General features: G+C 47.3%; 3 protein-coding genes, 1 long non-coding RNA gene and 2 pseudogenes across 5 annotated transcripts; 3 read left to right on the top strand and 3 right to left on the bottom strand.

Annotated features, from left to right (window-relative positions):
* Positions 1 to 2464: 2464 nt before the first annotated feature.
* Positions 2465 to 3465, top strand: LOC147973912 (uncharacterized). The gene is made up of 2 exons (XM_087524832.1): positions 2465 to 2747; positions 2822 to 3465. The coding sequence occupies exons 1-2, from the start codon at positions 2465 to 2467 to the stop codon at positions 3463 to 3465; spliced, it is 927 nt and encodes a 308-aa protein (XP_087380958.1).
* A 28404-nt stretch (positions 3466 to 31869) lies between these two features.
* Positions 31870 to 41170, top strand: LOC147973911 (uncharacterized). Its single transcript, XM_087525132.1, has 4 exons — positions 31870 to 32031; positions 32110 to 32139; positions 37343 to 37351; positions 40901 to 41170. Exons 1-4 carry the CDS (start codon positions 31870 to 31872, stop codon positions 41168 to 41170), a joined length of 471 nt encoding a protein of 156 aa, XP_087381258.1.
* A 4383-nt stretch (positions 41171 to 45553) lies between these two features.
* On the bottom strand, positions 45554 to 47586 carry LOC147973910 (uncharacterized; annotated as a pseudogene).
* Positions 47587 to 48707: 1121 nt separating this feature from the next.
* On the bottom strand, positions 48708 to 52247 carry LOC147973909 (uncharacterized). The gene is made up of 5 exons (XM_087524831.1): positions 51953 to 52247; positions 51158 to 51451; positions 50420 to 50751; positions 49354 to 49969; positions 48708 to 49054 (listed from the first exon to the last, which is right to left on the bottom strand). The coding sequence occupies exons 1-5, from the start codon at positions 52245 to 52247 to the stop codon at positions 48708 to 48710; spliced, it is 1884 nt and encodes a 627-aa protein (XP_087380957.1).
* A 588-nt stretch (positions 52248 to 52835) lies between these two features.
* On the bottom strand, positions 52836 to 53915 carry LOC147973908 (uncharacterized; annotated as a pseudogene).
* A 2930-nt stretch (positions 53916 to 56845) lies between these two features.
* On the top strand, positions 56846 to 67504 carry LOC125511509 (uncharacterized). 2 transcript variants are annotated; one of them, XR_007285034.2, is made up of 5 exons: positions 56846 to 57365; positions 57981 to 58089; positions 58187 to 58288; positions 58388 to 58524; positions 66996 to 67504. It is a non-coding gene; the product is annotated as an uncharacterized LOC125511509 (long non-coding RNA). The 2 variants fall into 2 exon arrangements; XR_015603068.1 differs by lacking the exon at positions 58187 to 58288.
* The last annotated feature ends 4439 nt before the right edge of the window (positions 67505 to 71943 follow it).

Here is a 71943-nt window from a genome sequence, read left to right as displayed (position 1 = left end):
AATGGCACCCAAAGCTGTTAAACCTCCGGTTACCTGCAACTGGGTCCCATCCATTGTTACAGAGAACAAACTATCGGAGTTTGTAAAGTCTGGCCATCTGCCCAAGAAGGATGTCATGTCTTATCGTGCTCCTGAACCGTCTGAAGAGAAACCTCAACCCAAGGAAGGGGAGGTGATCATTTTTACCGATCACATGAGCCGGGGATTTGCTCCTCCCGGTTCAAAATTCTTTAGAGACGTTTTGCATTTCTTTGACTTAAGACCTCAAGACATCGGGCCCAATTCCGTGTCAAATATCTGCAACTTCCAAGTTTTCTGTGAGGTCTACCTTGGAGAAGAACCCAGCCTACTTTTGTTCAGGGAATTGTTCTATTTGAACCGGCAGAATGAGCGCGCCAACAGACCCAGTCTAGAACTTGGTGGCATCTCGATTCAGCGACGGAGAGACTGTCTTTTCCCTTATGCTGAACTGCCGAGTCATCCAAAGGATTGGAACCAAATGTGGTTCTACTACCAGGACACTTCTCCGGCTGGTGAAAACCCGCTGCCCGGCTTCCACGCCTTGCGCCTTGAATCCAACCACCCGCTGCCAGACAAGTTGACTGCTATTGATCGTCTGTCACTCACCCCCACTATTAGGAAAATCAAAGCTCTTTTGGGGAATGGTTTAGATGGCATCGACCTGATCCGAGTCTGGGTTGCTTGGCGAGTGATTCCGTTAAGCCGCCGCCCCGGCTTAATGTGTACTTACTCAGGCGAAAAGGATGACCCACTGTGTCATAGTCCTGACGACTTACCAGATGATGCGGTGGAAGCTACAACCCAGTCTTTGCTGAAAGAAGGCACAGTGACTAGTAATGCCTTTGGCTTACTTCCTTTCTGCAAGAAGAACCCGGCCCCTCCAGTGAGTTATTATCCTCCACAATTATCTTTATTATGTTATACCTTATCTTTACTCATAACCCTTTATCCTTATTCATAGGCAAATAGCGACTTCTGGAAGGTTAAGTATGACCATGAGGCTGCCAAACAAGCCAGAGCAGCGAAAAGAGCCGAAAGAAGAACCGCTAAGACTGGAACTTCAAGAAAGAGGAAACCCAGCGCCTCAGATATGATGAAACTGGATGATACTGAGGATGATGAAGAAGAGGTAACTCCTAATTCCTCTGACTCTTTTATCATCATGTTATTGACATTAATTCCTTTCAAGAGGATACAGGCAACAGCCAAGCTGTTGAAGAGGTAACTATAATCTCCTCTGACTCAAAGCCTTTATCGAGGTTGAAAATCCGAAGAGTGACCCGGAAAGTAAGATTTTCACATCCTTTAGCTTACCAAGACCCTCAATTTCTTTTGAAGTGACAGATTTATGAGAGCCGGAGGCAGACCCGGACCAGCAAAGACGCGGAACTCTCCTCCGGCTTACCTGATGTGACCAGGAAACGCCAGGCTGAGGTTATCTCCGATTTACGCCTTCTTTTTCCTTTGTCAGGTTTCATTCATCAGCCTCTCAATTCTTCTGACTCCAACTATCAGGATATTTCACCTTCCTCCGGTGAGTCTATGCAGTCCAACATGCCAGCCTTCAGAACTGCTCCCGGGTAATATGAACTTGTTGTACCTTATGCCTTATTTTACTCATATTTTTTGTATTTAACCTGTCTACCTTTTCCACAGTGTGCAAGTAAAGCCCAGCAAAAGGGCAAAAAAGAATAAGCCACCCCAAGAGTCGGTTGTGACTGAACCAGAGCTGGGCACAGCTGCTCCTGACGCCTCTGCTCACGAGCCGCCGCCTCAACCATCTCATGATGTTCCTATATCTTCCTCTGACCCGCCTACTGAGCAAACCCTCAACGATTCTGGTAACCCGGAGGCTCCTAGCCCCGCCAAGGCAAATGATCCGGAAGTTGAGATTCTCAAGACTCAGTTTGTTAAGCCGGCACAGCCAACTGTACTTGCCAAGTGTTCTAAAGAGGAATTGGTAGAACACCGAAAGACCAAGCTGGACGTCACTGACTATACTCATTTGAGTATTGGAGAGATCGTCTCCGGCTATATCAATCAAGTACATAGCAGCCGTGACCTGGAAATTGACATGGTGAAGCAGATATAGCAAAAATCTGAGGTATGACTTATGCTAGCTTTATTTAACCATACTTACTGTACCAGCCCCCAAGTCTATTGCTTATAAGTAAATATGCTGTAGACTTTAGAAAATTGCCTAGCACTGCTTATCCGGCTTAGGAAAAAGACATTTAACCCGGTTGTAGCACTTGCGATACACATTAGCCCCCAAGTGCCAAACATCTTTGCTTGCAAAGTGCTTGGGACTTAATTTCCATGAGCCGGAGTAGTAATTGAAAGTTCTTCAGTATACATTAGCCCCCAAGTGTCAAGTACCTTTGCTTGCAAAGTGCTTGGGACTTAATATTATTTACCGTAATCTTGACTACTATCCGGTGCAATGCAGGCCATCATAAGTCAATTTGAATCGGAGATTGTTGACCTGAAGAACCGCGTGGCAGCCCAGGAGATTGAAACTCAAAAGGCTAACTCCAAATTTGAATTCAGCGTCTCTAAACAAGAGAAGCTGAAGAAAAAATTTGAATCGGAGAAGAAAATTTGGGCTGATGAAAAGGCCGCACTGGTGACCCGAGCCGAGACAGCAGAGGCATCGCTTGCGAAAGCAACGGCCGAACTGTCCGACTTAAAGCGCCAGATATCTCGAATGGTCTCATCAATCTTTGGTGAGTGACTTACTCAAACCTTAAATGACCATTTCAGTTGTTTCCTCTGACTCACCTTATGCTTAATAACGCAGGCCCCAGGAGCACAAATCTCAAGCAGAACATGGTGATCAAGCTGAAGGCGGTTTATACTCTGGTGGAACAGCTCTACACTGGGTCACAACGTGCTCTGGCCGTTGTGGATTTATCAAATGATGTTCCCTATCTCCTGCAAGATGTGCTGAAGCGGCTTGCTATGCTACCTCAGCGAATCCAAGAGTTAAGACGAGCATCTGCAAGAGCCGGAGCTATAGCCGCATTGAGCCGGGCCAAGGCATGGCTTCCAGAACTAGACCCCGCTGATATTGCTCTTGGGTATCCAAGTTTAAAGGAAGATGGCACCGTGTTTAATGATAAGGATTTCACCGCCTGTGTGAAGGATATACGTCCGGTGGCTACTCTTATTGGGAACGATACTGACCTCACCAAGTGTCAGCCGGGTTATGACAAGGAGAATCGGAGAATCCCCACGCCGCATTATGACGATGTCAGCTTGATCCCTCCAACCCATAAGCACACCTTTGTTCCTGAAGTCGACCCAACCGGTTTAATAGATGATGAAGCTGAGTTTGAGGCCTTGAGTGGCATTGACTGGGCCTCATCATCCTTCCAGAACAAAGCAGCCGGCGGAGAGACGGAGAAGGATAACCCGGAGGCTTCAAATCAACCCCAAGAGTAGATTGTCAGGCGCCACCTGCTTATGTCGTTGTAGAAAAACAATGCCGCATCATTCAGACTCGGGGAGTCTTGTAACAGAGCAAAAAATACCTTGAGTTTTGCTATGCCTTTGCGCATGCTTATGGCCCTTAATACTTGCATAAGCTGCCGTCACTATGCACTTTGTAGTTTATATGAATCTGTTATGTCCTTTGCAGAAATACCTTGCATTGCCATGTGATGCTTACGGCTGCTTTTCCGGCTTATATAAACCAACCCCCGAGGGTAAGTTTAACTCCTGAAAATTGGCACATACAAGTTCACCTGGTACTTAACAACCTGATGTAACCAATATTAATCCCGGAGGATTGTAATGTATTCCATTGTATTTTCAAGAGGGTCACAAGATATCCAATGTTGACACTTGTAAAATATGATGAACAAAATTCAAGGGTTTCTGATTCGAATATGATCAGTGAACCTTTCCAAAGGGGTTGAGCTAAGATTCGGATACGATCTGTTAGCCCCCAGTGGTTGTGGTGATGCCGATCAAGTGGGTATCGACAGCTATGTTCTCTTTGGTTCGAATACGACCTATGTTTGAACAGGAAGCCCCCAAGTGACCATAAGAGTTGTTTAATGATGCTGATTCGAATACGATCCACGTCAGACCCAAAAGGGGTTAAGCTATGATTCAAATATGATCAAGAAGCCCCCAAGTGGGTTTGGCAGTATGCCGATCAAGTGGGAATTGACAGCTATGTTCTCTTTGGTTCGAATACGACCTATGTTTGAATAGGAAGCCCCCAAGTGATCACGGCTAGATTCAGATATGATCATTAACCGGACCAAAGGAAAGCCGGATTCAGATATGATCTGCTTCTCCTTGGTTATCTCCACCACATGACAAAGAAAACACATAAACCTTTTTTGGGAGTGGAAAAAAGGACAGAGGTCCTGCTTTATTGCTTTATGTAATATACATAGTATAAGTATATACACATTAGAGCCGACGGCTCAAGTATAATAAGGCCGAAGATGAGCGATATTCCACGGCCGACGGGTCTCCTCCTCCGACTTACGTGAGTTTTTGTGTTCCCGAACGTCGATAAGGTAGTATGATCCGTTGTTCAGATTCTTGCTGACCACAAAGGGTCCTTCCCAAGGAGGGGATAGCTTGTGCATGTCAGATTGATCCTGGATGAGTCGGAGCACTAAGTCGCCTTCCTGAAAGGTTCTGGACTTAACCCGGCGGCTGTGGTAGCGGCGCAGGTTTTGCTGGTAAATCGCCGAGCGGGCTATTGCCAAGTCTCGCTCTTCATCCAACAGGTCAAGTGCGTCTTGCCGAGATTTTTCGTTGTCTTCCTCAACATAAGCTGCCACACGGGGTGAGTCATGACGGATGTCACTTGGCAGGACCGCCTCTGCTCCATACACCATAAAAAAGGCGTGCAACTCATAGATCTGTTAGGTGTAGTATTGATGCTCCAGAGTACAGAAGGTAACTCCTCCACCCAACAACCCGGCGTCCGCTGCAAGGTGACCAAGAGCCAGGGCTTGATACCCCTCAAGATTTCTTGGTTAGCTCATTCTGCTTGACCATTAGATTGAGGGTGAGCCACAGCTGAAACGTCAAGCCGGATATGCTCTCGTTGACAGAACTCTTCCATAGCTCCTTTGGAAAGGTTAGTGCCATTATCAGTTATGATGCTGTGCGGAAAACCAAAGCGAAAAATCACCTTTTTCATAAACTGGACCGACGTGGCTGCATCACACTTACTGACTGGCTCCTCCTCCACCCACTTTGTGAACTTGTCAACCGCCACCAAGAGGTGAGTCTTTTTATCCTTAGACCTTTTGAAAGGCCCGACCATATCAAGCCCCCAGAGTGCAAATGGCCAGGTAATTGGAATCATCCTCAATTCTTGAGCCGGCACATGGGCTCGTCGTGAGAATTTCTGACATCCATCACATTTACTGACCAGGTCTTCCGCATCAGCATGAGCCGTCAGCCAATAAAACCCATGACGGAAAGCTTTGGCCACAAGAGATTTTGAGCCGGCGTGATGACCACAATCGCCTTCATGAATCTCATGAAGATCTCCTGACCCTCTGTAGGTGACACGCAACGTTGAATCGCTCCAGTGACGCTGTAATGATGTAACTCGCCATTGACAATTGTCATGGACTTGGACCGCCGGGCGATTTGTCTTGCCAAGGTCTCATCTTCAGGCAACTCTCCCCAGGTCATGTAAACCAAATAAGGCACTGTCCAATCTGGGATAACGTGGAGAGCTGCCATCAGCTGTGCCTCCGAGTCTGGTATTGCCAGATCTTCCTCTGTAGGTAACTTAATAGAAGGATTATGCAAAACATCAAGAAAGGTGTTAGGCGGCACCGGCTTACGCTGAGACCCCAGCCGGCTTAAGGCATCAGCCGCCTCATTCTTCCTTCGATCAATGTGTTCCACTATGTAACCCTTGAAATGTCCAGCCACAGCATCGACTTCACGACGGTAAGCCGCCATGAGGGGATCTTTAGAATCCCACTTGCCTGACACCTGTTGAGCCACAAGGTCTGAGTCTCCTAAGCATCTTACCCGGCTCAAGTTCATCTCTTTGGCCATCCGGAGACCATGGAGCAGGGCCTCGTACTCAGCTGCATTGTTAGTACAAGGAAACATAAGCCGGAGCACATAACAAAATTTGTCACCTCGAGGGGAAGTTAATACAACTCCAGCCCCCGAGCCTTCCAACTGTCTGGACCCATCAAAGTGAATAATCCAATAAGTGTTATCGGGCTTCTCTTCAGGTGCCTGTAGCTCTGTCCAGTCGTTGATGAAATCCACCAAAGCTTGAGACTTAATGGCAGTGCGCGGTATGTACTTCAGACCATGAGGCCCGAGCTCGATGGCCCATTTGGCGACTCGTCCTGTAGCCTCTCTGTTCTGAATAATGTCTCCCAAGGGGGCAGAACTTACCACAGTGATAGGGTGACCTTGGAAGTATTGCTTCAGCTTTCGGCTTGCCATGAACACCCCGTAAACAAGTTTCTGCCAATGAGGATATCTTTGTTTTGACTCGATGAGTACCTCACTGACATAATAAACCGGCCGTTGCACCGGATGTTCCTTACCAGCCTCCTTGCGCTCTACCACAATTGCCACACTAACGGGTCGTGAATTAGCAGCCACATATAACAGCAAAGGCTCTTTGTCAATGGGAGCCGCAAGAACCGGCGGCTCAGATAACTGCCTCTTCAAATCCTCAAAAGCAGCATTAGCAGCATCACTCCAGACAAAGGTGTCTGCCTTCTTCATCAATTGGTACAGCGGTAGGGCCTTCTCACCTAACCGGCTTATGAACCGGCTTAAAGCGGCAACACGACCTGCCAATCGCTGAACATCATTGATACATGCCGGCTTAGCCAAAGAAGTGATTGCCTTAATCTTCTTCGGATTAGCCTCGATGCCCCTGTTTGAGACCAAGAATCCCAAAAGCTTGCCTGCAGGCACACCAAATACACACTTCTTCTCTGGGTTAAGCATCATTTTGTAAACCCGGAGATTGTCAAAGGTTTCTCTGAGATCAGATATCAAGGTTTCCGCCTCTCTGGATTTCACCACAATGGCATCCACATACGCATGAACATTGCGCCCAATCTGATTGTGGAGACAATTATGTACACACCGTTGATAAGTCGCCTGGGCACTCTTGAGCCCAAAAGGCATAGACACATAGCAGAACGCTCCAAACGGGGTGATGAAAGCCGTCTTCTCCTGGTCCTTAACTGCCATCTTGATCTGATGATAACCAGAATAAGCACCCAAAAAGCTCAAACGCGCACAACCTGCCGTAGTATCAATGATTTGATCAATACGGGGGAGAGCAAAAGGATCAGCCGGACAAGCCTTATTTAAGTCCGTGTAATCCACACACATCCGCCAGGTGCCGTTTTTCTTGAGTACGAGCACCGGGTAGGCCAACTACTCCGGGTGAAAAACTTCGACAATGAACCCAGCCGCCAAGAGTCGGGCGACCTCTTCTCCTATAGCTTTTCATCGCTCTTCATTGAATCGCCACAGAAACTGCCTGGCCGGCTTATACTTCGGATCAATATTAAGAGTGTGCTCAGCGATTCCTCTCGGTACACCCGGCATGTCAGAAGGTTTCCATGCAAAGATGTCCCGGTTCTCACGGATGAACTCGATGAGCGCGCTTTCCTATTTAGGCTCCAAGTTGGCACTGATGCTGAATTGCTTAGATGAATCGCCCGGAGTAAACTCAACAAGCTTAGTCTCTGTAGCCGATTTAAACTTCATGGTCGGGTCATGCTCCGTAGTCGGCTTCTTGAGAGAAGTCATATCCGCCGGGTCAATGTTATCTTGATAAAATTTGAGCTCCTCTGCTGCACAGACAGACTCGGCATAAGCCATATCGCCTTCTTCGCATTCCAGGGCCACCTTTTGGCTTCCATGCACGGTGATGGTACCCTTGTAACCCGGCATCTTGAGCTGTAAATAAACATAACACGCCCGCGCCATGAACTTGGCATAAGCCGGCCGCCCGAACAAGGCGTGATATGGACTCTTGATTTTTACCACCTCAAAAGTTAACTTTTCTGCCCTAGAATCATGCTCGTCTCCAAAGGCCACCTCTAGCTCAATCTTTCCCACAGGATACGCCGATTTACCAGGCACCACTCCATGGAAGACGGTGTTGGAAGTCTTTAAATTCTTGTCAGTTAAGCCCATGCGCCGAAAGGTCTCGTAATAGAGGATGTTGATGCTGCTACCTCCATCCATGAGCACCTTAGTAAATTTATAACCACCAACCTGTGGTGCCACTACCAAGGCCAGTTGACCCGGATTATCAACCCGGGGAGGGTGATCCTCCCTGCTCCAGACAATAGGATGTTCCGACCACCTCAAGTAACGAGGGACTGCCGGCTCAACAGAATTCACAGCCCTCTTATGAACTTTCTGATCACGTTTACACAAACTTGTGGTGAACACGTGATACTGCCCACTGTTTAGCTGGTTCGGATGACTCTGATAACCCGACTGCTGCTACTGCTGACCTCCTTGACCAGACTGTTGTTGATTATAGCCACCCTGGCTTCCCTGAAAGCCGGATCCTGAACCGCCACCCGGGCCATGAAAGCCGCCAACTCCTGAGCCGCCGCTTGGTCCTTGATTGCCATCAAACGTACTAGAATTCTTGAAAGCCTTCATGATTGCGCAATCCTTCCATAAGTGAGACGCTGGTCGTTCCCGGGTGCCGTGTTTCGGGCAGGGCTCATTGAGTAATTGCTCAAGAGACGGGCCTGACCCGCCAAACCAGGGTGGCTTTCCTTTGCGCTTCTGATTGTTACCCTATGCATTGGCCACAAATTCTGGGTTACCGTCCGCCTTACGCTTATTACCTCCTTGACTTGCCAGGTTATGCTGCTGACCCTTTCCATTGCCGTTCTTCTTTCCCTTCCCTGTCTTTTCCTCATCAGACGCGGGATCCTTGGTACTATCAGAATCGGCATACTTGACTAAAGCCGCCATTAGCGTCCCCATATCGTTGCAATCATGCTTAAGGCGCCCCAGTTTCTATCTCAGAGGCTCAAAACGGCAATTCTTCTCCAGCATGAGAACTGCTGAGCCGGCATCCATCTTGTCAGACGAATGTATTATATCTTTGACCCGGCGTACCCAATGAGTCGTAGATTCACCTTCCTCCTGCTTACAATTTGTTAGGTCCACAATCGACATAGACTGCTTGCAAGTGTCCTTGAAGTTCTGGATGAAACGGGCCTTTAGCTCCGCCCATGAACCAATGGAATTGGGTGGCAAACTCTTTAACCAAGAACGGGTCGTTCCGTCCAACATCATGGTGAAGTATTTAGCCATCGCTTCATCGCTAACCTCCAGCAGCTCCATGGCCATCTCGTAACTTTCAATCCACGCCCCAGGCTGTAAATAGGCCGTATAATTCAGCACCTTTCGAGGTCCCTTGAAATCCTTGGGCAGACGTACATTACGTAGAGCCGGTATCAGACAAGGAACTCCTCCGGTTCTAGTAGCAACACCCGCCTCAACAGAAGTCGTCGGGTAAGCCGGTGAGTCTTGTTGGGCTGCTAGCTGAGCCACTAGCTGAGCTGCCCGCTCGTCCTCCTCACGTATCCGATCCTGAACCGGGTTATACCCGCCGGGCTGGTTCCGGCGCTGAGCGCTACTTGACAAGGCCTCTGACTCCATGTGTCTACTGTAACTCGGGCTCCGGTTTTGACGAGGCGGAGCTAACCAGGGTGGAGGAGTTAAGTGAATCCTGTCCCGGCTGTAGGAGTAGGTCTCTTGCTGAGCCAGGGCTGTTTGGACAAGTTCCCTGATCTTCCGGGTTTCCACCGTTGTCGGATCATCACCATCTACTGGGAGAGCCGCCAAACGTGCGGATGCTGCGATTAAGTTCTCCATGGGGTTGGAGAAGTGACCCTGTGGTATTGGCACGTAATGGGGCGGTGCCATATTGCCGTGAAGAGGCACCGTCACCGGAGGCTGGACTGGGCCTCCAGCTCCGGATGTCATAAACTGATTCGCACCTGGCGGGTTACTTGGGCCGGCCCCGGGTGTAGCGAAGAGATTTCGAGGATCATAAATCTGAGGTAAACGGGACTGACTTTTCTGATGTCTCCTCCTCATTACCTCATTAGATGTGTTTAAGCTCAACGTGAGCTGCAAGGCCTCTGCCTGAAGTTGATGCGCCCGCACGTCCAAAGCCGCCCGTTCTGTTGCTAATCTAGCGTCTTCAGCTGCTAAGGTTTCCTTGGCCTGAGCGATCTCGTCGCGAACCTGTGCCACCTCTGCCTCATGCTCAGATTGGTTTGCTGGGATGACTGTAACAGTTAACAAAGCCGTAAGCTTATCCATGAGATCCATCAGCACCTGAGCCGGTGAGCGCACAGGGCCTCCTGCCCCGGCTGCTCCTAACCCGGACGTTATCGCCGCTGAGGCCGTAGAATTTTGGCCGGGTTGAGTACCAGCCATGAAGACTCCTGCCAGTTTGGCGACTCTAAGGGGTCCGGAATAGTGCTGCCATCGGAACAGCCCCCAAGCACACCATCTTGAACTTGATACATCGAATTTGTTGAGCCGGCGGACGAATCACCGTCAGAGAGGACGGCCGGCTCACCATCACCTTCAGATCCTTCAGGAAGCTCACCTCTGTGGATGCAACCCACAAAGGCGCGCTTCACGACGGGTTGAGCTCGGGCGGGTTTCGCACGCTGAGCCGTCTCGACGGGGTCGGTGCAGCTGTCCGGCTCAGGGCCCGGCTCACCAATCCGGCCGATGAAGACGTGAATTCCGCCAAAGGGGACCCGGTATCCGTACTCAATTGAGCCGGCGTCGGGGCCCCAGCCTTCGTCGTCGATGTAGATCTTGTCACGACGACTCTTGGTCATCCGGCCAACTGCGTATCCCTTGAGCCCTTCGAAGCTGCCCTTCAAGAACTCAAATCCACCGTGCGCTGGCCCCACGGTGGGCGCCAACTGTCGTGGAATTGTCATGGCAGATGTCCTCTTGCAAGGACTTAATCATGGAGCCATCGCAGTTAGGAAGCTTGAAGGGGTTAATCGGGACAAAGGACACGCAAGGTTTATACTAGTTCAGCCCCTTACGGTGAAGAAAGGCCTACGTCTAGTTGGGTTGGAATTGCTTGAGGTTTCGATGACCAGGGAGCGAGATATGCTATGCCCGGTTCTTGATTTCTTGTTTCTTACCCTAAGCCGCCAGCGGGTCGTCCTTATATACACGGGTCGACGCCCTACGGCTTACAGAGTCCCGGCCGGCTCATAAACAGTGTCCGGCTCGGTGACTAGTTACTTCTACCTTACAATACAAGTCACGCCCTCATGGCGGTTTATCACCATGGGCCATAAATCGCCTGTGGGCCTTTAGACCCTTTACTGAACCGCCATCTTCACGTCTTGGTCTTGGGCTTCAGATGGGCTTCTCTTTGCGTAACCCAGCCCCTCCTGGGCGGCTTACATAAATAGTTATATCCCCAACACCTTGGATGTTGTGTGCAGCCCTCCCCTCACCCCTCTATTTGTAGGGGAAAGGGGAAGGGGGCCGGCCCCCTCTAGATGAGATCTAGAGGGGGGCGGCGGCCAAGGGGAGGGGGCTTGCCCCCCAAGCAAGGGGGCGCCCCCCCTTAGGGTTTCCCCCAACCCTAGGCGCATGGGCCCTAGGGGGGGTGTGGTGCCCCAGCCCACTAGGGCAGGTTCCCTTCTCCATACAGCCCATAAGGCCCTCCGGAAGAGGTGGACCCTCCCGGTGGACCCCCGGAACCCCTCCGGTCGCCCCGGTACAATACCGATATGCCCCGAAACTTTCCGGCGACCATATGACAACTTCCCATATATAAATCTTTACCTTCGGACCATTCCGGAACTCCTCGTGACGTCCGGGATCTCATTCGGGACTCCGAACAACATTCGGTAATCACATACAAGTCTTCCTAACAACCCTAGCGTCACTGAACCTTAAGTGTGTAGACCCTACGGGTTCGGGAGACATGCAGACATGACAGAGACGACTCTCCGGTCAATAACCAACAGCGGGATCTGGATACCCATGTTGGCTCCCACATGCTCCACGATGATCTCATCGGATGAACCATGATGTCGAGGATTCAATCAATCCGTATACAATTCCCTTTGTCAATCGGTACGTTACTTGTCTGAGACTCGATCGTCGGTATCCCAATACCTTGTTCAGTCTCGTTACCGGCAAGTCACTTTACTCGTACCGTAATGCATGATCCCGTGATCAACCACTTGATCACATTGAGCTCATTATGATGATGCATTACCGAGTGGGCCCAGAGATACCTCTCCGTCATACGGAGTGACAAATCCCAGTCTCGATTCGTGCCAACCCAACAGACACTTTCAGAGATACCTGTAATGTACCTTTATAGTCACCCAGTTACGTTGTGACGTTTGGCACACCCAAGGCACTCCTACGGTATCCGGGAGTTGCACAATCTCATTGTCTAAGGAAATGATACTTGACATTCAGAAAAGCTACGGCAAATGAACTACACAATCTTTGAGCTAAGCTTAGGATTGGGTTTTGTCCATCACATCATTCTCCTAATGATGTGATCCCGTTATCAATGACATCTAATGTCCATAGTCAGGAAACCATGACTATCCTTTGATCAACGAGCTAGTCAACTAGAGGCTCACTAGGGACGTGTTGTGGTCTATGTATTCACACATGTATTACGATTTCCGGATAACACAATTATAGAATGAACAATAGACAATTATCATGAACAAAGAAATATAATAATAACCATTTTATTATTACCTCTAGGGCATATTTCCAACAGTCTCCCACTTGCAATAGAGTCAATATTCTAGTTACATTGTGATGAATCAAACACCATGCAGTTCTGGTGTTGATCATGTTTTTCTCTAGGGAGAGGTTTAGTCAACGGATTTGCTACATTCAGGTCCGTATGTACTTTACAAATCTCTATGTCTCCATTTTGAACACTTTAACGAATGGAGTTGAAGCGACGCTTGATATGCCTGGTCTTCCTGTGAAACCTGGGCTCCTTGGCAAGGGCAATAGCTCCAGTGTTGTCACAGAAGAGAGTCATGGGGCCCGACGCATTGGCTATGACTCCTAGGTCGGTAATGAACTCCATCACCCAGACTGCTTCTTGTGCTGCCTCCGAGGCTGCCATGTACTCCGCTTCACATGTAGATCCCGCCACAACGCTTTGCTTGCAACTGCACCAGCTTACTGCCCCACCATTCAAAATATACACGTATCCGGTTTGTGACTAAGAGTCATCCAGATCTGTGTCGAAGCTAGCATCAACGTAACCCTTTACGATGAGCTCTTCATCACCTCCATAAACGAGAAACATTTCCTTAGTACTTTTCAGGTACTTCAGGATATTCTTGACCGATGTCCAGTGTTCCATGCCGGGATTACTTTGGTACCTTCCTACCAAACTCACGGCAAGGTTTACATTAGGTCTGGTACACAACATAGCATACATGATAGACCCTATGGCCGAGGCATAGGGGACGACACTCATCTTTTCTCTATATTCTGCCGTGGTCGGGCATTGAGCCGTGCTCAATCTCGTACCTTGGAATATAGGCAAGAACCCCTTCTTTGACTGATCCATTTTGAACTTCTTCAATATCTTGTCAAGGTACGTACTCTGTTAAAGACCAATGAGGCGTCTCGATCTATCTCTATAGATCTTGATGCCTAATATATAAGCAGCTTCTCCAAGGTCCTTCATTGAAAAACACTTGTTCAAGTAGGCCTTTATGCTTTCCAAGAATTCTATATCATTTCCCATCAACAGTATGTCATCCACATACAATATGAGAAATGCTACAGAGCTTCCACTCACTTTCTTGTAAATGCAGGCTTCTCCATAAGTCTGCATAAACCCAAACGCTTTGATCATCTCATCAAAACGAATGTTCCAACTCCGAGATGCTTGCACCAGCCCATAAATCGAGCGTTGGAGCTTGCACACCTTGTCAGCATTCTTAGGATTGACAAAACCTTACGGCTGCATCATATACAATTCTTCCTTAAGGAAACCATTAAGGAATGCCATTTTGATGTCCATTTGCCATATCTCATAATCATAGAATGCGGCAATTGCTAACATGATTCGGACGGACTTCAGCTTCGCTACGGGTGAGAAAGTCTCATCGTAGTCAACCACTTGAACTTGTCGATAACCCTTAGCGACAAGCCGAGCTTTATAGATGGTTACATTACCATCCGCGTCTGTCTTCTTCTTAAAGATCCATTTATTTTCTATGGCTCGCCAAACAACGGGCATGTCAGTCAAAGTCCATACTTCGTCTTCATACATGGATCCTATCTCGGATTTCATGGCTTCCAGCCATTTGTCGGAATCCGGGCCCGCCATCGCTTCTTCATAGTTCGAAGGTTCACCATTGTCTAACAACATGATTTCCAAGACATGGTTGCCGTACCACTCTGGTGCGGAATGTGTCCTTGTGGACCTACGAAGTTCAGTGGCAACTTGATCTGAAGTTTCATGATCATCATCATCAACTTCCTCTCTAGTCGGTGCAGGCACCTCAGGAACATTTTCTTGAGCTGCGCCACTTACCAGTTCAAGAGGTAATACTTCATCAAGTTCTACCTTCCTCCCACTTATTTATTTCGAGAGAAACTCTTTCTCTAGAAAGGACCCATTCTTGGCAACAAAGATCTTGCCTTCGGATTTGAGGTAGAAGGTATACCCAACAGTTTCTTTAGGGTATCCTATGAAGACGCATTTTTCCGACTTGGGTTCGAGCTTTTCAGGTTGAAGTTTCTTGACATAAGCATCGCATCCCCAAACTTTTAGAAACGACAGCTTAGGTTTCTTTCCAAACCATAATTCATACGGTGTCGTCTCAATGGATTTCGACGGAGCCCTATTTAAAGTGAATGCGGCAGTCTCTAAAGCATAGCTCCAAAATGATAGCGGTAAATCGGTAAGAGACATCATAGATCGCACCATATCTAATAGAGTGCGATTACGACGTTCGGACACACCATTACGCTGAGGTGTTCCAGGCGGCGTTAGTTGTGAAACGATTCCACATTTTCTTAAGTGTGTGCCAAATTCGTGACTCAAGTATTCTCCCCCACGATCTGATCGCAAGAACTTGATTTTCCTGTCACGTTGATTCTCAACCTCACTCTGAAATTCCTTGAACTTTTCAAAGGTCTCAGACTTGTGTTTCATTAAGTAGACATACCCATATCTACTCAAGTCATCAGTGAGGATTAGAACATAGCGATAGCCACCGCGAGCCTCAACACTCATTGGACCGCACACATCAGTATGTATGATTTCCAATAAGTTGGTTGCTCGCTCCATTGTTCCTGAGAACAGAGTCTTGGTCATTTTACCCATGAGGCATGGTTCGCATGTGTCAAATGATTCGTAATCAAGAGACTCTAAAAGTCCATCTGCATGGAGCTTCTTCATGCGTTTGACACCTATGTGACCAAGGCGATAGTGCCACAAGTATGTGGGACTATCATTATCAACCTTACATCTTTTGGTATTCACAGTATGAATATGTTTAGCATTACGCTCGAGATTCATTAAGAATAAACCATTCACCATCGGAGCATGACCATAAAACATATCTCTCATATAAATAGAACAACCATTATTTTCGAATTTAAATGAGTAGCCATCTCGTATTAAACGAGATCCTGATACAATGTTCATGCTCAAAGCTGGCACTAAATAACAATTATTGAGGTTTAAAACTAATCCCATAGGTAAATGTAGAGGTAGCGTGCCGACGGCGATCACATCGACCTTGGAACCATTCCCGACGCGCATCGTCACCTCGTCCTTCGCCAGTCTCCGTTTATTCCGCAGCTCCTGCTTTGAGTTACAAATGTGAGCAACCGCACCGGTATCAAATACCCAGGAGCTACTACGAGTACTGGTAAGGTACACATCAATTACATGTATATCGCATATACCTTTCGTGATGCCGGCCTTCTTGTCCGCTAAGTATTTGGGGCAGTTCCGCTTCCAGTGACCACTTCCCTTGCAATAAAAACACTCAGTCTTGGGCTTGGGTCCATTCTTTGGCTTCTTCCTGGCAGCTTTCTTGCCGGGCGCGGCAACTCCCTTGCCGTCCTTCTTGAAGTTCTTCTTACCCTTGCCTTTCTTGAACTTAGTGGTTTTATTCACCATCAACACTTGATGTTCCTTTTTGACTTCTACCTCTGCTGATTTCAGCATTGAAAATACTTCAGGAATGGTCTTTTCCATCCCCTGCATATTGAAGTTCATCACAAAGCTCTTGTAGCGCGGTGGAAGCGACTGAAGGATTCTGTCAATGACCGCGTCATCCGGGAGATTAACTCCCAGCTGAGTCAAGCAGTTATGCAACCCAGACATTTTGAGTATGTGCTCACTAACAAAACTATTTTCCTCCATCTTACAGCTGAAGAACTTGTCTGAGACTTCATATCTCTCGACCCGGGCATGAGCTTGAAAAACCATTTTCAGCTCTACGAACATCTCATATGCTCTGTGTCTCTCAAAACACTTTTGGAGCCCCGGTTCTAAGCTGTAAAGCATGCCGCACTGAACGAGGGAGTAACCATCAGCACGTGTCTGCCAAGCGTTCATAACGTCTTGGTTCTGTGGGACGGATGCGTCACCTAGCGGTGCTTCTAGGACATAATCTTTCTTGGCAGCTATGAGGATGATCCTCAGGTTCCGGACCCAGTCCGTATAGTTGCTCCCATCGTCTTTCAGCTTGGTTTTCTCTAGGAACGCGTTGAAGTTAAGGACAACGTGGGCCATTTGATCTACAAGACATATTGTAAAGATTTAAGACTAAGTTCATGATAATTAAGTTCATCTAATCAAATTATTCAATGAACTCCCACTCAAATAGACATCCCTCCAGTCATCTAAGTATAACATGATCCGAGTTAACTAGGCCGTGTCCGATCATCACGTGAGACGGACTAGTCAACATCGGTGAACATCTTCATGTTGATCATATCTTCTATACGACTCATGCTCGACCTTTCGGTCTTCTGTGTTCCGAGGCCATGTCTGTACATGCTAGGCTCGTCAAGTCAACCTAAGTGTATTGCATGTGTAAATCTGGCTTACACCCGTTGTATTCGAACGTTAGAATCTATGACACCCGATCATCATGTGGTGCTTCGAAACAACGAACCTTCGCAACGGTGCACAGTTAGGGGGAACACTTTCTTGAAATTATTACGAGGGGTCATCTTATTTAAGCTACCGTCGTTCTAAGCAAATAAGATGTAAAACATGATAAACATCACATGCAATCAAATAGTGACATGATATGGCCAATATCATTTGCTCCTTTGATCTCCATCTTCGGGGCTCCATGATCATCGTTGTCACCGGCATGACACCATGATCTCCATCATCGTGTCTTCTTGAAGTTGTCACGTCAACTATTACTTCTACTACTATGGCTAACGGTTTAGCAATAAAGTAAAGTAATTACATGACGTTTATGTTGACACGCAGTTCATAAATAAATTAAGACAACTCCTATGGCTCCTGCCGCTTGTCATACTCATTGACATGCAAGTCGTGATTCCTATTACAAGAACATGATCAATCCCATACATCACATATATCATTCATCATTCATCACAACCTTTGGCCATATCACATCACAAAACACTTGCTGCAAAAACAAGTTAGACGTCCTCTAGTTGTTGTTGCAAGTTTTTACGTGGCTTCTATAGGTTTCTAGCAAGAACATTTCTTACCTACGCCAAAACCACAACGTGAATTGCCAATTTCTATTTACCCTTCATAAGGACCCTGTTCATCGAATCTGATCCGACTAAAGTGGGAGAGACAGACACCCGCCAGCCACCTTATGCAACTAGTGCATGTCAGTCGGTGGAACCGGTCTCACGTAAGTGTACGTGTAAGGTTGGTCCGGGCCGCTTCATCCCATGATGCCGCCGAATCAAGATAAGACTAGTAACGGCAAGAAAATTGACAATATCGACGCCCACAACTACTTTGTGTTCTACTCGTGCATAGTAACTACGCATAGACCTAGCTCATGATGCCACTGTTGGGGAACGTAGCAGAATTTTAAAATTTTCTACGCATCACCAAGATCAATCTATGGAGTCATCTAGCAACGAGGGAGAGAGGAGTGCATCTACATACCCTTGTAGATCATGAGCGGAAGCGTTCAAGAGAACGGGGTTGATGGAGTCGTACTCGACGTGATCCAAATCACCGAAGATCCTAGTGCCGAACGGACGGCACCTCCGCGTTCAACACACGTACGGAGCGAGGACGTCTCCCGCGCCTTGATCCAGCAAGGAGGAGGGAGAGGTTGAGGAAGAGGGCTCCAACAGCATCACGACGGCGTGGTGGTGATGAAGCTGCAGTACTCCGGCAGGGCTTCGCCAAGCTCTTATGGAGGAGGAGAGGTGTTGGGGAGGGGAGGGGCTGTGCTTTGGATGTTGTGTGCAGCCCTCCCCTCACCCTCTATTTATAGGGGAAAGGGGAAGGGGGCCGGCCCCCTCTAGATGAGATCTAGAAGGGGGGCGGCCAAGGGGAGGGGGGCTTGCCCCCCAAGCAAGGGGACGCCCCCCCTTAGGGTTTCCCCCAACCCTAGGCGCTTGGGCCCTAGGGGGTGTGGCGCCCCAGCCCACTTGGGCTGGTTCCCTTCTCCATACAGCCCATAAGGCCCTCCGAAAGAGGTGGACCCTCCCGGTGGACCCCCGGAACCCCTCCGGTGGCCCCGGTACAATACCGATATGCCCCCGAAACTTTTCGGCGACCATATGACAACTTCCCATATATAAATCTTTACCTCCGAACCATTCCGGAACTCCTCGTGACATCCGGGATCTCATCCGGGACTCCGAACAACATTCGGTAATCACATACAAGTCTTCCTAACAACCCTAGCGTCACCGAACCTTAAGTGTGTAGACCCTACGGGTTCGGGAGACATGCAAACATGACCGAGACGACTCTCCGGTCAATAACCAACAAAGGGATCTGGATACCCATGTTGGCTCCCACATGCTCCATGATGATCTCATCGGATGAACCACGATGTCGAGGATTCAATCAATCCGTATACAATTCCCTTTGTCAATCGGTACGTTACTTGTCCGAGACTCGATCATCGGTATCCCAATACCTTGTTCAGTCTCATTACTGGCAAGTCACTTTACTCGTACTGTAATGCATGATCCCGTGATCAACCACTTGATCACATTGAGCTCATTATGATGATGCATTACCGAGTGGGCCCAGAGATACCTCTCCGTCATACGGAGTGACAAATCCCAGTCTCGATTCGTGCCAACCCAACAGACACTTTCGGAGATACCTGTAATGTACCTTTATAGTCACCCAGTTACATTGTGACGTTTGGCACACCCAAGGCACTCCTACGGTATCCGGGAGTTTCACAATCCCATGGTCTAAGGAAATGATACTTGACATTCAGAAAAGCTACAGCAAACGAACTACACGATCTTTGAGCTAAGCTTAGGATTGGGTCTTGTCCATCACATCATTCTCCTAATGATGTGATCCTGTTATCAATGACATCTAATGTCCATAGTCAGGAAACCATGACTATCCTTTGATCAACGAGCTAGTCAACTAGAGGCTCACTAGGGACGTGTTGTGGTCTATGTATTCACACATGTATTACGATTTCCGAATAACACAATTATAGCATGAACAATAGACAATTATCATGAACAAAGAAATATAATAATAACCATTTTATTATTGCCTCTAGGGCATATTTCCAACAATCGGTACGTTACTTGCCCGAGACTCGATCGATGGTTATCCCAATACCTCGTTCAATCTCATTACCGGCAAGTCACTTTACTCGTACCCTAATGCATGATCCCGTGATCAACCACTTGGTCACATTGAGCTCATTATGATGACGCATTACCGAGTGGGCCCAGAGATACCTCTCCGTCATACGGAGTGACAAATCCCAGTCTCGATTAGTGCCAACCCAACAGACACTTTCGGAGATACCCGTAGTGCACCTTTATAGTCACCCAGTTACGTTGTGATGTTTGGCACACCCAAAGCACACCTACGGTATCCGGGAGTTGCACAATCTCATGGTCTAAGGAAATGATACTTGACATTTGGAAAAGCTCTAGCAAACGAACTACACGGTCTTTGAGCTATGCTTAGGATTGGGTCTTGTCCATCACATCATTCTCCTAATGATTTGATCCCGTTATCAATGACATCTAATGTCCATAGTCAGGAAACCATGACTATCTTTTGATCAACGAGTTAGTCAACTAGAGGCTCACTAGGGACGTGTTGTGGTCTATGTATTCACACATGTATTACGATTTCCGGATAACACAATTGTAGCATGAACAATAGACAATTATAATGAACAAGGAAATATAATAATAACCATTTTATTATTGCCTCTAGGGCATATTTCCAACAGTCTCCCACTTGCACTAGAGTCAATAATCTAGTTACATTGTGATGAATCGAACACCCATAGAGTTCTGGTGTTGATCATGTTTTGCTCTAGGGAGAGGTTTAGTGAACGGATCTGCCACATTCAGGTCCGTATGTACTTTACAAATATCTATGTCTCCATTTTGAACAGTTTCACGAATGGAGTGTAAGCGACGCTTGATATACCTGGTCTTCCTATGAAACCTGGGCTCCTTGGCAAGGGCAATAGCTCTAGTGTTGTCATAGAAGAGAGTCATCGGGCCCGGCGCATTGGGAATGACTCCTAGGTCGGTAATGAACTCCTTCACCCAGATTGCTTCTTGTGCTGCCTCCGAGGCTGCCATGTACTCCGCTTCACATGTAGATCCCGCCACAACGCTTTGCTTGCAACTGCACCAGCTTACTGCACCACCATTCAAAATATACATGTATGCGGTTTGTGACTTAGAGTCATCCAGATCCGTGTCGAAGCTAGCATCGACGTAACCCTTTACGACGAGCTCTTCGTCACCTCCATAAACGAGAAACATATCCTTAGTCCTCTTCAGGTACTTCAGGATATTCTTGACCGTTGTCCAGTGTTCCATGCCGGGATTACTTTGGTACCTTCCTACCAAACTTACGTCAAGGTTTACATCAGGTCTGGTACACAAAATAGCATACATGATAGACCCTATGGCCGAGGCATAGGGGACGACACTCATCTTTTCTCTATCTTCTGCCGTGGTAGGGCATTGAGCCGTGCTCAATCTCGTACCTTGCAATACAGGCAATAACCCCTTCTTTGACTGATCCATATTGAACTTCTTCAATATCTTGTCAAGGTACGTACTCTGTGAAAGACCAATGAGGCGTCTCGATCTATCTCTATAGATCTTGATGCCTAATATGTAAGCAGCTTCTCTAAGATCCTTCATTGAAAAACACTTGTTCAAGTAGGCCTTTATGCTTTCCAAGAATTCTACATCATTTCCCATCAACAGTATGTCATCCACATACAATATGAGAAATGCTACAGAGCTCCCACTCACTTTCTTGTAAATGCAGGCTTCTTCATAAGTCTGCGTAAACCCAAATGCTTTGATCATCTCATCAAAACGAATGTTCCAACTCCGAGATTCTTGCACCAGCCCATAGATCGAGCGTTGGAGCTTGCACACCTTGTTAGCATTCTTAGGATCGACAAAGCCTTCCGGCTGCATCATATACAATTCTTCCTTAAGGAAACCATTAAGGAATGCCGTTTTGACGTCCATTTGCCATATCTCATAATCATAGAATGCGGCAATTGCTAACATGATTCGGACGGACTTCAGCTTCTCTACGGGTGAGAAAGTCTCATCGTAGTCAACCCCTTGAACTTGTCGATAACCCTTAGCGACAAGCCGAGCTTTATAGATGGTTACATTACCATCCGCGTCTGTCTTCTTCTTAAAGATCCATTTATTTTCTATGGCTCGCCGATCATCGGGAAAGTCAGTCAAAGTCCATACTTCGTTTTCATACATGGATTCTATCTTCGCTTTCATGGCTTCCAGCCATCTGTCGGAATCTGGGCCCGCCATCGCTTCTTCATAGTTCGAAGGTTCACCATTGTCTAACAACATGATTTCCAGGACAGGGTTGTCGTACCACTCTAGTGCGGAACGTGTCCTTGTGGACCTATGAAGTTTAGTAGCAACTTGATCTGAAGTTTCATGATCATCATCATTAACTTCCTCTCTAGTCGGTGCAGGCACCTCAGGAACATTTTCTTGAGCTGCGCCACTCTCCTGTTCAAGAGGCAATACTTCATCTAGTTCTACTTTCCTCCCACTTACTTCTTTCAAGAGAAACTCTTTCTCTAGAAAGGATCCATTCTTGGCAACAAAGATCTTGCCTTCGGATCTGAGGTAGAAGGTATACCCAATAGTTTCTTTAGGGTATCCTATGAAGACGCATTTTTTCCGATTTGGGTTCGAGCTTTTCTGGTTGAAGTTTCTTGACATAAGCATCGCATCCCCAAACTTTTAGAAACGACAGCTTAGGTTTCTTCCCAAACCATAATTCATACGGTGTCGTCTCAACGGATTTCGACGGAGCCCTATTTAAAGTGAATGCGGCAGTCTCTAAAGCATAGCCCCAAAATGATAGCGGTAGATCGGTAAGAGACATCATAGATCGATCCAATAGAGTGCGATTACGACGTTTGGACACACCATTACACTGAGGTGTTCCAGGCGGCGTGAGTTGTGAAACTATTCCACATTTCCTTAAGTGCGTGCCAAATTCGTGACTCAAGTATTCTCCCCCACGATCTGATCGCAAGAACTTGATTTTCCTGTCACGTTGATTCTCAACCTCTCTCTGAAATTCCTTGAACTTTTCAAAGGTCTCAGACTTGTGTTTCATTAAGTAGACATACCCATATCTACTCAAGTCATCAGTGAGGGTGAGAACATAACGATAGCCACCGCGAGCCTCAACACTCACTGGACCGCATACATCAGTATGTATGATTTCCAATAAGTTGGTTGCTCGCTCCATTGTTCCAGAGAACGGAGTCTTGGTCATTTTACCCATGAGGCATGGTTCGCACGTGTCAAATGATTCGTAATCAAGAGACTCTAAAAGTCCATCTGCATGGAGCTTCTTCATGCGTTTGACACCTATGTGACCAAGGCGATAGTGCCACAAGTATGTGGGACTATCATTATCAATCTTACATCTTTTGGTATTCACACTATGAATATGTGTAGCATTACGCTCGAGATTCATTAAGAATAAACCATTCACCATCGGAGCATGACCATAAAACATATCTCTCATATAAATAGAACAACCATTATTCTCGGATTTAAATGAGTAGCCATCTCGTATTAAACGAGATCCTGATACAATGTTCATGCTCAAAGCTGGCACTAAATAACAATTATTGAGGTTTAAAACTAATCCCGTAGGTAAATGTAGAGGTAGTGTGCCGACGGCGATCACATCGACCTTGGAACCATTCCTGACGCGCATCGTCACCTAGTCCTTCGCCAGTCTCCGTTTATTCCGCAGCTCCTGCTTTGAGTTACAAATGTGAGCAACCGCACCGGTATCAAATACCCAGGAGCTACTACGAGTACTGGTAAGGTACACATCAATTACATGTATATCGCATATACCTTTCGTGATGCCGGCCTTCTTGTCCGCTAAGTATTTGGAGCAGTTCCGCTTCCGGTGACCACTTCCCTTGCAATAAAAACACTCAGTCTTGGGCTTGGGTCCATTCTTTGGCTTCTTCCTGGCAGCTTTCTTGCCGGGCGCAGCAACTCCCTTGCCGTCCTTCTTGAAGTTCTTCTTACCCTTGCCTTTCTTGAACTTAGTGGTTTTATTCACCATCAACACTTGATGTTCCTTTTTGACTTCTACCTCTGCTGATTTCAGCGTTGAAAATACTTCAGGAATGGTCTTTTCCATCCCCTGCATATTGAAGTTCATCACAAAGCTCTTGTAGCTCGGTGGAAGCGACTGAAGGATTCTGTCAATGACCGCGTCATCCGGGAGATTAACTCCCAGCTGAGTCAAGCAGTTATGCAACCCAGACATTTTGAGTATGTGCTCACTAACAGAACTATTTTCCTCCATCTTACAGCTGAAGAACTTGTCAGAGACTTCATATCTCTCGACCCGGGCATGAGCTTGGAAAACCATTTTCAGCTCTTCAAACATCTCATATGCTCCGTGTTGCTCAAAACGTTTTTGTAGCCCCGGTTCTAAGCTGCAAAGCATGCCGCACTGAACGAGGGAGTAATCATCAGCACGTGACTGCCAAGCGTTCATAACGTCTTGGTTCTCTGGGATGGGTGCGTCACCTAGCGGTGCTTCTAGGACATAATCTTTCTTGGCAGCTATGAGGATGATCCTCAGGTTCCGGACCCAGTCCGTATAGTTGCTGCCATCATCTTGAAGGAAATATGCACTAGAGGCAATAATAAAGTTATTATTTATTTCCTTATATCATGATAAATGTTTATTATTCATGCTAGAATTGTATTAACCGGAAATATAATACATGTGTGAATACATAGACAAACAGTATGTCACTAGTATGCCTCTACTTGACTAGCTCGTTGAATCAAAGATGGTTAAGTTTCCTAGCCATACACACGAGTTGTCATTTGATTAACGGGGTCACATCATTAGAGAATGATGTGATTGACTTGACCCATTCCGTTAGCATAGCACTTGATCGTTTAGTTTGTTGCTATTGCTTTCTTCATGACTTATACATGTTCCTATGACTATGAGATTATGCAACTCCCGTTTACTAGAGGAACACTTTGTGTGCTACCAAATGTCACAACGTAACTGGGTGATTATAAAGGTGCTCTACAGGTGTCTCCGAAGGTACTTGTTGGGTTGGCGTATTTCAAGATTAGGATTTGTCACTCCGATTGTCGGAGAGGTATCTCTGGGCCCACTCTGTAATGCACATCACTATAAGCCTTGCAAGCATTGCAACTAATGAGTTAGTTGCAGGATGATGTGTTACGGAATGAGTAAAGAGACTTGCCGGTAACAAGATTGAACTAGGTATTGAGATACCGACGATCGAATCTCGGGCAAGTAACATACCAATGACAAAGGGAACAACATATGTTGTTATGCGGTTTGACCGATAAAGATCTTCGTAGAATATGTAGGAGCCAATATGAGCATCCAGGTTCCGCTATTGGTTATTGACCGGAGATGTGTCTCGGTCATGTCTACATAGTTCTCGAACCCGTAGGGTCTGCACGCTGAACGTTCGATGACGGTTATATTATTAGTTTATGTGTTTTGATGTACCAAAGGAGTTCGGAGTCCCGGATGAGATCGGGGACATGACGAGGAGTCTCGAAATGGTCAAGACGTAAAGATCGATATATTGGCGACTATATTCGGACATCGGAAAGGTTCCGAGTGATTCGGGTATTTTCGGGAGTACCGGGGAGTTACAGGATTTCGTATTGGGCCTTAATGGGCCATACGGGAAAGGAGAGAAAGGCCTCAAAGGGTGGCCGCACCCCTCCCCATGGGCTGGTCCGAATTGGACTAGGGAGGGGGGCGCCCCCTTCCTTCCTTCTCCTTTTCCCTTCCCTTTCCTTCCCTCCTACTCCTACTTGGAAGGGCTCCTAGTTCTACTAGGAAAAGGGGAATCCTACTCCCGGTGAGAGTAGGACTCCCCTAGGGCGCGCCATAGAGAGGGCCGGCCCTCCCCCTCCTCCACTCCTTTATATACGGGGGCAGGGGGCACCCCAAAGACACAACAATTGATCTCTTGATCTCTTAGCCGTGTGCGGTGCCCCTCTCCACCATAATCCACCTCGGTCATATCGTAGCGGTGCTTAGGCGAAGCGCTGCGTTGGTAGAACATCATCATTGTCACCACGCCGTCATGCTGACAGAACTCTCCCTCAAAGCTCGGCTGGATCGGAGTTCGAGGGACGTCATCGAGTTGAACGTGTGCAGAACTCGGAGGTGCCGTGCGTTCGGTACTTGATCGGTCGGATCATGAAGACGTACAACTACATCAACCGCGTTGTGCTAACGCTTCCGCTTTCGGTCTACGAGGGTACGTGGACAACACTCTCCCCTCTCGTTGCTATGCATCACCATGATCTTGCGTGTGCGTAGGAATTTTTTTGAAATTACTACGTTCCCCAACACATCTTTCAGCTTGGTTTTCTCTAGGAACGCGTTGAAGTTGAGGGCAACATTAGCGTGGGCCATTTGATCTACAAGACATAATCTAAAGATTTTAGACTAAGTTCATGGTAATTAAGTTCATCTAATAAAATTATTCAATGAACTCCCACTCAGATAGACATCCCTCTAGTCATCTAAATGAAGCATGATCCGAGTCAACTAGGCCGTGTCTGATCATCACGTGAGATGGACTAGTCAACATCGGTGAACATCTTCATGTTGATCGTATCTTCTATACGACTCATGCTCGACCTTTCGGTCTTCCGTGTTCCGAGGCTATGTCTGTACATGCTAGGCTCGTCAAGTCAACCTAAGTGTATTGCGTGTGTAAATTTGGCTTACACCCGTTGTATTCGAACGTTAGAATCTATCACACCCGATCATCACGTGGTGCTTCAAAACAACGAACCTTCGCAACGGTGCACAGTTAGGGGGAACACTTTCTTGAAATTATTACGAGGGATCATCTTATTTAAGCTACCGTCGTTCTAAGCAAATAAGATGTAAAACATGATAAACATCACATGCAATCTAATAGTGACATGATATGGCCAATATCATTTGCTCCTTTTGATCTCCATCTTCGGGGCGCCATGATCATTGTTGTCACCGGCATGACACCATGATCTCCATCATCGTGTCTTCTTGAAGTTGTCTCCTCATCTATTACTTCTACTACTATTGCTAACGCTTTCGCAATAAAGTAAAGTAATTACATGACGTTTATGTTGACACGCAGGTCATAAATAAATTAAGACAACTCCTATGGCTCCTGCCGGTTGTCATACTCATCGACATGCAAGTCGTGATTCCTATTACAAGAACATGATCAATCTCATACATCACATATATCATTCATCACATCATTTTTGGCCATATCACATCACATGGCACATGCTGCAAAAACAAGTTAGACGTCCTCTAATTGTTGTTGCAAGTTTTTTTTTACGTGGCTGCTATAGGTTTCTAGCAAGAACGTTTCTTACCTACACCAAAACCACAACGTGATATGCCAATTTCTATTTACCCTTCATAAGGACCCTTTTCATCGAATCCGATCCGACTAAAGTGGGAGAGACAGACACCCGCTAGCCACCTTATGCAACTAGTGCATGTCAGTCGGTGGAACCAGTCTCACGTAAGTGTACGTGTAAGGTCGGTCCGGGCCGCTTCATCCCACGATGCCGCCGAATCAAGATAAGACTAGTAACGGCAAGTAAATTGACAATATCGACGCCCATAACTGCTTTGTGTTCTACTCGTGCATAGAAACTACGCATAGACCTAGCTCATGATGCCACTGTTGGGGAACGTAGCAGAATTTCAAAATTTTCTACACATCACCAAGATCAATCTATGGAGTCATCTAGCAACGAGGGAGAGAGGAGTGCATCTACATACCCTTGTAGATCGCGAGCGGAAGCGTTCAAGAGAACGGGGTTGATGGAGTCGTACTCGTCGTGATCCAAATCACCGATGACCTAGCGCCGAACGGATGGCACCTCCGCGTTCAACACACGTACGGTTGGGAAAATGTCTCCTCCAACTTGATCCAACAAGGGGGAAGGAGAGGTTGATGGAGATTCAGAGCACGACGGCGTGGTGGTGGAAGCAACGACGATCTCGGTAGGGCTTCGCCAAGCTCAGCGAGAGGGAGAGGTGTCACGGGAGGGACAGGGATGCGCCAGGGGCTAGGGTGCGGCTGCCCTTCCTCGCCCCCCACTATATATAGGATCCCTAGGGGGGTGCCGGCCCTAGGAGATCCAATCTCCAAGGGGGGCAGCGGCCAAGGGGGGTGGCTTGCCCCCCAAGCCAAGTGGGGCGCCCACCACCCCTAGGGTTTCCAACCCTAGGCGCAGGGGGAGGCCCAAGGGGGGCGCACCAGCCCACCAGGGGCTGGTTCCCTTCCCCACTTCAGCCCATGGGGCCCTTCAGGATAGGTGGCCCCACCCGGTGGACCCCCGGGACCCTTCCGGTGGTCCTGGTACAATACCGTGACCCCCGAAACTTTCTATATATCTCTTCACCTCCGGACCATTCCGGAACTCCTCGTGACGTCCGAAACTGGACTTCCTATATATCATTCTTCACCTTCGGACCATTCCGGAACTCCTCGTGACGTCCGGGATCTCATCCGGGACTCCGAACAACTTTCGGGTTACCGCATACTAATATCTCAACAACCCTAGCGTCACTGAACCTTTAGTGTGTAGACCCTACGGGTTCGGGAGACACGTAGACATGACCGAGATGACTCTCCGGTCAATAACCAACAGCGGGATCTGGATACCCATGTTGGCTCCCACATGCTCCTCGATGATCTCATCGGATGAACCACGATGTCGAGGGTTCAATCAATCCCGTATACAATTCCCTTTGTCAATCGGTATGTTACTTGCCCGAGACTCGATCGTCGGTTATCCCAATACCTCGTTCAATCTCGTTACCGGAAAGTCACTTTACTCGTACCGTAATGCATGATCCCGTGATCAACCACTTGGTCACATTGAGCTCATTATGATGATGCATTACCGAGTGGGCCCAGAGATACCTCTCCGTCATACGGAGTGACAAATCCCAGTCTTGATTCATGCCAACCCAACAGACACTTACGGAGATACCCGTAGTGCACCTTTATAGTCACCCAGTTACGTTGTGACGTTTGGCACACCCAAAGCACACCTACGGTATCCGGGAGTTGCACAATCTCATGGTCTAAGGAAACGATACTTGACATTTGGAAAAGCTCTAGCAAACGAACTACACGATCTTTGAGCTATACTTAGGATTGGGTCTTGTCCATCACATCATTCTCCTAATGATGTGATCCCGTTATCAATGACATCTAATGTCCATAGTCAGGAAACCATGACTATCTTTTGATCAACGAGCTAGTCAACTAGAGGCTCACTAGGGACGTGTTATGGTCTATGTATTCACACATGTATTACGATTTCCGGATAACACAATTATAGCATGAACAATAGACAATTATCATGAACAAGGAAATATAATAATAACCATTTTATTTTGCCTCTAGGGCATATTTCCAACATGTAAGTAGTTAGGTCAGCATCTTTTGGGCTCATATGTCAGAAGCATTGACCGGTCAAAACTGACGCCGATTTGTTACTGATAGGAACGTTGGGGATAAAATCCATGGTGGACCCACATGGAAGAAGCCATGTCAGAAACTGCTGGACCCACTTGTCAGAATCTTTGACCGACCAAACCCGCGGACTGATCACGGTGATGGATTATCGTTACCAAAAACGATCTTAGGTGATAGATAGGCCAATCATAGGTGACATTCTGGGCCGTCACCAAAAATGACCATCATTGACAAATTTGGGTTCGTCACTTAAGACACGATCTTGCGCAACCGAGGACATGGTTCCGTCAAGATTTTATTTATTATCACGTCGCTTCTGTGACGGTGGGGTGACGGTCGAAAAACATCAGCAGGGTATTTACGTCACTCAAGTAAAACGTCGCAAAATAGATTAAATTTTGTACTGCCTGCGCCCGTTCTCGCTGGATCGAGGACGTAGTGGTGCTCTCGCTACTGCACCTCGAGTGTCGGGAAGAGAAGGCGGCGTTGTGAGAGCAGGGGAGGCAAGATGGCTTGGAGAGAGAAGATGAGGGGCTCAAGGACGGAGAGGATTGGCCCGAGTGCGCTAGGTTTCCGGGAGAGGATTGGTCCCGGCTCTAGTCCAGGAATAGTCCTGGCTCTCGTCCCCAATCCTCTGGTCCGGCCAATCTTCTGAGGATTGGCCCGAGTACACCAGCGGAAATCTACCTCCTCACGTCGCTCTCAGCCAATCGAGAACAACCCACCTCAGCCAATCGTTCACGTTGCCTCCAAAGAAACACACGCTCTGCTCCATGCCCCCCCATAGCCTCATGACCCCGCCAGTCATCCTCTCCGAAAGTGGCTATGAATGTGGAAAACAGTGGACGGTTGACCAGCCCAAAAAATCACTATGGTAAATCGAACTGGCGGTCAGAAACGCAGCGCTCGCGCGATGCCTCTAGAATAGCGGGTAGGCTAGCGAGGTTTATAGGAGAAATGGGAGCCGGGCGAAAATTTATGTCAAAGGTAAGAATCTTAATATATAGTCATTAGCATTTTCGAGAGCGAAAAAAGGAAGCATGTATAAATCTTAATGGCCAGTAAATCAGAATTGACCGAGTTTATTTCCATTGTCCGCCTGATCATTTCCTAAACAAGGCATACAACTACCAGGAAATACAGCTGCTACGTACGACGTGGAACCGTAAGCATCGCAGCAAGGCGCCATTGAATAGTCCTGTCGATGGACGTGCACTACAATGGCTGCGCCAAGGACATCCGCAAGGCCCTCAAGAAATTTGATTGTACGTTCCTATATGCCTTACCTACGGGTACGGGTGCGTCCGTGCGTGAGTCCAAATCGATCGATCTATCTATACATGTATATAATCTATGTGCGTGTTTTTGGTTGCAGGGGTGGAGAGCGTGACGGCGTCGTACGAGACGGGGCTGGTGAATGTGGAGGTGGAGGGCGTGCGGGCGTCCTACCAGATGGCGGTGCTGCTGCAGTTGCGGCTCAGTCGCAAGATGGGGTACAAGACCGTCACCATCGTGTCCTACGGCGGCTCAGATGAGGAACAGGCTCCTTCCAGCGCTGCTCCAGCAGCCCGCTCGCGGACGTCTCCTCCCAACTACCCGCCGCCACCACCGCCGACCACAAGATACACGCCGTCGTCTCCTCCAAACTACCCGCCGCCACCACCGCCGTCCAGCCGCTCCAGCTCCAGCTCCAGCTACTACACGCCGACGTACTCCCCTCCGCCGACCAGCAGCTCCAGCGACTACCCGCCGGGCGGCTTCTACTCCTACTACGCGCCGCCACCCCGGCAGCCGGACGGCGGGTACGGCTACCCGCCGCTGGACGACTACTACAACTACGACCAGTCGCGCGGGGGGGCCATACTACGTGCCCAACTACGCGCCCACCACATTCAACGATGAGAACCCCAACGCTTGCTCCATCCAGTGACTGATCGATGACGACCCAGCGGCACCATCAACGTCTGCGTCCACGTCCAACGCCACCTCCAGTTCCAGTTTTATTAGCCCTCCTATATATATACACACACGATATGTGCAAGCAGAACTCATGAGGTGCTATCGTCGTTTAGTTCCAACTGATGACATAGTACAATGTAAAGCTGCAACTCACTAATAAAAAGGGTTAATTATCCTTTTGCCCTCAGTGGTGTCCGTGTACTCAGTTTTGCCCTCAGATTCGAATTGTGCTCAGTTTTGCCCCTAGTCCGTGCGCACCGACTCGTTCCGTGAACTCTGCCGTCTCCGTCAGGTCAACCTTTTGACTCGGCCCTTACAGGTGGGACCAGGCGGCAGAGACGGCCAATTTTATTCAGACCGTTGCACGCGTGGCTTGTGGGACCCAGCAGAGAGCCGTTGAGCAGAGAGCCGTTGGCGGGTGTGCTATATAAGCGGGCGACAGCGGCGGTGACCACGGCGACAGAGAGCACGGCGGTGACCACGGCGAGAGATAGAGCACGGTGGTGGGAAGCTAGCAGTGGAGGGCGCGGCGGCGTTGAGATCCCCTTCGGCTCCGAGCTCCATGTCTTCCTCAAGCTCCCGCGCCACCTCGCGGATGCAGAGCCGGGCGCGTGTGGACATGCCTGTCTTCGTCTGTCCGCGGTGCCGGCCGGGCGTTGATAGGAGGGTTTCTCAGACACCGAGGAACCAGAATTGTCCGTTCTACGTGTGCAGCGAGAATGGGGTAAGAATCGGGGCAATTGCGCCATTTTCGTGGTCGGGATCTTTGAGCAATGGGTTGATCTGTTTGGTGTTCATGCAGGTGACATGCTTCTTTCTTTGGGTCGATGCTGTTGGAAATATGCCCTAGAGGCAACAATAAAAGCTTTATTATTATATTTCCTTGTTCATGATAATTGTCTTTATTCATGCTATAATTGTGTTATCCGGAAATCGTAATACATGTGTGAATAACAGACACCAACATGTCCCTAGTAAGCCTCTAGTTGACTAGCTCGTTGATCAACAGATAGTCATGGTTTCCTGACTATGGACATTGGATGTCATTGATAACGAGATCACATCATTAGGAGAATGATGTGATGGACAAGACCCAATCCTAAACATAGCACAAGATCGTATAGTTCGTTTGCTAGAGTTTTCCAATGTCAAGTATCTTTTCCTTAGACCATGAGATCGTGTAACTCCCGGATACCGTAGGAGTGCTTTGGGTATGCCAAACGTCACAACGTAACTGGGTGACTATAAAGGTATACTACGGGTATCTCCGAAAGTGTCTGTTGGGTTGACATGGATCAAGACTGGGATTTGTCACTCCGTATGACGGAGAGGTATCACTGGGCCCACTCGGTAATGCATCATCATAATGAGCTCAAAGTGACCAAGTGTCTGGTCACGGGATCATGTATTACGGTACGAGTAAAGTGACTTGCCGGTAACGAGATTGAACGAGGTATTGGGATACCGATGATCGAATCTCAAGCAAGTAACATATCGATAGACAAAGGGAATTGCGTACGGGGTTGATTGAATCCTCGACATCGTGGTTCATCCGATGAGATCATCGTGGAGCATGTGGGAGCCAACATGGGTATCCAGATCCCGCTGTTGGTTATTGACTGGAGAGTCGTCTCGGTCATGTCTGCTTGTCTCCCGAACCCGTAGGGTCTACACACTTAAGGTTCGGTGACGCTAGGGTTGTGAAGATATATATATATGCAGAAACCCGAATGTTGTTCGGAGTCCCGGATGAGATCCCGGACGTCACGAGGAGTTCCGGAATGGTCCGGAGGTAAAGAATTATATATAGGAAGTGCTGTTTCGGGCATCGGGACAAGTTTCGGGGTTATCGGTATTGTACCGGGACCACCGGAAGGGTCCCGGGGGTCCACCGGGTGGGGCCACCTATCCCGGAGGGCCCCATGGGCTGAAATAGGATGGAACCCAGCCCATAGTGGGCTGGGGCGCCAGCCCCTATAGGCCCATGCGCCTAGGGTTCCACCATGGAAGAGTCCATGTGGTGGAAGGCACCCCTAGGTGCCTTGGGGGGGAGGGAATCCTCCCCTTGGCCGCCGCCCCCCCTAGTAGATCTCATCTACTAGGGCCGGCGCCCCCCCCCCATGGCACCCCTATATATAGTGGGGGGAGAGGAGGGATTTCACACCAGCCCCTGGCGCCTCCCTCTCTTCCCGTTACGTCTCTCTCTCGCAGTCTTGGCGAAGCCCTGCTTCTGTGACGCTCTGCATCCACCACCACGCTGTCGTGCTGCTGGATCTTCATCAACCTCTCCTTCCCCCTTGCTGGATCAATAAGGAGGAGACGTCTCCCGTCCCGTACGTGTGTTGAACGCGGAGGTGTCGTCCGTTCGGCGCTGGTCATCGGTGATTTGGATCACGTCGAGTACGACTACATCATCACCGTTCTTTTGAACGCTTCCGTGCGCGATCTACAAAGGTATGTAGATGCATCCAATGACTCGTTGCTAGATGAACTCCTAGATGATCTTGGTGAAACGAGTAGGAAATTTTTTGTTTTCACAACGTTCCCCAACAGTGGCATCATGAGCTAGGTCTATGCGTAGTTCTTCTTGCGCGAGTAGAACACAATTAGTTGTGGGCGTGGATTTGTCAACTTTCTTGCCGTTACTAGTCTTTTCTTGCTTCAGCGGTATTGTTGGATGAAGCAGCCCGGACCAACCTTACACGTACGCTTATGTGAGACCGGTTCCACCGACTAACATGCACTAGTTGCATAAGGTGGCTGGCGGGTGTCTGTCTCTCCTACTTTAGTTGGAGCGGATTCGATGAACAGGGTCCTTATGAAGGGTAAATAGAAGTTGACAAATCACGTTGTGGCTTTAACGTAGGTAAGAAGACGTTCTTGCTAGAACCCTAATTCAGCCACGTAAAACTTGCAACAACAATTAGAGGACGTCTAACTTGTTTTTGCAGCAAGTGGTTTGTGATATGATATGGCCAAAGTTGTGATGAATGATGAATGATCTATATGTGATGTATGAGATGTTCATGCTATTGTAATAGGAATCACGACTTGCATGTCGATGAGTTTGACAACCGGCAGGAGCCATAGGAGTTGTCTTTATTCTTTTATATGACCTGCGTGTCATCGAGGAACGCCATGTAAATTACTTTACTTTATTGCTAAACGCGTTAGCCATAGTAGTAGAAGTAATAGTTGGCGAGCAACTTCATGGAGACACGATGATGGAGATCATGATGATGGAGATCATGGTGTCAAGCCGGTGACAAGATGATCATGGAGCCCCAGATGGAGATCAAAGGAGCTATGTGATATTGGCCATATCATGTCACGTTCATTATTTGATTGCATGTGATGTTTATCATGTTTTGCATCTTGTTTACTTAGAACGACGGTAGTAAATAAGATGATCCCTCATACTAATTTCAAGAAGTGTTCCCCCTAACTGTGCACCGTTGCGACAGTTCGCTGTTTCAAAACATCACGTGATGATCGGGTGTTTTATTCACACGTTCACATACAACGGGTGTAAGACAGATTTACACATGCAAACACTTAGGTTGACTTGACGAGCCTAGCATGTACAGACATGGCCTCGGAACACAGAAGACCGAAAGGTCGAGCATGAGTCGTATAGAAGATACGATCAACATGAAGATGTTCATCGACGTTGACTACTCCGTCTCACGTGATGATCGGACACGGTCTAGTTAACTCGGATCATGTAATACTTAGATGACTAGAGGGATGTCTAATCTAAGTGGGAGTTCATTAATAATTTGATTAGTTGAACTTAATTATCATGAACTTAGTCTAAAATCTTTGCAATATGTCTTGTAGATCAAATGGCCAACGTAGTCCTCAACTTCAACGCGTTCCTAGAGAAAACCAAGCTAAAAGACGATGGCAGCAACTATACGGACTGGGTCCGGAACCTGAGGATCATCCTCATAGCTGCCAAGAAAGATTATGTCCTACAAGCACCGCTAGGTGAAGCTCCCGTCCCATAGAACCAAGACGTTATGAACGCTTGGCAGACACGTGTTGACGACTACTCCCTCGTTCAGTGCGGCATGCTTTACAGCTTAGAGCCGGGGCTCCAAAAACGTTTTGAGAGACATGGAGCATACGAGATGTTCGAAGAGCTGAAAATGGTTTTTCAAGCTCATGCCCGGATCGAGAGATATGAAGTCTCCGATAAGTTCTTCAGCTGTAAGATGGAGGAAAATAGTTCTGTCAGTGAGCACATACTCACTATGTCTGGGTTGCATAACCGCTTGTCTCAGCTGGGAGTTAATCTCCCGGATGATGCGGTCATTGACAGAATCCTCCAGTCGCTTCCACCAAGCTACAAGAGCTTCGTGATGAACTTCAACATGCAGGGGATGCAAAAGACCATCCCTGAGTTGTTCTCAATGCTGAAATCAGCGGAGGTAGAAGTCAAGAAGGAACATCAAGTGTTGATGGTCAATAAAACCACTAAGTTCAAGAAAGGCAAGGGTAAAAAGAACTTCAAGAAGGACGGCAAGGAAGTTGCCGCGCCTGGCAAGCAAGCTGCCGGGAAGAAGCCAAAGAATGGACCCAAGCCCGAGACTGAGTGCTTTTATTGCAAGGGAAGCGGTCACTGGAAGCGGAACTGCCCTAAGTACTTAGCGGATAAGAAGGCCGGCAAAACAAAAGGTATATATGATATACATGTAATTGATGTGTACCTTACTAGTGCCCGTAGTAGCTCCTGGGTATTTGATACCGGTGCAGTTGCTTACATTTGTAACTCAAAGCAGGGGCTGCGGAATAAGCAGAAACTGGCAAAGGACGAGGTGACGATGCGCGTCGGGAATGGTTCCAAGGTCAATGTGATCGCCGTCGGCACGCTGCCTCTGCATCTCCCTTCGGGATTAGTTTTAAACCTTAATAATTGTTATTTAGTGCCAGCTTTGAGCATGAACATTGTATCGGGATCTCGTTTAATTCGAGATGGCTACTCTTTTAAATCTGAGAATAATGGTTGTTCCATTTTTATGAGAGATATGTTTTATGGTCATGCTCCTATGGTGAATGGTTTATTCTTTATGAATCTCGAACGTGATGCTACACATGTTCATAATGTGAGTACCAAAAGAAGTAAGGTTGATAATGATAGTCCCACATACTTGTGGCACTGCCGCCTTGGTCACATAGGTGTCAAACGCATGAAGAAGCTCCATGCTGATGGACTTTTAGAGTCTCTTGATTATGAATCATTTGACACGTGCGAACCATGCCTTATGGGTAAAATGACCAAGACTCCGTTCTCAGGAACAATGGAGCGAGCAACCGACTTATTGGAAATCATACATACTGATGTGTGAGGTCCAATGAGTGTTGAGGCTCGCGGTGGCTATCGTTATGTTCTCACCCTCACTGATGATTTAAGTAGGTATGGGTATATCTACTTAATGAAACACAAGTCTGAAACCTTTGAAAAGTTCAAGGAATTTCAGAGTGAGGTTGAAAATCAACGTGACAGGAAAATCAAGTTTCTACGATCAGATCGTGGAGGAGAATACTTGAGTCACGAGTTTGGCACACACTTAAGAAAATGTGGAATAGTTTCACAACTCACGCCGCCTGGAACACCTCAGCGTAACGGTGTGTCCGAACGTCGTAATCGCACTCTATTAGATATGGTGTGATCCATGATGTCTCTTACCGATTTACCGCTATCTTTTTGGGGCTATGCTTTAGAGACTGCCGCATTCACTTTAAATAGGGCTCCGTCGAAATCCGTTGAGACGACACCGTATGAATTATGGTTTGGGAAGAAAACTAAGCTGTCGTTTCTAAAAGTTTGGGGATGCGATGCTTATGTCAAGAAACTTCAACCTGAAAAGCTCGAACCCAAGTCGGAAAAATGCGTCTTCATAGGATACCCAAAAGAAACTATTGGGTATACCTTCTACCTCAGATCCGAAGGCAAGATCTTTGTTGCCAAGAATGGGTCCTTTCTAGAGAAAGAATTTCTCTCGAAAGAAGTAAGTGGGAGGAAAGTAGAGCTTGATGAAGTATTACCTCTTGAACCGGCAAATGGTGCAACTCAAGAAAATGTTCCTGAGGTGCCAGTACCGACTAGAGAGGAAGTTAATGATAATGATCAAGATACTTCTGATCAAGCTCCTACTGAAATTCGAAGGTCGACAAGGACACGTTCCGCACCAGAGTGGTACGGCAACCCTGTCTTGGAAATCATGTTGTTAGACAACGGTGAACCTTCGAACTATGAAGAAGCGATGGCGGGCCCGGATTCCGAAAAATGGCTGGAAGCCATGAAATCCGAGATAGGATCCATGTATGAAAACGAAGTATGGACTTTGACTGACTTGCCCGTTGAACGGCGAGCCATAGAAAATAAATGGATCTTTAAGAAGAAGACAGACGCGGATGGTAATGTGACCATCTATAAAGCTCGGCTTGTCGCTTAGGGTTATCGACAAGTTCAAGGGGTTGACTACGATGAGACTTTCTCACCGGTAGCGAAGCTGAAGTCCGTCCGAATCATGTTAGCAATTGCCGCATTCTACGATTATGAGATATGGCAAATGGACGTCAAAACGGCATTCCTTAATGGTTTCCTTAAGGAAGAATTGTATATGATGCAGCCGGAAGGTTTTGTCGATCCTAAGAATGCTAACAAGGTGTGCAAGCTCCAACGCTCGATTTATGGGCTGGTGCAAGCATCTCGGAGTTGGAACATTCGCTTTGATGAGATGATCAAAGCGTTTGGGTTCACGCAGACTTATGGAGAAGCCTGCGTTTACAAGAAAGTGAGTGGGAGCTCCGTAGCATTTCTCATATTATATGTAGATGACATACTTTTGATGGGAAATGATATAGAACTCTTGGACAGCATTAAGGCCTACTTGAATAAAAGTTTTTCAATGAAGGACCTTGGAGAAGCTGCTTATATATTAGGCATCAAAATCTATAGAGATAGATCGAGACGCCTCATAGGTCTTTCACAAAGCACATACCTTGATAAGATATTGAAGAAGTTCAATATGGATCAGTCTAAGAAGGGGTTTTTGCCTGTGTTGCAAGGTATGAAATTGAGCTCAGCTCAATGTCCGACCATGGCAGAAGAAATAGAAGAGATGAGTGTCATCCCCTATGCCTCAGCCATAGGTTCTATTATGTATGCCATGCTGTGTACCAGACCTGATGTAAACCTTGCCGTAAGTTTGGTAGGAAGATACCAAAGTAATCCCGGCAAGGAACACTGGACAGCGGTCAAGAATATCCTGAAGTACCTGAAAAGGACTAAGGAAATGTTTCTCGTTTATGGAGGTGACGAAGAGCTCGTCGTAAAGGGTTACGTTGACGCTAGCTTCGACACAGATCTGGATGACTCTAAGTCACAAACCGGATACGTGTATATTTTGAATGGTGGGGCAGTAAGCTGGTGCAGTTGCAAGCAAAGCGTTGTGGCGGGATCTACATGTGAAGCGGAGTACATGGCAGCCTCGGAGGCAGCACATGAAGCAATATGGGTGAAGGAGTTCATCACCGACCTAGGAGTCATACCCAATGCGTCGGGGCCAATCAAACTCTTCTGTGACAACACTGGAGCCATCGCTCTTGCCAAGGAGCCCAGGTTTCACAAGAAGACAAGGCACATCAAGCGTCGCTTCAACTCCATTCGTGAAAATGTTCAAGATGGAGACATAGAAATTTGTAAAGTGCACACGGACCTGAATGTAGCAGATCCGTTGACTAAACCTCTCCCTAGAGCAAAACATGATCAACACCAGAATTCCATGGGTGTTCGATTCATCACAATGTAACTAGATTATTGACTCTAGTGCAAGTGGGAGACTGTTGGAAATATGCCCTAGAGGCAACAATAAAAGCTTTATTATTATATTTCCTTGTTCATGATAATTGTCTTTATTCATGCTATAATTGTGTTATCCGGAAATCGTAATACATGTGTGAATAACAGACACCAACATGTCCCTAGTAAGCCTCTAGTTGACTAGCTCGTTGATCAACAGATAGTCATGGTTTCCTGACTATGGACATTGGATGTCATTGATAACGAGATCACATCATTAGGAGAATGATGTGATGGACAAGACCCAATCCTAAACATAGCACAAGATCGTATAGTTCGTTTGCTAGAGTTTTCCAATGTCAAGTATCTTTTCCTTAGACCATGAGATCGTGTAACTCCCGGATACCGTAGGAGTGCTTTGGGTATGCCAAACGTCACAACGTAACTGGGTGACTATAAAGGTATACTACGGGTATCTCCGAAAGTGTCTGTTGGGTTGACATGGATCAAGACTGGGATTTGTCACTCCGTATGACGGAGAGGTATCACTGGGCCCACTCGGTAATGCATCATCATAATGAGCTCAAAGTGACCAAGTGTCTGGTCACGGGATCATGTATTACGGTACGAGTAAAGTGACTTGCCGGTAACGAGATTGAACGAGGTATTGGGATACCGATGATCGAATCTCGAGCAAGTAACATATCGATAGACAAAGGGAATTGCGTACGGGGTTGATTGAATCCTCGACATCGTGGTTCATCCGATGAGATCATCGTGGAGCATGTGGGAGCCAACATGGGTATCCAGATCCCGCTGTTGGTTATTGACTGGAGAGTCGTCTCGGTCATGTCTGCTTGTCTCCCGAACCCGTAGGGTCTACACACTTAAGGTTCGGTGACGCTAGGGTTGTGAAGATATATATATATGCAGAAACCCGAATGTTGTTCGGAGTCCCGGATGAGATCCCGGACGTCACGAGGAGTTCCGGAATGGTCCAGAGGTAAAGAATTATATATAGGAAGTGCTGTTTCGGGCATCGGGACAAGTTTCGGGGTTATCGGTATTGTACCGGGACCACCGGAAGGGTCCCGGGGGTCCACCGGGTGGGGCCACCTATCCCGGAGGGCCCCATGGGCTGAAATAGGATGGAACCCAGCCCATAGTGGGCTGGGGCACCAGCCCCTATAGGCCCATGCGCCTAGGGTTCCACCATGGAAGAGTCCATGTGGTGGAAGGCACCCCTAGGTGCCTTGGGGGGGAGGGAATCCTCCCCTTGGCCGCCGCCCCCCCCTAGTAGATCTCATCTACTAGGGCCGGCGCCCCCCCCCCCCCATGGCACCCCTATATATAGTGGGGGGGAGAGGAGGGATTTCACACCAGCCCCTGGCGCCTCCCTCTCTCCCCGTTACGTATCTCTCTCGCAGTCTTGGCGAAGCCCTGCTTCTGTGACGCTCTGCATCCACCACCACGCCGTCGTGCTGCTGGATCTTCATCAACCTCTCCTTCCCCCTTGCTAGATCAAGAAGGAGGAGACGTCTCCCGTCCCGTACGTGTGTTGAACGCGGAGGTGCCGTCCGTTCGGCGCTGGTCATCGGTGATTTGGATCACGTCGAGTACGACTACATCATCACCGTTCTTTTGAACGCTTCCGTGCGCGATCTACAAAGGTATGTAGATGCATCCAATGACTCGTTGCTAGATGAACTCCTAGATGATCTTGGTGAAACGAGTAGGAAAATTTTTGTTTTCACAACGTTCCCCAACAGATGCTCTGGTCAAGACTCTGATGAATGAACTGCAAGAAGAGCATGAAGAATGGTTGTGCATGCTGCCACGAACGGCAGTGGCCGCACCACGAGCTCCGGAAGAAGACATGGAGGGCGAAGCACGCACTGATAGAGAGCTAGCTGTTGAGCTTAGGATGTTGAAGAAGAAGGTTAGGAAGCTTGAAGATCAAGCACTACCAATACCCATTTGCAAATACTTTTGGGCATTTGTAAGTATGGCAATCACACTGGTTGTAATGTTGAAAATGTATGGAAAGGCATGAATTATGGAGGAATTTGTAATCTTGAAATTGTTTGAGAAATTCACCTAGTTTAAATGTTCGTTAAAGTTGTTTAAATGTTGAAACAAAAAGAGAAGACGTGACCAACATTTAAATATGTTGAAAAAAGAGAAGAAATTAGGAATTCAGAAACTTTTAATCAATGAAATGCAGCTCTCTGCTCTGCCTTTCTGTCAAAAAAAAAGGTTGCTGTTGGGCCAAATTCAGAGCGTAGAGCCAAGTACGGGCTAGACTAATGGGCCAACTGCATCCAATTAGGCCCATTCGGTGGTTCTCTTGCGTATTTTTCTGTTTTCTATTCTGATTTATTTTAGGCAGTAAATCATAATGCTGAAACTTTTTGTGGAAGCTAATTGAATTATTCCGGAGCCAAACAATTAAGGTTAGAAATTTTTTGGAGTTGTTAATTAATCCAATTCAAATACACCGTGATTTAAATCAAAGACCAAAATGTCATGGAAAATGTGCCTCAGCTCTGGTAGAGGTTTATGCCAGGTGCCAAAATAAATGAACATTTTTTAAGGGCATTACATTGAGAAAAACATAATTTGTCTAAAAATGAAGGGTGGAAAATGCACAAAAAATTGGTGCGGCTGGGGACTCAAACCCAGGACCGCGTGGGTTTGTGGTGTTTAGGGCTGCGCTGGTAACTGCAAGGACAGATGGCAAGACTTTAACATGGGTAGGGAAGGAAGGTATACATAGTGAGACTGTGATTTTTTTAAAAAAAATGGTGAGACCATGAATGTTTGCACACGCGTGAGAGTGGTTTTCCTTTGTTTTGCACTTAAATTTTGGAGGGTTGGAAGGTTGAAAATGTATGTTGCACTACCACATGATTTTGGTCAGAGTGGCACTTGGTTTAGGGTTAGAGTGGCACTTGGTTTAGGATTTAAAGGGGATAAATTAGCATGTTAGTTCATGACTTTTTGTTTGAATGAAATAGAGGGCTTCTCACCCCCTCCGATTTTCATTAATGAAAACCACAAGTTCTCAAACTTCATGATTTGTTTAGGGAAGAAATGATATGTTTGGGAACGGACATTTTTTAACACACATAATAAACCCTAATAACTTAGATAAGATGGAACACACCATACCATTACAATAATAAGTTCACGGACAGTTCACGGACACATGACGAAACATGACACGACACGACACGACATAGAAAAGCAACAAAATAAAAAACGAAACGTGACGAGCTTGACTCCGGGCTTGAACATCTTCATCTTGACCTCCTTCTTCCACCTTGGCCGCGCGCGCCCCTTCAACACCGTCTTTATCTTCACACCTCCTCCTCCTCCTCGTAGGGAAGGGAGTGCATCTAGATTGGAGCGGGGAAGATGCGCTCGTAGTTGGTGTAGATGTTGTAGACGGTGAAGAAGATGACCTCGCAGCCACACCAAAAGACTTGGCCGAGGAGCTCGAGCGCGTCAAACAGGTTGGTGAAGGTGACCGTGAGCAGTAGGAGGATGCCGCCGCGGTCACGAACCTCGTTGAGGGTGAACATCCTCGGCGAGCCCCGTGGGAGGTGGGCATAGCCGGCTCTGAGGAAGGCGCGGGTGAGTTCGACGGAACCCCTCCACCTTGAAATAGCCCACACACGGAGCTCCCTCTCCACGAGCACGCCCGGTGGGTAGCGCAGCTCCGGCACGACAGGCGGACGGTTGAAGGTCGGCCCGTTGAATTGCATCTTCACTTGGTATCGCTTGGGGAGGGCTCGGTCGCTTGGGTGTTTGAAGTTGGAGAGGATCAGATCTGGCTTGTGGGTGGGAGAGGAAGAGAGGCACCCCATTTATAGGCCTGTGGGTGGGAGAGGAAGAGAGAAAGGATGAGAACGGCGCGTGTGTGAATCCGGACGCGTGTGTGTATCCGGACGCGTGTGTGTATCCGTTATGTTTTGCACACTTAAATTTTTGCACAAAAACGATGCATAGGGCGCGTGCGTGCATCTGAATCACTGCATAGCTCTTTGACCGGGCGGTGCATGTGAATCGCTGCCCTGAACCACTGCCCTGAACCACCTAGCTCTCCTCGCTAGCCTAGCTCTCCTAGCACGCCTCGCTCGCCTCGCTCGCATGCATGCACATCGCCGCCTCCCGCGCATGCAAACCCACGTCACCGCCTCCATGCATGCAAGGCCTGGAAAGGCTGAGACGGGCTATTTACTGCGGTCTCAGGCCCAGACAACGAGACGGCCCAACGGTCCATCCAGCGCACTCGATATTTGTTAAAAAACAATTTCCCAGCCAATCAGATTGCATCTCGCGGATCGCCCCCCTCCTCCCCACAGATTCCTTCTAGAAGGGTTAGATCGACGGCCCTTGATTGCCGCTAGGTTTAGATGAACGGTCCTTGTTCAGCGCTAGGGTTAGCGGGGTTTGGGAGGGGTTTAGAGCAGTCAAAGCTATGTTTGACCAGATTTCAAATGAGCATAATAAATTAAATAAAAATCAAAAAAATAAAAAACCTGCGCACATAGTCTTCTTATGTCATATACTAACGATTTAATTTGATAAACAAGCTTTACATACATTTAAATGATAAGTTCATGTGTATTGTATGATATCTCGAGTATCTCAAACTCTCTTGTATGAAGTGAAAAGAAGTGTTTTGGGGAAATGAACATGAAAATTTCAAAAAACTCACCACAGCTTCATTTTGGAGTGACTAAGAAGGATCCAGGCTTAGTTTTTCATTTTGATATTTTACACTTGTTTAAATCTTGGTCAAAATTAAGTTTGACCAGAACTCAAATGAGCAAAACAAATTTTAAAAAATCAAAAAATGGAAAAACCAGCGCACATAGTCTGTACATATAGAATATATGTGTAGGAAAGTTATTTGGCTGATTTAGACAAGGTCGAAAAAAACCTTGCTTAGAAATGAGGCCGTTTACCCTACCTTTGGACCCCTCTTTTTAGCACATTTTTCATGAAAATTTCAAAAACCTCACCACAACTTCATTTTGGATTGACTAAGAAGTATCCAGGCTTAGTTTTTCATTTTGATGTTTTAGACTTGTTTAAATCTTGGTTAAAGTTAGGTTTGACCAGAATTTAAATGAGCAAAACAAAATTCAAAAAAATCAAAAAAAGGAAAAACATTGTGCTCATTCAAACATCATCCAACAGATATTTAAACATCATGTCAAACATACTTCTAACATAGGTCCAACAGAAATACAACATGTCAAGTGATAAATGTTTCATAATACAACATCATCCCTTATTCATAATGTTTCATAATTATTCATAGATAGCGTTGGGGCTTCTGTCTGTTCCTTGAGCTTCTTGCCATCACTTTGCTCCTCGTGCACCTTGTGCTCATTGTTTCTTCTCTTCTTCTCTTGGTTGTCGGTACCTTGTGTGTCTTCTTCAAACCTACCATAGAGCTGTGCAAAACATAAACGGTAATGAGATCATGTCAAGTGATAGATGTACAGTAGTATTTGACCCTTACAAGATTTACATACCTAGCAGAACTCACAACAACAGAAGGTTGGTCACCATTTGGAGCCTCACTTGGATCATCATTTGGAGCCTCACTTGGATCACCATTTAGAGCCTCACTTGGATCACCATTTGGAGCCTCACTTGAATCATTATTTGGAGGATATTTTGGATCATCGTCAAAATCATGCGGCTGTTGACCATCATCATTTGGAACCTCGTCAAAATCCTCATCTGATGCAACCGGCTGTTGACCATCATTTTCATCATCTGTTGAGGCAACCGGCTGCTGACCAACATTTTCATCGAAGCCTTCATCGAAACTCTCTCCGAACGCTGGATCTACTATGTTATCACAATACTTACCAAAATGACCAGACCCACCACACCTTGTGCACTTACGCTTCCTCGCCCCAAGTCCAGCTCCTTCGCTGCGAGGTCTGATTCGACTCTTCCTTGGTCTACCTGCTGCTCTCTTCAGAACTGGAGCGCAAAGCTTGAATCCAGGGTCCACCATGTCCCATTGTTGTTTTCCCTCCATAGCAGGCAAGGCATAAGCATATGTAGCTTTGAACCTTGCAACAGAGTAGTAATCATGCACATACTGATGTATGTTCCCTGCTGGACCTGGGAGAGAAGTGATGAAAAACAAGGCATGAATGCATGGCAACCCAGTTATCTGCCATTGCCTACAACTGCAAGTTCTAGCTTCTAAATCCATTGGATATCTCCATTCCCTCTTCTATTTATCCAAATATGATATCTCTGCCGTCGTACCCAAGCAAAGAGTCATGTTCATTTCCAAGCCTGTTGTCTTCTGCTTCAGTTCATTCATCACGGTAGGAATGATAATGTGGCCCATGAATTTTGCCTCGGCTATTCCTGCACGATAATGAAATTTCTGCATGTATTATATCTTGATCCTGTCAAGCAAATCCACCACATAATGACCCTTTAGTTTCCGGATTGTTGAGTTGAAAGACTCTGCTAGATTATTGTGCACATGGTCAACTTTCCTCACTTCACTGAATTGGCTTCTGGCCCATAACTTGGAGTGGTGTGTTTCCAAGTATTCTTTCACTTTGGGATTCATGTATACCTGCCTCAAGTGGTAGTTGTGCTTCTTCACACTGCATGTCAAAGATGCTGGCCATAAATTGTCGGTATACACATTTCCTTTGAATTTCTTCATGAAATTTGTAGCAAGGTGACGCATGCATTCCCTATGCTCTACTCCAGGGAACACATTGTCCACGGCCACTTCTAAACCTTTGCAGGCATCTATATGAATGACCAACCCATTGGGATGTGCAATAGCCCGGAGGAGATTATGCAAAAACCAAGTCCAGCTCTCCTCAGACTCTGTCTCCAGCACACCATAGGCAACTGGAAATACAAAACTATGTGCATCAATTGCACAAGCTGCTACTAACTGTCCTTTAAACCTCCATGTGAGAAAAGTGACATCAATAGCCAAATAAGGCTTACAGCCTGCCAAAAAAACCCGGCGACAAGCCTCAAAGCAGACAAAAACCCTCCTAAAGCATTCCTTGGTCTTTGTCACTCCCCTGAATGTGTACTCCACGGTGTGGTGATAAATATCTACAATACTACCTGGGCTTGTCCTCTCCACTTCACCTTTGAATGAATACAACAATTGAAAACTTTCCTGCCAGTTACCATAAATAGAATTCATAGCATGTTGTTTACCATTGAACAACCTCATGTATGGTAAATCTATCTTGAACTTATCTTTGATGTTCTTCTGCAATTCCTTTGGACCCACTTGCTGGTTTTCTTTCACCCACTTCTTTACTTCTTCTGCCACCCATCTTGACTTGGCTCTACTGATTGTATCCTTCCTAAGGGTTGATTCCTGGCATGTGTGCTTAAAAGGGTTCACTTTGACGTGAACATTAGTGCTATTCCGCATTTTAGATGCAGGCAGCCTCCATGGACAACCCTCAGTCGGACAGTGCACTCTGTAACGTACTTGATCGCTCTTGTCAACTTTGAAAGTACGTTCTACCTTGATGCAGTATGTCACAAGTGCATTTCTACACTCATTCATGGATGCAAAAACTGTACCTTCTTCCATATGAGGGTTCAAAGGGTCCCATTCAACAGCTGCAAGGTCTTCGTCCTCACCCATCGCGTCATCATCCACACGGACTGCATTGTGAGCCTCATCTTGGTTTTCAGTCTGAGGTGCCCGTCGTAAATTCTGAATAATATCAGAATATAGCTTCTCTTCATCAACCCCAGAATTGTAGCCATCAGGCTCCACTTCAAGGGGGACCCTATTGCTGTTGCCCACACTTGTCGAGCCACCACGTCGCCGTGCACCAACTGAACTGTTCTGGCTAGAGATGCCATTACAACGACTTGGTTCTCCCCGAGATGTTGCACCCGCCATCCTAGGTCCAAATGCCTGCTCAAGCACATCAACTTGCAGCCTCACATGAAAATTATCTTTCTCTTTATGCCTAACAAACATGGTAGCTAGCTCTTCATCATTACTAACTGTCACCCAATTCTTTTCCCCATCATAGTATTTGTATACCACTTCATCAAGCAAACCCCAAGGATATTAGCTACAAATTACCTCCCCAAATTGTCTGAAACTCCAATTACTAGCCATTGGCAACCGATAATCAAAACCTCCTTGGTATTTCTTCTTATCCTTTGCATCGAACATGTACCGGTCCCTTCTAATGTGCACCATGAAAGCAAACCGCAACTCCATCCTAACCGGCGAAAAACAGAGACGCAATCAGCAAACTAATTGGGCAAACCTACTTGAATCGAGTGTTCAAATGCACAACTAAGCTCAATCTAAACAAGAGGCGAGACTTACCCCTCGGGAACCCAGTCGTGGACGCGGCGGATCTCCGGCCCGATGCCTGCCTCGCCAAATACTCCGGGGTCGCCGCTGCTCACCATTTCGCCCTAGGGTTCTTCCTCCTAGTTCAAATAGCTCCAGCAGCCCCCCACCTTTGAGCGCTCCGGCCGGGCGCACGGAAGGAGACCGCGGCGCGGATCGAGCAGGTGGCGGGAGCCCCACCCGTGGCGTCACAGGAAGGTGGTGGGCGTCACAGGTAGCCGTGGAGCGTAGGTGCAGGGAGGTAGCGGCGGAGCAGGCCGTGCAGCTGGTGGCGGGGCAGGTGCTGGCCGCGGCGCATGACAGCCGGCCAGGCGGATGGGTGTGAGATAGAATGATTTGGGGATTTAGTTGCACGGGCCTACATGTCAGCTCTGGACCCACGTCCACGCGGTCCCACGTGTAAGCTCCGAACCCACAACCACTAACGCCGGCGGACGGAATAGACTCAAATATGGCTGTTTGGCCTCGTCATAGTTGCTGTGCTCGGACTAGGGGCAAAACTAAGGACAATTCGCATCTGAGGGCAAAAGGATAATCAACCCTAATAAAAAACATCGATAATAATATCTGGATGATAGCGGTCCGATTGTTCTATTTTGGTTGCGAATTCTGTGTTGGGCCGCAATAATTAGATTACGTCAAAGGCGTTAAGTATTTTTCCGGGAGACTGGAGGACATCGAATTGATCATATGGATGCAAAGTATCAACGAATTATTACCTTCTTGATTTTATTTTTGGTAGAGCCATGTCAAATGGGGATTTCTTTTGGTTGATATTTGTGTATGGCGAGAGTGGATGTATCCACATTACAATCACACACCAAGATGGGTTAGTTGCTGACCTTTATGTGGAATATCGTACGGAGGAGGAAGATCACTTTTTCAATACAAGTGGATTAGAATTATATCCAGCCTCTGCAACATCACAAAATCGTGAATAAGTCTAAACAAACCCATAATCCGAGAAAGGAAATCTAGATTTTCACTTTCCTTGTCGTCGGAGTGTTACTCCGGACACTAGGGATCAATGATACCCTATATTTTTTAGCTCGACCATAGTTTTTTTTGAGATGGAACACTCAGATTCCATACTTTACCCGGGTCCAGCCTCAGCGTTGGCCCGTCGAACAGATACATCGTCAGGGAGAGCCTTAGGCCAGGTCTCTCTCAGAGCATGGCGTCATGCGCCAAAAACAGCTACAGCATGAGCCAAAGTGTTACATGCCCTGGGGGAGAAAGAGAAGGATATATGACTAAAGTTAATGCGTGCGAACTGGCAGATTTCTCTGAACAGGATCCCCTCCATGGCCAAATCAACCTCCTGACCGTTCGGTGCTTTGGCTAGGACTTGGCTATCTGTCTTGACCTGAACACGCAGCATTCCCCAGGCCGTTGCTGTCTCCAGCGCAACAGCACACGCCCGGGCCTCAGCTGCCAGTGTTGTCGCCACATGCTGCAAAAATCCCACCCCGGAGCCTCTGACATCACCGGCTTCGTCCTGCACAACGAAACCCCATCCACCTGTCCCTAGGATGCATTGAAGGCACCATCACAGTTTATCTTCAGAGTATCACCCTCGGGTCTCCTCCATGTCTACTGCGTCGTGATTGGAGGGGTGGTTCGCTCCGGTCGGCATAGTGCCAGTGATTCCAGCGCCCAATGATTGATTTCTGCTGGCAGCTTTTCCAGTGCTGACGGCTTGTCTCCAGCATTAGCTTTATTGCGCCAGGCCCACCATTTCCAGAGGAGGCATGCAAGCCGTATTGTTTTCTCTTCCGGTAGCCGAAGGGTTTTGTGCAATAGTTCCATCCCATCCATGCACTCACACAGTTGCTGCCGGGTGTCCTCCAGCTGTAGCTCTCGCCACACCCTCTTTACAAGTTTGCATTTCAGGAATAGGTGCGCTGCGTCTTCATCAAGCCTCCCACAGCACACGCAGAGGGTGTTGCATTCCATTCCACGTCGCTGGATATTCCGTTTTAGTGGTAGGATGTTGTGTGCGAGTTGCCAAAGGAACTGTTGTATCTTTGGTTGGCATGGTAGACCCCAGATCTCCGCCCATTCCCAGCCCGCTGGTTTTGGGTCAGAAGCGCTCGGTTGTCCCTCGTCTCTCTGTGCCACATACATCTTGTAGGCTGATTTCACCGAGAACTCCCCCTTGCTGTCGCTGAACCACACGTAGAAGTCCTCAAACTCCTCTATGATCGGTGTCGCCAGTATGATCCTAGCCTCATCCTCCATAAACAGGCTTTTCACCAACTCTTCATCCCAGTCATGGGTGGTCGGGTCAACCAATTCGATTGCTTTTGTGAGGATGCAATTGCCCCTAGGAGATTTGGGTGTTCGGTCTCCCTCGCGGTTCAGCCACCGGTCCGTCCATATATTGATGGCACTGCCGTCTCCCACCTGGTGGATCAGACCTTCCTTCATCAATTCCACACCCTTCAAAATGCTTCTCCAAGTGTAAGAGATACCAGCATGCGGTCTTGCCTCCAGGATACTAGTGTTGGGAAAGTATCTCGCTTTCAACACTCTGGCGCACAGAGAGTCTGGGTTAGTGAGCATATGCCAAGCCTGTCTGGCAAGCATGGCCACATTGAACCCATATATGTCCCGAAAGCACAATCATCCTTCGTTCATTGGCTTGGTCAGCAACTCCCAGCTCAGCCAATGCACCGTGTTGTTTTTCTCCTACTTGGCCCACCAAAAATGGCAGATCATTGCCCCAATTTCCTCGCAAAGGGTTTTAGTCAGGTCAAAGCACGACATTGCAAAGGTCGGTATTGCTTGTGCACACGCTTTGATGAGAACATCCTTCCCCATCTTAGACAGCATCCTTTCCTGCCACCCCTGGATCCTCTGCCATATCCGATCCTTGAGGTATTCAAATACCTTCTTCCGCGCTTGCCCCACATAGACAGGAAGGCCCAGATAACGCTCGGACCTTGCTTCTGCTCGAATGTTGAGGGTGTCCAGAACCTCCCTCTTTTTGGCTTTCTTTGTGTTCTTGCTAAATATGGCCGAAGACTTGTCATAATTTACCACCTGCCCCAAGAAAACCTCATAAAGTTGTAGGATATGTTGCAGCGATGTAGCACTCTCTGCTGAAGCTTTGATGAGTACTAGTGAATCGTCCGCAAACAATAGATGGTTGAAGCTCGATGCAGCATTGCATATTCGGATTCCTTTCAGGGACCCGTCCTCTTTAGCTTTATTTAGCAAAGCTGAAAACCCCTCAGCACAAATGAGGAATAAATAGGGCGAGAGCGGGTCTCCTTGCCATAACCCTCGTTGAGGAAGAATCATATCTATGATCCCCCCATTCACCTTCACCTTATAAACGACCGAGGTCACACACAGCATGATACGATCAATCCACTCGGTCATACGCCTTACTCATATCCAGTTTAACCGCCACATAACCCTCCTTCCCTCTTCTCTTGTTCTGCATATAGTGCGTGCACTCATAGGCTAGGAGGATATTTTCTATGATCAACCGCCCGGGTACAAAGGCACTTTGGTTTGGTGAAATCACATCCGAGAGAATTTGCTTCAATCTATTGGCAAGAACTTTTGAGATCATCTTATACATCACATTGCATAGGCTGATGGGACGTAGATCCTTCATACACTCCGGATTCTGTGTCTTCGGGATGAGCACTACACATGTTTCATTCCACCCCTCAGGCATCAGTCCTCCATTCAGCACAGCTATCACTTCCTCAACAATGTTGTCTCCCACCACATCCCAGTACTTTTTATAGAACACAGAAGGCATACCATCTGGCCCTGGGGCTTTCAGATCTCCAATACTCTGTAGTGCATCAAACACTTCGTCACGTGTAAACTCTTTCGTCAGCATCTCATTCATTTGTGGTGTGACTCGTGGTTGAACTGTAGCCAACAGCTCCTCCTGTCTTGCCCCTACATGCGAGGTAAATATTCACAAAGTAGTTAGTAACAACCTCCTTCATCTCCTCTTCCCTTTCCACCACCCTTCCGTCCTCTCTTCGCAGCCTCTTAATCCTGTTCCTTCTCCTCCTTGCAGATGCCGATGCGTGGAAAAATTTAGTGTTTTGGTCCCCTCCTTTCATCCAGTTTACGTGAGCTCTTTGCCGCCAGTATGTTTCTAACTGCTCCTCAAGCCGGCCCAGCTTAAAACGCAGCATGTACTCCCGGCGGACCTGATCTGGGCTAATATTCTTCCTCCTCTCGGCCTCTAACTCCTTTACCCGATGTATTCTCTTCTCTAAGTCACCCAAGACATTTTTACTCCAATCTATTAGCTCCTTCATCACCCCCGCACTGCTCCAGCAACTTTCTTCCCATTTACTTCCATCTCCCTCTCCCACGCATTCTTGACCAGGTCGTGACAACCCTCCTCCTCCAACCACCTCGCTTCGAATCTAGGATTGGCATTGTGACCTGTCTCTCTCCGGATCGCAGCTGTTCCCGTTGTTTCAATTATCACAGGCCTATGGCCCGAGTGTCGCAGCTCGCCATTTTCCATGTGGTACGCCGTGAATCGGTCATACCATGCCTGCGTTGCCACAGCTTTGTCAAGCCTCTCCTTTATATACTTCTCCGCTGTATGGCTGTGGTTACGCCACGTGAAAGCATCTCCTTTGAATCCCAGGTCTCCTAGCTCACAAAACTCCAGAGCACTCTTGAATTGGTCCAGGCTATTTTGACTCCTTTGCTCACCCCCTCCTTCTCCCATGCATGGAGGACCTCGTTGAAATCGCCCGCACATAGCCAGGGTTTGTTGTTTTGGTGTTTTAGTGTCCGCAGGAGCTTCCAAGTCTTCCCCTTCTCTCCCATCTTCGGCTCACCATATATGCTCGTAAACCTCCATCTAAACCCATCCTCCTCCGTGATCTCCGTGTCAATGTGGTATTTCGACATAAAACCCACCACCCTAACATCCACCTCCTTCTTCCAAAACAAAGCAAGGCCACCACTCTGTCCCTCCGAATTCTTTGCCACCATACATGTCATATTCATTTTCCATCTCAGCCATTCTAATCGTCGTTGATCCATTTTGGTCTTCGACAGAAACAACACATCGGGGTCCTCCCTCTTCTGGAGATCCAGAAGGCCTTGAATTGCTGGGTCGTTCCCCAATCCCTGGCAATTCCATGCGATAAGTCTCATTGGGCACCACAGGACTGCTTTGGCAGCCCCGCGTCAGTGCTTGTAGCATCAAGATTCTCCCCCTCGATCACCTTCTCCTTCCTACTCCTCTTTGGCTCACCCACCTCGTCTACCTCAATCTCCTCCGCCCCTCTCTTTTTCTCCAACTCCTGGCTCACCTCTGTCCTCCTCCCCTCCTCCCGATGTATTCTCTTGAACTTCCCCCCTTCCCCTTCTTTGGGATTGATACTTCTATTTTCTGCACTCCCTGCTCTCGGCCTTGGGCCTCCCTTTTCTCCTTCCCTTCCTCCTTGCTCCCCTCCTTCTCCTCCGTGTGAGGTGTACCACAACTTGCATTCTTCGCTGCGTGACCAGTCCTAGCACAGTCCTCGCTATCTAGTTTGGTTTGTTGGGTGGGCTTCTCTCCTAAGTCTCCAGCAAACAGCTTCTTCTTACTGCCACCACTCTTCTTTGGTCCTCCATCCTCTCCCAGCTCTGCCTCCTTTAGCTTGAGTCGACTCGTCACCTCTCCCTCCAACTCGCTTCTTCCCTTCTCTCGCCCCTCCATTGACAGCTGGTTCTCCTTCCTCCATGACAGCCCGTCACTTCCCGATCTACTCCCACTCCCCGACCAACCATAACGCCTTCTTGTCCCTCCCCCCCATAGTCACCACCGCCCCTACTCCTCTCCTCCATTGCATTCCCTTCAGGCACATATCTCAGCCACCGCCCATATTGTGCTTCCTCCCCTTCTTTAGTTTCGTCTTGCAGTCCCGATCAGTATGGCTCATTCTTCCACAAGTGTAGCAGAAGTCCGATAGAAACTCATAATTGAGATGGCACCAGTTCTTCTCTTCCTCATCCCTCCTCCTGCCTTGCTCCTTAACAATGGTGTCCCCATCGCCGTCTTCCTCATCATCATCCCTCTCATTAATGGTTCATCAACTCTGATCCGGACTTTAACTCTCAGCGTCTGCCCCATTGTCGTGCCATCTTCCCCCGTGTCCACTTCCACTAGTTCCCCAATCATCTCCCCCATGTTCTCCGCTAGCTCCTTGCACATCATACCTAGGGGAACATTGTAAATGCACACCCATATTTGCACCCTCTCAAACCGGTAATCTTCAATGGTTTTGGCAGGATCGAAGTCTTCAATCACCAACAGATCCTTCCCAAACGTCCATGGTCCCCCCTCCACCGCCTTCCTCTTCCTCGCTTCCTATCTAAACAAGAAAATGAATCTGTTGTTACCCATCTCCTTCACCTCCAACCTACTCATAGGACACCAGGCTCTTCCCAGCACAACCTCCATCCCCACCGCATAGGCCGGTTTTTCCGACAAAAGTTTGCCGACCGCCCTGATCGCCGCCCCCTCCTGCTGCTTCTGCATAGTCTTCCTCCATCCGATCTTCACACCCCTCTTCTCGGCCTCCGACAGGTTCATCCTCTCCAACCTTCCTTCTACGCCCTCCATCCTTCCTCAGATGCCCACCACCACCGCGCTCCAACTGGATCTCGGATCGGAGAGACTAGGGTCTACGGTGTTTTACGACCAGGTGCCCTAGTACACCCAGAAGGCTTTGGTGGATGGGTTACGACGAGGCTGGGGAGCCCGGCCAGTGGCGCGAGGGCCACTCCCGAGAGACCGAAACTCGATCAGGGCACCAACGTCGCTGGCGCTCGCCACCGGAGATCGACCCTGACGGCGGACTGGAAATCTTAGATAGGCGCGATCGCCTCGCGATCGCCCGAGACAGACCCTAACCGTCACGCAAGGGACAGACGATAGGTTCTAGAGTTTGGACTTTCACAAGCTCGACCATAGTTTACATCAGCAATCATAAGTAAGGTACTTGAAGTCCTTTCTCCAAGAGAATTACTGAAGGCAGTAGACGACCCGTTGTGTTTTGTCCATCGATTATCACATTCAGAAGATAGTCCATGCCTTCTCTTTCTTTTGCAGATTCTGTATGTAGTGCATTAAGCTCATATGTTTTTATGCACCTCAACTTGTTCACTAACTGAGTAACTGAGGGTCCAGGAACCAATACCATATTGCAAAGTTGTCATAGACTTCCATTTTCTAACTGGAACAATCAAACTCATCGGCTATCTGGTTCCCCCTCTATTTGTCCTTCTTATGGCTTCATGGTTTGACCGTTTTTCCCTTTTTGGTTTTGAAAACAGCTTGGATTCAATATACTTCACAAAACAGCGTGATTGCAATTGTAACTAATTGGGATGCCGAGGGTACAACTTGCAGCTTTGTATTGGAGGAGAATCCACACTTGTAGATTTTGTTGATCTGCCGGATACTTACCAAGGCGTTCAGTATTGCAATGTGTTGAGCCGAGTTACCACAGGAGCACTTGAAATGGTCCATCCTTTATACTGTCATCATTATATTCTCTTGTCAAATTGGCAATGAATAAATACTTGATAAAATGTAACTGGGATCCCTGACCTCATTCTTCTATAAAATTGTCATTAAGAAAATAAAACAAGAATTGCATAGTAATATAATGCTTTTCCCCATGTGAATTGCATTTCCACATCATAAGAGTGTCTCCAATTGATGATCTATTTTACATCATCAAAAAATGCTTAGAGTAAAATATACATCACCAAAAATGCTTTTTTACATCACCAAAAACGTCCAACTCAAACAGAGGATGTAATATAGGGCAGCCGCATTACAGCTGCTCCAACAGATGATGTAAAAATAGGCCACCAGCTGCAGATAGCAGCACAATGTCAGCCAGCAGCAGCTAACAACTACATATGTTTGAATCGAAATTCCAACAGATGATGTAAAAATAGGCCACCAACTGCGGGATAGCAGCACAACATCAGCCAACAGCAGCTAACAATCACATATGTTTGAATCAAAATCATCCCAACTTAATTCGTAAACAAACTTAACAAGAATTTCATCAATCCACCACATCAAATTATTACATAATTCATCAAATCCACAACATGAAATGCAACAAAAATCTTACATAATATGACAAACATAGATATGAAACTAGGAGGCTTGTTTCCCATGCCATGTCCACCACTCCTCCATGATATCCTTGAAAATATTATTGTGCGTATCAGACTCTCTAATGTCACTAGTAAGCGTGCACGTGCAATGCACGTATTTTAATCTATAGAAAAAACATTAACTTTGTATTTTGATTGTTATTTCTCTTTTGGTCAGCCTTTTTAACCATTTAAATGTGTGTTATATCAAACAAGCGCGTGTGTAACACCCGATCCATACACATGTCTTCACATAAAATTCATGATCATCTAAATGTATTGTAATTATTACATCCAAAAATACTTAAAAATAAAACTAAGCAACATTATGTAGTACTCCATGAATTTTAACATCCAAAGACCACAAAATGATATGCACAATTACAAGAACGGGGCGTCGACCCGTTGGCTGGGCAGCTGAGGTTGCTGCCAGCCCACCCGAGTTCGAGTTCAAGTCCCGGTTCGGACGCGCGGTACTCACGGAGTTTCTCCTATAAAAAAATGCCAACAAGGGTTAGCTCTTGGGTTGGTCCCATTTTTGATATCCACAATTAAGGATTTTTGATATATTCAATAATAAATATCAATAGAAATGTTAGTGATAGTTTTACAAAATTTCCCATTGATGATGACACAACCACACAACCAAACTGGTCACGTTGGAGGAAAATAAAATTGGATAACGTTCAACGCTAAAAATAAACCAAATAATTAAAAGAGCTATCGACAAAGTAACTGAATTTGACAACACTTTTTTTTTTCAGAGGAACGCCTCTGCTTATTATTACTTGATCAGATGGGCTATTGATTGTCAATCAAGAAAGAAGAGGGAAAAAAGAGACACGCCCGACGCTCAATTTGGTCCATGAATATATGTTGTGGATGACTTGATTAGGCCCACATAAAGCACGGTCATTTGCTATAACGAAACTACTCCATATACAATGGACATTGTCCGATTTTTATACGACCTGTAAATCCAGCGGCGACTGTCCTCTCAATCTCATGCATGAGCGGCCGGATTATACACATCATACAGGAAACGCAAGAGATCTGTTGTATGTGTAGCACGGGCAAACAGCCGATCCCTCTAAGAAAGGACATTTGCTATAAAAAAAACTAAAAAAGACAGCGGCGGCCGCCCTATCAATCCAACTGAGAAGCTATCGGCTTCTCACCGCACAGACAGACACTTCACTTTCCCCGCTGCCTGCCGTCCACGCCGCACGCCGCCTCCTCTCCACTCTCCAGCCACGATGTCGCCCAGCGCCTCCTCCCCCAACCACCCTACGGCATCGGCCCGCCGCCTGCTCTTCCCATCACGGCGTCGCCCCGCCGCATCCTCTCCCCAAGCACGGCCTCGCCTCGCCGCAAACCCCGCCAGTTTTCCCCGCCAGTTTTCCCTAGATCAACTCTGCCGCCGCCGTGTCCCAGATCAAGGTGCGAGCTGCTGGATGCGATGAGGGAGCGGGCATCTTGGAGAGGACCGACATCCACTGGGTGTACGCGAGCACCTCAGGCTCAGGCTGCGCCAGATGGAGCGGATTCGCGCCGTCATGAGGGCCATGGAGCTCGGGACACCGCGCTCCCCCCTGCTCTGACGCCATCAAGCATCACCAACACAACTCGATGCAGGGGGGATGCTTCTTCTTCTCGGGACGCCGTGTCGCCATGGAAGGTCTCCCTCGCCCCCCCCCCCCCCCCCCCCCCCCCTCTCCCTCTCCCCCCTCTCTCTCGTTTCGATTTGGTACGGTGATATACTTGGCTCCCTTCCCTCCCTGATGCGGTTCCTCACGCCTCTTTTTTTTGATCTGTAGTTGAGCTGGTAGGTCTAGCATCCATACTGGCTTTACATACAGCATGGACAAGAGATTGTTTCAGATAAATGATGCTTGAGTATATTTACTTGGAGCGCTAAAAGCTATTAATTGTTAGCCAAATAATGTTATGTTGAAAAATAATCTCATCATATCTTTCTCCTGCAAGAAACAAATATGACACACATTGTGTTCCCCTCAAGAAAATAAAATAAAAGATGGTACTCACTTAGTTCCAAGTCGCAGAATTCAGATATGGTTGTTTCTGAAAGGGATTATTGTTGTATAGGCAATAAAAGTTTCATTCTATTGGTAACTAAAGGTCTTAATTATCTATGGTTGACTTAATTCATACATCCTCTATATCTAATTACATTTTTATGTTTCAGATTTCATATGACATTGAATCTGACCCAAGATTATGTAGCGTACATCCTGTCAGCTCTTTGGAATTGATAAAGCTGCATAAATTTCAGGTACATGCACGTATCCAACAGAAAACCCTAGCCACGGTGCATCCCACGAGCTGTTGTTGGCCGTACCTCGGAGCGGAGACATCACCATCCCCAACACGTTTGTCTGGCAGTAAGTATCTGCATTGTTTGCATCAGAAGAAATACATGTGACTACATCATTTGACTTCTGAACTTTGTTGATGCTTATGTCACTCTATGCACAACAGGCATGCCTTCGCCGCGTTGTCATTCATGACATTTCTCTTTCTCTATGTTGGCATGGATGCATTGGATATAGAGAAGTGGAATATTGTTAGTGAAACATATATGTATGCTCGCTATCTGCTTCTTTCTATGCGTGTAGTAACATACTTGTTGTTCAAATCCACAAACTGTTTTGTTTTGTAACCATTTTGTACTATATGCAGCCCAATGATATCTATCGCCTTGAGCTCCATTGTTTTGGCGTTGGTGCTGGTTGCAAGAGCTGCATTTGTTTTACCACTGTCTTTTCTCCAATTTGACCAATAAAACTCCAGGTGAGAAGATCTCTATTAGGCAGCAAGTGAGTGTCTTATTTAGAAACTTATGCGTGTTATGTCATTTCAAGAATACTCCTGTTACATACTCCCTTCGTCCGAAAAAGCTTGTCCCAAGCTTGTTCCTCAAATGGATGTATCTAGCACTAACTTGGTGCTAGATACACCCATTTGATGGACAAGCTTTTTCGGACGGAGGGAATACATGATGTGGCTTATTCAAGTTATTATTTGGTGGCCAGATCTCATGACAGGTGCTGTGTCAGTTGCATTTGATAAGAAAATAGGCAGTTTTCTGATTAAATTGATCCATGAATAAATCATGAGCATGACATTGACAGTATTGATAACACACTGGTTACGATCTAACAGAGCATGTACTACGCATATAGTAGAAACATCTACGCATATCGCTAGTACTGCTACAACAGAAAGAAACATGAGAGGGATAAACGATGTATACCCTCCAATCGGCCATGCGGCGACGGTGGCGGCGGCAGTAGCCGCGGCATCCTCGGCGGCCTTCTTGACGGCCTCGGCCTTCTCAGCGGCGGCACGGTCGGCGTCGGTCGACATGGTGATGTGGACGTAGATGAACAGAAGCGAGCAGTCGCGTAGTCGCTACCCAAAAACCTAATCGCCCCTCTCCCGTACAGGATCCGGAGAGGCGGGGTTTCGGAGGCCTGCTCTCCCGTCAACCGTGTACGCGGTGAATGGGACGGAGTCGCCGGCGGCAGCAGCAGCAGAGGAACGACGCGGGCGTGGAGGCGGAGATGCGTTCTATTTTCGTGGCGGCTAGGGTTGGCAGCGCCCCACATATATATGTGCGGCTGCGCGTGGAGAGACGTGGGCTGAACCCACGTCCAAGTCGGCAGCCCACGATCCGACGTCTCAGATCGTGGCCCCACCTATCAAAGACTCTCCGTTCCTGACCGGCAAAAAAAGCGCATAGGAGTGAGCTCGGCTCGGCTCAATCCCGCAACCCGCGGCGCGTCGTGACGAGGCGTGGCGTGGCGTGGCGAGGCGAGCGGAGGAGGAGTGCGCGAGGGCCTCATCTCTTCTCAAGCTCCAATAGCATGAGGAAGAGAATCCCTTATAAACCACTCCAACTCTCTTTCCACTTTCGGGGTGGGACTAAACTTCCCACCACCTTGTCATGCCACCTACATGGGCCCTTAGAGATCAAATCTGAAATTGTCATATGGGCTCTAGGCCCATCTCATGTTTCAACAATCCCCCACCAGATCTCAGGGGCCCAGTTTGTCCTTTGTTCCAAACGCTGTTTTGATATACCAGCATCTCAGTGGAGACCGATTAAGGTTGAGCTCCACCTAGACCAAGTAGTTACACTCCTTCACAACTGAACAATGGACTATGCCTTGAATTGTCAGTTTGGCGTCAAGAAGTTTCACCACAAGTCTCACTGATACGAGGCTGCCGAAGGCCGACCCCTCGGGTGGAGCATATTAGTCACACTCTTGGCCTGTTCATGAGCTTGCTAGAGATCACCCCAATCTCATAGACTGTGACCAGCAGTCGGGCTCATATAGGTGTGTTCCTCCAAAGATCGCTCTGTAGGATAGCATCTTGCTTATGCATATAAGCCTTGGAACACATTAAGACAGTAGTCATCCTTCCATACAGTTTCCGAGAGTATTGCATCTCCAACGGAGTGGGTTAGTAAAGTTACTCTCCTCAGTTCACCATTGGCTTGTTTTCCTAGGTCCTACTTCACGGGATCTCCGATCACATAGGTTGGGTTACTACCATGGCAACTCATGTGGGTCTCATACCCATCTCCCTTGATGCGTTATCTATCACAACACGTGATAGCCCTTTAGTAAAGGGATCTGCCAGATTCTTAGCCGTTTGAATATAATCCAACGCTATCACTTCGGAGTTCCTCAATTTTCTGACAGCTTTCAATCTCATTCTTATGTGTTTGTTGGACTTCATGTTGTCCTTTGAACTCTTCACCTTGACAATAACTGTTTGATTGTCACAGTTCATAAGGATGGCCGGAACCGGCTTCTCAACCACTGGCAAGTCCATCAACAGATCTCGAAGCCATTCTGCTTCGCCACCCGATGTGTCTAATGCTGTTAATTCTGCTTCCATTGTCGATCTTGTTAAGATCGTTTGCTTGCAAGACTTCCAGGAAACAGCACCACCTCCAAGAGTAAATATATACCCAGTTGTGGCCTTCATCTCATCAGCATCATAGATCCAATTCGCATCACTATACCCTTCAAGTACCGACGGGTATCCGGTATAGTGAAGTCCATAGTTCATAGTACCTTTCAGATAGCGCATAACTCTCTCAAGAGCACACCAATGTACATCACCCGGTTTGGAAACAAATCGGCTTAGTTTGCTAATAGCAAATGCGATGTCAGGCCTCGTTGCGCTCGCTAGATACTGTAGTGAACCAACAATCTGAGAGTATCTCAATTGATCTATAGCTGTGCCTTTAGACTTTTGAATCAGCACACTAGAATCATATGGTGTTTGAGATGGTTTGCAGTCCGAATATCCAAAACGACTCAACACCTTCTCAACATAATGGGATTGCAAAAGTGTAATCCCACCCTCATCATCTCTCAATAGCTTGATGTTCAAGATAACATCAACCACTCCAAGGTCCTTCATCTCAAAGTTCTGAGATAGGAAAGACTTAACCTCCTCGATCAACTTGAGATTAGTCCCAAATATCAGTATGTCATCAACATACAAACACAGTATAACTCCTTCGCCCCCACCATAGCGATAGTAAACACATTTGTCAGCCTCATTAACAACAAAGCCAACAGATGTCAACGTCTCATTAAACTTGTCATGCCATTGCTTAGGCGCTTGTCTCAGGCCATATAAAGATTTCACCAAATTACACACCTTTCCTTCCTGACCATCCATCACAAAGCCATCAGGCTGTTGCATATAGATTTCCTCCTTTAGCTCTCCGTTCAGGAAAGCCGTCTTAACATCCATCTGATGAATGAGAAGACCATGCGAGGCCGCCAACGAGTGTAATACTCGAATGGTGGTCAGTCTGGCCACAGGTGAATAAGTGTTGAAGAAATCTTCTTTTTGGGCGTAGCCCTTGGCCACAAGCCTAGCCTTGTACTTTTCTATCGTACCATCGGGCCTAAGCTTCTTCTTGAACACCCACTTGCATCCCAATGGTTTGCAACCATAAGGACGTTCAGTAAGCTCCCAAGTCCCGTTAGCCATGATGGAATCCATCTCGCTACGGACCGCATCCTTTCAGTAGTCAGCTTTTGGAGATGCATACGTTTCTGAAATAGAAGTGGGATTATCCTCCACGAGGTATATGAAGAAATCATCACCAAAGGTCTTTACAGTCCTTTGTCTCTTGCCCCTACCAAGGGATTCCTCATTATCCTCCTCAGGATTTTCATCATGTGTTTGATTATAATATTCCATTGGAATGGCAGGTTCAGGAGTCTCCTCAGATTCCTGTCTAGAAGTGCTTTGTACATCTCTCATGGGAAAAATGTCCTCAAAGAATGTAGCATCTTTAGACTCCATAATTGTACCGACTTTCATGTCAGGTACCTCAGATTTCACTACTAGAAATCTATAGCCAACACTATTCATAGCGTAGCCCAGACTAACACAGTCCACAGTCTTTGGTCCAAGCTTACGCTTTTTGGGGATCGGCACATTAACTTTCGCCAAGCAGCCCCAGGTACGTAAGTACGAGAGTGTTGTCCTTCTCTTGGTCCACTTCTCGTAAGGAGTGATCTCGTTATCCTTTGTCGAAACTTTATTTAGGACATGACAGGATGTCATTATAGCCTCCCCCACCATGCCTTGGATAAACCCGACGTATCTAACATGGCGTTAACCAAATCAGTTAGAGTACGGTTTTTCCGCTCGGCAACCCCGTTTGACTGGGGTGAGTAAGGAGGCGTCCTCTCGTGAATAATGCCGTGTTCCGCACAAAAGGCATCAAACTCTTTCGAGAAGTACTCTCCACCATGATCTGACCGGACTCGTTTAATTTTCTTTTCAAGTTGATTCTCAACTTCTGCCTTATAGATTTTGAAGTAATGTAGAGCCTCATCTTTAGTATTTAACAGATACACATAGCAATATCTAGTGGAATCATCTATCAAAGTCATGAAATATTTCTTTCCACCTTTAGTCAACACACCATTCATCTCACAAAGATCAGAATGTATGAGTTCCAGTGGCGCCAAGTGTCTCTCCTCTGCTGCCTTGTGAGGCTTGCGAGGTTGCTTAGATTGCACACACGAATGGCACTTAGAACCTTTGGCTAAAGTGAAACTCGGGATTAAATTTGATTTTGCTAGCCGCGTCATAACACCGAAACTAATGTGACAAAGACGTGAATGCCATACTTCAGATTCATTAACACTCAAATGAATATTGTTCACGACTTTATTACATAGATCTGCAAGAGAAAGGCGGAACATGCCTCCGCATTCATAACCCTTTCCAACAAATAGTCCATATTTCGTAACAACTAATTTATTAGACTCGAATACCAACTTAAACCCTTCTCTACATAGAAGGGAGCCACTAACGAGGTTCTTCTTGATGGCGGGGACATGCTGCACGTTCTTCAGCTGCACAATCCTTCCCGAAGTAAACTTCAGATCGACCGTGCCAACACCAAGAACAGAAGCACTCACGCCATTCCCCATCAGTACGGACCCGTGACCTGTGGCCTGGTAAGAAGAAAAACAATGAAATGTCAGCACACACATGAACACCTGCACCTGTGTCGACCCACCAATCGGTGGACGGCCAAACTGAAAATACAGCAAATAAATTATCGTACCCAGATGCACCAGCCTCATTGTTGCTCACAATCATATTGACAGACTTGGAGTCCTGCCCTTGCTTCTTATACTTGTTTGGGCACTTGTTGGCCCAATGTTCAAGCGAACCACAAGTAAAGCAGCCCTCATCCTTCTTGTTCTTCTTGAAGGTCTTCTTACCCTTCTTCTTAAAGTCGGCACTCTGTTGGACACCGTTCTTTCCCTTGGGCTTGTGGGAATTGGAGTTCTTCTGATGCACCATGTTGGCCACAGAAGTTCCTTCGACCCCTTTTCCATGCGAGTCCTTTGCCCTTGAATTCTTCTCAACAACTCAGATGGCCAATGATATCCTCCACAGAGAATTCATGCCTCTGATGTTTCAGAGTGGTGGCAAAGTTCCTCCTGGAATTGGGAAGCTTAGCGATTATGCAGCCCGCGACAAACTTGCCCGGTAACTTGCACTTAAGAAGCTCAAGCTCCTTAACAATGCATATTATCTCATGAGCCTGCTCCAATACAGGACGGTTTTCAACCATCTTGTAATCATGGAACTGCTCTATAATATACATCTCGCTCCCTGCATCGGCAGCCCCGAACTTAGATTCGAGCGCCTCCCACAAGTCCTTAGCAGACCGCACATGCAAATATGCGTCAACCAGCTTATCTCCAATCACGCTCAGAACTGCCCGAGGAACACGACAGTGGCCTCCTTGAACGCCTTCTCCTGATCAGGAGCGATCGTTCCTGTGGGAGTCACACCGGCGACCCAGAACACGTTCCTGGCAGTGAGCCATAAGGTAGTTCTAGTCTGCCAACGCTTAAAGTACGTCCCCGTAAACGGCGACGGTTTCAGTGCAGCAGCAAAACCAGAATTCGAAAAACTCCCTACACATTTTAGGTTTTTTGGATTGATAAGAAAATAGGCAGTTTTCCGATTAAATTAATCCATGAATAAATCATGAGCATGACATTGACAGTATTGATAACACACTGGTTACGATCTAACAGAGCATGTACTACGCATATAGTAGAAACATCTACGCATATCGCTAGTACTGCTACAACAGAAAGAAACATGAGAGGGATAAACGATGTATACCCTCCAATCGGCCATGCGGCGGCGGTGGCGGCGGCAGTAGCCGCGGCATCCTCGGCGGCCTTCTTGTCGGCCTCGGCCTTCTCAGCGGCGGCACGGTCGGCGTCGGTCGACATGGTGATGTGGACGTAGATGAACAGAAGCGAGCAGTCGCGTAGTCGCTACCCAAAAACCTAATCGCCCCTCTCCCGTACAGGATCCGGAGAGGCGGGGTTTCGGAGGCCTGCTCTTCCGTCAACCATGTACGCGGTGAACGGGAGGGAGTCGCCGGCGGCAGCAGCAGCAGAGGAACGACGCGGGCGTGGAGGCGGAGATGCGTTTTGTTTTCGTGGCGGCTAGGGTTGGTAGCGCCCCACATATATATGTGCGGCTGCGCGTGGAGAGACGTGGGCTGAACCCACGTCCAAGTCGGTAGCCCACGATCCGACGTCTTAGATCGTGGCCCCACCTGTCAAAGACTCTCCGTTCCTGACCGGCAAAAAGAAGCGCATAGGAGTGAGCTCGGCTCGGCTCAATCCCGCAACCCGCGGCGCGGCGCTGTGCGGCGAGCGGAGGAGGAGGAGTGCGCGAGGGCCTCAGCTCTTCTCAAGCTCCAATAGCATGAGGAAGAGAATCCCTTATAAACCACTCCAACTCTCCTTCCACTTCCGGGGTGGGACTAAACTTCCCACCACCTTGTCATGCCACCTACATGGGCCCTTAGAGATCAAATCTGAAATTGTCATATGGGCTCTAGGCCCATCTCATATTTCAACAGCATTGGCCTACGATAAGGTAAAATATTGTGTCTGATATATTCCATATGTGCTTTGGATGTAATGCATGATCAAGTTTTGTAGCCTCGGTGTTTAATAGGTACTGTATATGCTAATGTAACACCCATTCAAAATAGAACTCTGTCATTAGGAACAGATATACCAATTAGATGTGCTTCAGGAATGATATGCAATGAAAAAATAAGCATAATAGCATACCAAATGTACCTTGATAAGCATAAATGCTCAGAGTTATATTAGGAGGTGTACCCATCCGTCTGTAGTCTGCTCTTAATACATTATGCTCTTTTCCATGTTGTAACATTTAGATCAGTCCACTTATCGGATTTTAATTCCATGTGCTTGGATGCATATTTGAATAAATCCTCCAGTCCTTCTAGCTGTTGCACCAATAAATGAAAAAGTATTAGCATCACAAGCGGCAAATAAGAAAAAAAATCTTCTTATTAAAACAATATCTTCACATGGTGTAGCACTGGGTATGTTGACTGATTTCATCCTGCCTCCAGTTCTTGCATCTGATAAGTGTCATTTTTGTGTAGCCAATCACAATCTTCATCGTCTGTAGAAATATTGAGTGAATGTCAGTTATAATTAGTGGTATTATAACAACGCCCATAATGATTTTCAGTTAGGAAACCGAACATTCAACAATGCATGTGTGATGTAGCTGGGAGACCACTGCATCACCTGTATCAAATTGAGTTTGTTCTCCAGTCCTATGGACGGCTGTAGATCCCCCCTCTGTTGCTCATACCAGGCATTTTCCCCCTCCCTCTTAAGTGCTTGTTTTTCTTTTGTAGAATATAAATGTGAATTAGCTACAGTACACAATATGAGCAACAGTTATTTTTCTTCTGTATGATATAACTGTAAATTAGATGGACAAACCAGGCGATCGATATGGCCACGTGTGTCTTAGATGGGGTGCTCTTACCACTTAGAATAGCAGATGTAGCTTTCTTATGATCCCTTGACTCACGTTTACTTTTTAATACGTCATCCCTATCCCTGTTTAGTGAATACATCCCTTTCTCCTTATCTCTTCAATTCCTTTGGATCTGCCTTTTAACCTGCGAGAAAAAAAATCTTCAGGATCTACATGGTCCAGGTAGGTAAGAGTTGGGGATATATATATCTACCTGAATTGTCCTTGTTTGTTAGGTCCTGATATGGAGTCCGTACCCCACTACGCTAAGAGGATGCCGTAGTGTCTTTTGAGTGAATCTATTTGGTCAGAAATATAATGAACAATTCTAAGTCAACAACTCAGCTTGTCATGTGGTCAGGAAATAAATATCATCATTACTATGTCAAGAAATAGATATCAAACATTATTATTTCAGTGAATCTAGTTTTGCAAGAACCCTTCTCTGCTCCTCTTGAGGTCCAGAGGTGGAAAGCGCGTCACTTTGTTTGTCGAATCCCAAATGGCTACTGGAGGTGCCGGGGCTATTTTGAATGGTAGAAACATCACCTACCGGCTGAAATATATGCCGTCATTTTGTCTCATTCGCCCCATTATTACAGTACATAAACCCCTTGGTAAGAAACAACTAACCAGGAATCCTAATGTGCAGTGTGTACTTAATTTCTTCCATAAAACATTAAGATCATGGTGGCCTGTAGGTAGCAAAAGAAACAACCAACCAGGTATCCTAATACCCAGTGTCCTGTAGGTCTGTGAGCGTTGTTACATGGTGTCCTGTAGATACATGGATGTTGTTACATGGTGTCCTGCAGTGTAATGGTGACAATTTCCTTTATTTTGTTCTGATCATAACATGTGCAAAATTGAAATGGTGTAACCTGTGCAGGGGCGGGGCTGGAAGTATCTCGATGACGACCTATGTCGTCGAGACGGTTCGGCCACCAGGGTGAGAACGATGTGGACACCGGAGATAGAGCAGCACGCCGTGATGGCCCGAGGTGTTCTCGAGACGGCGGCCAGGACGAGGACGACATGGACACTGGATCTAGGGCAAGTCGCTAGGGTGGGCCAAGGTTTCCTCAAGATGGCACGGCCACGGGGTGAGGACGGCGCGGACACCAGGGGCCAGGACGGTCGCTAGGGCGGGCTGGGGTTTCCTCAAGACGGCACGGCCACCGGGGCGAGGACGGCGGGGCGAGGGCATGTCGTGGCCTGGTGGCGGCGTTGATCACGGACGTATTGTTTAATTCCTCCTGGAGGTAGCATCGTGGGGTTGTTTAGCATCCTGTGCGGGGGCAGTCTGCCGGCAGAACATTTGTTCTGAACCGTAGATCTGATCTGCAGATGTTTGATGTAACTTGGGCGCTTGGATTTTATTAAGTGGGTTTGATCGGACGTTGGTGGTTATCCCGTGTGTACTTTGTGGGGTGGCTGTAGGGGAATTCATGTTTGCTCTTTTAATAGTAGTATAGATTAATAGTAGTATAGATATAGAAGAAGTATAGATATAGATGGTACACATCCATGAAGCGTGTGATTCAGTGTTCCCTTCTATTCGGCCAAACATGTATTCCCATGAGGTCACAGAATGTGTAATTCTAATTTTGTCAACGCTCATTCTCAATTATCATCTAGTGCATAAACACAAATAGTCATTATATACCAAGGTTCTCCTGATCACGAAATGTAGCCGGTCCTCGCACAATAGCAAATTGGGACTGCAAAATCCCAAAAGCCCTCTCCACATCTTTTCTAGGAGTCGCTTGAGCATTCTGAAAATAATGTCCTTCTTACCTTGGGGGCTTGAGATTGGTTTCACGAAAGTGGCCTACTTCGGATAGACCCCATCCGAAAGGCGGCGCCCATAGTTGTTTGTGCGCCTGTTTGCTTGTAAGGTCACCGATGGATCCTCTCCATTGGCTAACTTTGCAAAAGGAGGTGATTGATTGAGCACATTGATATTATTGCAAGATTCAGGCATTCCAAAATATGCATTCAAAATTCTTGTCAGCCTATCAGCCATGACCTCAAGAATGATGATGACATCCTTGTTGCATCCTTTGAACAATTCATGCCATGTTGTAGTAGAATTCTTCCACTTTCTGTGTATGCAATCGATAGATCCAATCATGTCTGAAAACCCATGGACTTTGTTCATCTTCAAAAGCCGGTGAGTGTCAAAAGCCTCTCAATGTCCTGAACGCTTCTACCATAGTCTTTGTAAATTGTTTGACATAAAAGATAGAAGTGCTCTTTGTCACCGCTAAACTGTCATCAATGTAATCCATCGGAACACCATAGGCCATCATGTGTGCAATGCGAAGTGACCTTCTGCTCAGTCCTATGTCCAGCAAACAGGTTCAGTCATGTTTCTTCACATAAATTCAAATGTGAATAAACAAATATTTGAACTTACTGAAACGATGACAAAAGTACCTCTCTAAAAAAATGGGTGGACTATCAAAATAGTTGCGCATCAATCTTTCATGCAACTCTACTCGTTCTCTATGTATGTAGTCACGACCAAATACGAAACCACCATGCTTTGGCCTCTTCCTGTTGGGCATCATTACGAGCGAAGAAATGTCTTCATCTTTGGTCAAAGTCGATGAGGATGAGGTATTATCCTAAACAGAGGAGTCGCATGAGCTCATCTGTAATACAAAAATCTGCATCAAACTACATCTATGTGCATGATAAAAAAACTGACAAGTTTAACAAAAAAATTCCTTGGGAAAATTTTGTCGAACATCTTGTGTGTGATGAGGAACAATCCGGCCGTTTGTACGTGGATGGGGTTGGGCGGCTGGGTCTCCTACGCCACTTTGACGGCTGTCGGTTGCTATGCTGAGCCTAATTGCGGCGGCGCTGATCGAAGCGGTGGCGGCTCGGCTCGGTCGCTGTGGACGCGTGGCAGCCCCGTGTTACTCTGGCGGCCAGTACTCCTACACCGGGCGACGGCCACGAGTTGCGGGAGCCATCACACCCTGAATCGGCCGAAAACCGCCACGCGGCTGCATATCCAAATCAGATCATCGCCTCCGGCTGTGTGGCTTGCGGTGGGGATGGACGGCAGCCAGTCGCGGCGGGGTCAGGGGTGGACGGACGGGCGGCGGCGGCGGCAAACGACCGAGGTGAAATCACCGGCGGCAGAAGGCGGGTGCGGAGCCGCTGCAGCGCGGGAACGTTCCGGACGGCAGTTGAGCGTGCGCGCGCGGACAGCTCCGGTTTATTCGGGCGCGGCTGGTGATGCAAATTTTAATCGTATCAGTTTCAGAGTTTATTTTCGACATTCGCCTCTCCAGCTAGTTTAATCAACATCGCGGTGCAGGTTTGCATGAAGACAGATGTCACATCGGTCCGTGATATGCTTCGCAGGATGACGCTTACGAGATGCGGGTGAAGCTTACCAAGAAGGTCCCTGAGGAGTACCCGTACAAGGATGACGACTAGTTTGGTCTCGAGGGGCAGCTCTCTCGGCATGGTGGTCCTCGTCTGGTTTCCCCGTTTCGATTTTCCTGTGGCTGCAGTTTTGATACCACTGTGATGAGGTATAAGTTTAGAGATTTTTTAGGTACATCATACTATCAAATTGAAAGCATAGTATTAACTTAGATCCGATGGTTGATATAAATCGGCTTAGAATTTGGTGCTTCTTAATTGGAAAACGTTTGGAGTCGGCGTGCCGGCCGAGCATTGTGTCGGTCCTGTGCGAGCCATCTGATCGATTCAGATAGTGTGCCTCACAGCCCGCGCCGAAGAGGACCCACGCACTGCAGTTTTACCTAATCTATTCACGGTCGTCCCATCCACTCGCTTTCTTCCTCAGCTACTCGTGAAATGCAATCTTCTCCTGTTATTCTTCCCCAACGCACCAGACGCCATAGCTCCAAATTGTTCTTGTGCGGCTGCACACCGAGGCCATGGCTGTCGCCACCGTCGATGCTACCGCCGACCGGGCACATTGTTTCTCTATACGACGGTGACATACTCAGCCACAAATCTTTTTGTTTTTGTTGCAACCAGCACCGCTAGAAGCTACAACCAGCGTCAGGGAAGCTGGAACCGGCCTAGATTTTTCCTTCAACCACGCAATGACAAGCGTGGCTGGGGATGCAAGGCGGCGCGCGCTCTGGTGTCGTGCGTACGGTGAGCGCGGAGGCTGTGGAGGCCACAACGACACGACGAGGAGGCCGCGGATGACCTGGGTGGTGGCACATATAGGCCGCGGAGGCATGGAGGCATTGCATGGAGGCCGCGGCAGCCGTGGCGCGGTGGCCTGGAACGGCGACCATGTTGGTGTAGTCAACCACGTTGATGTGCGTGGTGGTGTCGGGGACGCAGTTTTATAGAGCACCTGCACCTTGGCCCTGCTATCCCGACTCTTCAAATTTGCTTTAAAATCTCTGCAACACAACTAACTTTCTATATAAAATTTTCTCTTTTTGCTTCTCTAATCTAAAACATGTCTTGAAGTTCAAACCTTTACAGTACGGCAATTCTTTCTAGCTAGGATCTAGGATAAATCTTTCAGAATTTTTGGTCTAACAAATACTAAAAGTAAGATTTTTAATAAAACAACTTATTTTGTATATTTATGTTTGACCAAAAAGTCTAAAAGTTTTATCCTAGATTCTAGATAGAAACATTTGCTGTTCTGCAAAGGTTCGTTCTATATGTGAGAAACAAGAAAGAGAAATATATTTACACAAATCATGATACAGTTAATGGATGGCTAGATAAGAAGGGTCTGGATGTAGGTGCTCCAAAATATGTTTTGGGTGGTGTCGGACAGAGGCGTTTAAGGCAAAGACCAACCACAAGCTGGCTGTGTGAAGATCAATTAGGAGAGAAAATGTTAAACTTAATCTTAACATGTGCCATGAATACGTGTATATGTGTGTGTTTGTGTAATTTTTGGCCAGTGAATGCATGAGGGCACGACCGAGTGCTTCGTCAAGTCACTGTCAGTTGCGGCTAGTCGGTTAGAGCAACTCTAGCACATCCTGCATCCGTCCCCGACTCACAAAATAACCGTCAAAATGCGGGTACGAATCGGAAAAGCTGCCCGACCAAACCCCGCATACCGCCACGACCTGCAAATTTTTTTGAGGGGCACGGCAAAATCCCGATCCTAACCAAAGAAAACGCGGGTTTCCCTCTCGCGGTTGCGTTGCCTTGCATCAGGGAGAAGTAGTTGGCGGGAGGGACATTTTAGCTCCCCGCTCTTTCCCCCCCTCCTTCCGCCGCCGTCCGCCCTTGCTTCCGCTCGCCCGTCGCCGGTGATTCCGGCCATATCTGCGGGCAGAATCGCGCTGCAAGGCCACCTCATACCCTCCCGCGCCGAGCAGCCGCACCGCCCCCCGGATCCGGCGAGAAGAGCCGCCCCCGTCGTCGCCGCCCCACCGCCATCGGTTAATGCCGTTTTTTGTGATTTTTGCGAGCTGTGTTGTTGATTGACGCGCCGGTGTGCGTGTAGATGGAGTTGAGCCCGTGCGAGAAGTTCTTACTCTCCGATTTGTCCAATTCGGACGACTCGGATGTTGAAACCATGCTTGCAACCTTTCGGCAGTAAACATTAGTCATGGCGCATGCCGTGAAGGAGCATGAAGACGAGCACCGGAAGAGGAGACGAGGATCGATTGTCGGGCATCTGTGCATTCCTCGGAATCGCCATCTTGGGAACGAGATGTTGATGCAAGACTTTTTCGCGGACAATCCTACATATCCTCCGCACCTCTCCGGAGAAGGTACCGAATGCGTCGATCCCTCTTTGTGAAACTTGTTGAAACTTGCGAGGCAAATTGCCGGTATTTTACTCAAAGAAGGAATGC

This window comes from Triticum urartu, chromosome 5A (assembly GCF_056163025.1).
Source record: "Triticum urartu cultivar PI428250 chromosome 5A, HENAU_Tu73, whole genome shotgun sequence".
NCBI lineage: Eukaryota > Viridiplantae > Streptophyta > Magnoliopsida > Poales > Poaceae > Triticum > Triticum urartu.
Note: the sequence above shows the minus strand (reverse complement) of the source record. Positions and strands in the feature narration are given on the sequence as shown.

Excerpts from the sequence above, each read along its gene's own strand:
- LOC147973912 (XM_087524832.1), top strand. The coding sequence starts at position 2,465 with ATGCAGGCCATCATAAGTCAATTTGAATCGGAGATTGTTGACCTGAAG. Across the intron at positions 2,748-2,821 it reads AATGGTCTCATCAATCTTTG|GCCCCAGGAGCACAAATCTC; the intron begins GTGAGTGACTTA and ends TTAATAACGCAG.
- LOC147973911 (XM_087525132.1), top strand. The coding sequence starts at position 31,870 with ATGTCTTCCTCAAGCTCCCGCGCCACCTCGCGGATGCAGAGCCGGGCG. Across the intron at positions 32,032-32,109 it reads ACGTGTGCAGCGAGAATGGG|GTGACATGCTTCTTTCTTTG; the intron begins GTAAGAATCGGG and ends GTGTTCATGCAG.
- LOC147973909 (XM_087524831.1), bottom strand. The coding sequence starts at position 52,247 with ATGGGAGAAGGAGGGGGTGAGCAAAGGAGTCAAAATAGCCTGGACCAA. Across the intron at positions 49,970-50,419 it reads TGGGGCAAGCGCGGAAGAAG|GGTGTGGAATTGATGAAGGA; the intron begins GTATTTGAATAC and ends AGCATTTTGAAG. Across the intron at positions 49,055-49,353 it reads GGACACCCGGCAGCAACTGT|GGACAGGTGGATGGGGTTTC; the intron begins GTGAGTGCATGG and ends AATGCATCCTAG.